Genomic DNA, 70,654 nt, shown 5'->3' with positions numbered 1-70,654 from the left:
TAGGAAAAGGAGAAAACGGAATCAGGTGGAACTTTACATCTAAACTCGATGATCTAGATTTTGCAGATGATGTGGCGCTTTTGTCTTCTACTAAACAGCATATACAGAACAAGACTACTAAAATGAATGGGGAAGCAAGACGGGTCGGGCTGAAAATCAACAAAGGAAAGACAAAGGTGATGAGGATCAACGGGAAGAGTCAGGAGAAGGTTGCAGTAGATGGGCAAGATATCGGCGAAATTGAGGAGTTTAATTATCTGGGGGCTACCATTTGTAAGGAGGGAGGAGGAATGAAAGATCTGAAAAACAGGCTGTCCAAGGCGAGGGGGACATTTGCCAGACTCAAAAGAATATGGAACTCAAGGAACATCATGAAGAGGACCAAGCTTAGACTGTTTAAAACCTTAGTTGTACCGGTGCTACTGTATGGATGTGAGACATGGAAGATGAACATGGGAGATGACCAACGAATAGATGTGTTTCACAACAAATGCCTCAGGAGGATTCTCAAAATAAAATGGCAAGATCACGTTACCACTAGAGAGCTCCTTGAGAAGGCAGAGACGAAGTTCCTTAGTGAAGAGGTTAAGAGGAGAAGATGGAAGATGATAGGGCATGTCCTACGACAAAACAGAAACAGCCATACCAATATAGCCCTATCATGGACACCTGAAGGAAAAAGGAAGAGAGGAAGGCCTAAGACCACCTGGCGAAGAACAGTTGAGAGAGAGAGGAACAGCGCAGGATGGCGTACATGGGATGAGGCAAGAGCTGCTGCAGCCAACAGAGAAAATTGGAGGCATTCTGTGGAGGCCTTATGTGCCACGAGGCACAAAGAAGCTAAGTGAAGTGAAGTGAATTTCCGGGCAATTGTTCTGTAAATCGCTGAACCACAACATCATAACCTACAGGATTGTGATGGATATTCATCAGTGTGAAACCACACAGCCTTTCGTACGTAGATATCTTTAAGGACAGATATCTTGAAGATATCTTTAAGCTTTAAAGACAGTGTTATTTGCCCTTTCGTTGTCAGCTGAACTTACTGGTATCGTACAAGGAGTACGTAACATAGGAGACGGTTTGTGTTTGGGAATCGTCGTAGCTTCATCAAATGAGAAAGGCTTTATTTTCCTGTTTTACTTATTTTGTAATTTTATTTAGATTTTAGGGGGTTCGACCCAACCCCTCAAGATCCGCTCCAGTATTTAGAGCGATACAAGAAGAAAGTAGCGTGTTTATATCTAGCCACATTTTTCAGTCTTCTGTTTAATAGAATATACTTTTCCCATTGCAACAGTGTTACAGACAGTTAGCTTGTAACTCAGTGTCGAGCATAGAAATTTCATGTATTTAGTCTCATTGTTATTTAAAACCAGAATGCAAAGCATCTCAGTTACGCTTCGACAAACTAACCGTGCGAAGAACCAATCACTAACGACAATATTGCTATTGATAAGATTGACGTTGTATCAGTGCTGATCTTTCATGCTTGCTTAGGCGATATTATTTCCTATTTGTATTCCAAATTCATCAATTGACAATGTTCGGCGATTACGCAAAGGAAAAGTACTCAAGTTCTGCTTAGTATGAAGGTGAAGTGGTACAGTGTTCTTGTGTTGCTTGCTGGAGTCATTTTAAGTTTTGCTGATCTGATCACCGACATCCTCACACTGGTGGAATTCTACCGCGCGGATCACAAGACAAGGTTTGGCGTGGGACTAACGTTTGTTATTTTGCCATGCTTGTTTTTCCCGGTACTGTACGCGGGTATGATTGTACCTGACGGTATTGAACACCACACTCGCGTTAGGATATGTGTGCAAACGTTGCTTTGTGGTTGCCATCCGTTTTCCGCCGCTTTGAGGGGGCTAGAAGGGTTTGTTTTCTACTTGAAGCAATTGATGCGTGGCGATGAAATCGACTCGCACAGAAGGACGTAGGCTGAGGATGACATACAGAGTAACATCTCTTATTACGTGTTCTTTGAGTCAGTTCTCGAATCAGCCCCTCAGTTTGTAATTCAGCTTTACGCCGTGAATGTTCAAGAGGAGCCGGTGACACTTGTTCAAATCATTTCTTTGCCTGTCTCTTTCGTAAGCCTAGCTTGGGCTTTTACAACTGTTGATTTGGAAGTGCACCGAAGGGAAGGAAATGGCAATGCCCGGAAAGTAGAATACAAATTAGTTGATGTGGAGCATTTGGATAAAATACACGGAAATGGCAATAGCCCGAAAGTAAAATACAAATTAGCTCTCTTTGTAACACAAGTATTGCTGTTGAGCAGTCGACTTTTTGCCATCTGTTACTTTACGGTCGGCTATAAGTGGTGGGTGATGGGTGTTTTGTTCCTTCATATTTTTGTGTTAGCGATAACAGACACCGTTTGGGTTTGCCGAAGGGCCAAATGCGAATCCGGATTTCTATTTTTTTCAATCTTCGTGTATTGCCTAAATTGGCTAAGGGATGACGTCTCAGGACTGCTTCAGAAAGTGCTAGGAAATGGACACAGCAACAAAGAACTGCGAAGAATGCAACTGTTTTCTAATGTACTGTTTGCTTTAGAAAACATGGTCATGATTCTGTCGTACAATTTCAGTCAACACTCCAACAACTGGTACTCGTTACCACTCACAGTCTGCGTGTTCGTGCTCAGTGCTCTTGCTGCCGTCACAAGAGTTAAATTTTTCCATTTCTTACATAAAGACTTACACGGCGAAATTGTAATTGAGTTACAGTTGAACAACAGCAAAAATTCGCCGACTGAAGAGTGCAGGCAGTGGATTTCAACAGTGTGACTAACATAGATTGAAAGTTGCTGGCTATTTTAGCTAGACTTCCTGCGGTCTCCACTTGCATTAATGAAGCTGGAAAAAGGGGAGGACAATTTTTGGTTTTTGCCCTGATTGTTCTGATTGTTCAGTTAGATTTAGTCACGAATAGCGATAGTGTATTTTACAATGGTCGCATTGTTGATGATTAGGAGTTGAGGAATCAAGGACGAGGCGACTCACCTAATAAAAATCCCAGATCTCTCAACTGCTGTTTAGGTCATAAAATAGGTAAACACACAACGCGTGAATTTATGATTGCTCTTAAAGTAAGCAAAAACGTACGAGGCGCGAGATATTAAAAATGGTCGACAATCGTGGGGTCGAGCGACTGGGCGACTTTAGGGATCACTTTATTGATTTCCACCACTCCTGAATTCGACGCGAACGTTCACCCGTATCAAGCTAGGGGTTTCCATATGCTAGTGTATTTACCCCATCATCCAGCACATATCCGTTACTTCGTAACAGCTCATGTGACCTTTTATTTATTTCATAATTTCGCACGTTATGTGATTTGGTTCTTATGATGTTTGTTTTATATAAGTGTTCTTCTGTTTCACTTTTGTGAGAAACACAGGAAGTCGTGGAATATAATGTTTTGGGACTTTCCCGTTGATATGATTCAATGCATCGCTATTGTTTACAAGTTATATAATTATCATGTAATGATTTAATTTTTTCCCTGTATCAATTTTCTAAGAAACACAGGAAGTCGAGTGATGTCTCTGATGTTTTTGTTTTAATTCCATACCAACGGTAGTCCTTACGCGTAAGACTGAAATTCAAAAAACTTATGATGGAATCGAAGCAGACTTGCTGAGCAGCAATCCTGAGCAGTGTATTGAAAGTGTGAATAAGTTATACAAATAAGTTCACTTAACTTTCGCGCTCTCATTGCTATTTTTTGAATTATAATTTACCTAGACTTGTCTCAAGTTTTCCCAAGTTGTGCTTTTGTCAATTGCCATTACGATTCTTTTGTAATAACATTTAAATTACAAAGAACGTTTGTGGAAAGGATAACCATGTTTGGGGGTACGTTTTATGATATTTGTCTAAAAATATAGTGTATTAGTATAGGTAATCATACGGTTTTTCTCGTGCAATTTGGAATTAATTTGCACGAGTGAGCTTTTTGAAAAACTCACCCGTGCAAGTTAATTCCAAATTGCACGAGAAAAACCGCATGATTACTTATTAATAATATAACCATGAACAAATTCGCGCGGACGAAGTGCCGGGAGATCTTTCTTGAAGCCATTTTTCGCATTCGAGAAAACTTTGTTCAAAGTTTCCGTACAAAATTTTTGTCATCGTTTTACATGATATCATCGGCTTAGAAAATTTCCCATTGTCTTTCAGCCAAATCATAATCCAGAATTACGATGTGTAATTTGCACTGGTGTTACACTTTTTGCGCTTGTGTTACACTTGAACTGCACTGCTCTCAGCCAATCAGAATCGAGTAATTTGTTCATGTATATTATTATAGATGAAAATTGTAATGAGTTGCCAACCTCGTTCCCAGGGTCTTTTCCCTGACTTGGGGGTGGGGCGGGAAAAGGCCCTGGGATCGGCCGGTGAATCCTTCATATTGATTGGTTGATTGTTTTAAATAATTAATGCAAAATTTGGCCAAATAAAGATAATTTATGCATTATGCCGAAATAAAAATGGCGGAAAGTATGTCCACTCCGACGAAGATTTCTCCTCGCAATCCAGTTTGCAGACTCTGTGGTGATTCTCATGAGAGTCGCTATATGCTTCGAATATTCAGCAAAGCTGGTTCATCAAAAGATCTGTGCGCCAAAGTCCATAAAACGTGTGGCATAAAAATTTCGGAAGACGATATGAGGTCAAAGGTTTTATGTAGGGGTTGTGTTTCGTTCGTGAACAAGATGGAACAGTTTATTCAGAGAGCCCAATCCATAGAGAATACACCGTTGGATCAAAGCTCAGAATATGCTGTAAAGCGAAGCGTTCAGCTGTCACCTTCTTCGCTTCAGCCGTCGAAGCGTTTATCATCGAATATGCCATCCGAAAGCTCTGTGCACGTGGATGAGCCGTCGAAGCCAATCACACCAACAAGAAAGCAGCTCTCCTTCTCAACTCCACAAGCTGCGACAATTTTAATGCCTAAATCAACCGGAGATAACTGCTCAGCCTCTTCTACGGATCAGCCGAGAAGAAATACTTCGACGTCTGCAGAACAGTCGTCTTTCTCAACACCGCAAGATGCTACCGGCGTGACCGCGGTGTCTAAATCAAAAGGACATGATTGCACAATCACTTCCTTGGATCAGCTGTCGAGGCGAACGACATTAAGTTCGGTAGAGCAGCCTTCATTTCCAACTCAGCAAGCTGCAACTGTTCTAAGGCCTAAATCAACAGGAGACAATGACTGTACATCATTATTCGAAGGGCAGTCGTTATTGACTGAAAGACAGCAGAAAATGATTGTACAAGCTGTCAGCCACAAGGATGCAATTGTACTGGCGGCTATCTTGAAAGATCACTGTCCAAGTGTTGTGAAAGAGTTGAAGAAAATCGTTAGTGAGGAGTTGGAAACATCGTGTGCAGAGCTGTGCAAGCGTTCTCAAGGTTCCATTTTATATGGAAATGATTATGACAGCATGAAAGACTTTGATTTCAGCAAAGTTTGGCTTGAATTGAAGACGAACCTCCCTTTCTTTGTTGAGCTCATGAACGCAGTGTCTGGCAAGGAGAACTCCGTCGCAGAAACAAAGCTTGAGCTACAAGTAAAGTACAGTTTTTTGTACTCGATCCTTATGAACGAGAGGTGGCATGAACTCAACCTGGCGAAACGTGTGAATACAGTTCTCATCATTGAAGGTGGATGTACCAAAAAGGTCAGTAATATAATTTATAAGTTGATGAGGTATAAAAAATTCATTGCTTTCCTTTATTATGTCCCTTACTCCCACTGCGTGAGTGGTATCAATTCATACATTGAATACAATCTATGGTTGATCCTCTTTTCTTATACAAAGCTTGACAGAACGTTTGTTATTGTTTGGTAGTTTGGTGTCAACAGTGAGTCATTAGTTAGGCTGTGATTGAGATTGTATTTGAAGAATTAATTAAAAAGCATGTAATGTATAGGATATTTACACAGCGGCGTGAAGATATGACTTTTATTTTTGGGTGGTAAAGCAAGATTCTACAAACGAGTGCAGCGAGTGAGAAAAATATTGTTTTGACACACCATGTAATCAGTTGTCTTTTCATGTATAGACAACTAACTGTTTGTAAGCACAACCATGAAAGTCATAAATATCCTCACTAGCGGGGATATGGCCAATATGCCACTTGGGTCCTGGATTTAGTTTCGTATGGATTTTATGTGTATTACATTTCCAGTAGAACACTCATGTCCATATAATAATAAGTGATCTTTGCAATGAATTGAAAATAAGAGATCAGTATTGCATGTATGCTGAATTTGACACTTTTATTTCTGCTCCCCTTGTAATAGCTTCAAGAACGACTGAATAAACTTGGCGTGTGCCTGTCGACTGGGAGAAGGGATACCCTGCTAAAGCTCTTAGGAGGTCACTTTTCGGATATAGTGGTGCAGCAAGTAAAGAAAGGAAGTGTGTTCCGAGGCACTGGTGACAACTGGGACCTGAAAGTTTTGAAGGGTCACATGAGAAAGGAAATCCAGAATGATGATCTGCACTTGTTTGCCAGTAACCTGATTGAAAACAGAATCAACTTCAATCACTTGCCCAATGACAGCCCCAAAGGCAACATTAGAGATTTCCCTCGACATAATTTTTCTTTAAATGTACCAGAATGGAAAAGGTATGCAGAATGTGCCAAAATCATTGTTGGGCGAATTGTTCTTGAGTTCTTTCCCAAATTTAAGTTCTTGAAAGCTGTTATCCCCGAGCACATTTCTCATGAGTACAGCCAACAAATGTCAGAGAAGTCCATCATAGTAAGCCTGCCAATCATCAATGCAAATGAAGCAAAGTATGATGACTGTGTTAACATTTTAAGAACCTATGAAAAGTGGATTGCTGAAATCTATGTTCAAGCAGGGCTGCTAGATGAAATGCCACACACAGATAATCCACCAATTCCTGAAGGACCTGCAGCACCTGGACAGACAAATGCACACCAACAAGACACCCATGATGACCCAATGAGAGATATGAAGATTGCATTTGCAGGTGATCAGCTAACTCGTGTGAGATTTGCAGGTGCCAAAGATTTGCTGTCTGGTTCACACACAGCAGCTGATCGTTTTGAACATTGCTCGCCCTTTAAACCAGTGATGTGGCATACCAAAGCATCCCTTTTACAGTATTCATACTCATTTCTTCACAAAGCAGAGTCTGTCAATCAAGTTGGCACCTTAAAGTACTTCAGGGAGAAATACAATAGGAGGAATGCTACCCCTTCCAAAGTTCTTGACTCCTATGAAGGAAGCGAAGAGTTGTTCCTCAGTGTGGGGAAAGCCTATATAGTAACTGCTGCCCTGAACTTTTTTGGGATGTCAGACCTTGAGGAAAGGCCCTCATTACATAAATTCCCAGAAAACATTGCACGTGAGACCTTAGAAAACAAGAAGAAATACTTTGATGATGCTTTTGGCAAGTTCATTGACAAGTTCCTTTTACAGAAAGTAGATGTCAATGACTGCTGCAATGATGATGACTATGTCAAGAATTATGCCCTTTGTTTTATTTTCCTGGCTATTCTTGTCATGCAAATGAAGGACACTGCAGCAGAGGGAGATGGCAGCAGAAATCTCATCAACCAAAAACTCTTGCTGTCAGTTTTCAAGTCAATGGGGGCTTACAGCAAATATGCCATTGAAATGTTTGTGAGTATAGCCCAAATTGAGTGCCTATTAACTCCACGCCTGGCTGAACAGTTCAAATGGGGATTTTTTGTCAATTGGAGGGGTGGTGCTGGAAGGAATATTGAAGACGACCTGGCCCAAGAAATTTCTAACCGTTGCAGTAAAAGCATTGTCCAGAGACAGGGACCAAACAAAACCCTGAACTCTATAAGCAAGGTCTGTAAAGCAACCACTGGCATCCATCAGATTGTAGAAGAATTTGACTGTTCTGTAGGGATCCACAAGACATCTGTGCAACATACAACACGTGACTCACTTAAAGATGAGAAAGAAATGGTGTCTGACCTATTGTGATTGAGTCCTTTCAATTATATGCCAGCAAGATTTCATGACAGCTTCCCTGACATTAAAAGGTCTCCTCTAAGGTATTTAAACATTGTGGACTATCATCAGTGGCTAGCCAAACACTTGGAAGAGTTATCAACTTAGACATACACTTAAATGAAGATCACTGAGGGCCTAGTTAATCAATAGTGTTCTTTAGGAGAGTAAATCAATGTTCACAGTATTTATGATGATGTTCTAATCATCATCAGAGATCATCAGTTCTACATATAGTATTGTGCTCAGATATAAGCGAAAAGAACAAAATGTAAAAAAAAAAAGATCAATGTCATGGTAACAACATAATTAATTAAATATCAATAGTGTATTTTAATAGAGTAAATCAAAGTTCACAGTATTTACAATTTATGGTGATGTTCTGATCATCATCAGAGTTCATTTCAGTTTTACATCTAGTATTGTGCTGAGATAATCATATATGCATGATAAGAACAAATGTAGACAAACTGATCAGTGTCATTGTAACAACAGAAATAATTAAATATCAATAGTGTATTTTAAGAGTAAATCAAGGAATATCTACAGCAGTTCACAGTATTTACAATTTATAATGATGTTCTGATCATCTTTAGAGTTCGTTTCAATTCTACACATAGTATTGTGCTCAGATATGTGTGATAAGTGAAATGTAGACAAACTGATCAGTGTCATGGCAACAACACAGAAATAATTAAATGTCAATAGTGTATTTTAAGACAGCAAATCCAGATATATCTATAGCAGTTCACAGTATTTACAATTTATGATGATGTTCTGATCATCATCAGAGTCCATTTCAGTTCTACACATAGTACTGTGCTCAGATATAAGCGAAAAGAACAAATGTAGACAAACTGATCAGTGTCATGGCAACAACATGGAAATAATTAAATATCAATAGTGTGTTTTAAGACAGTAAATCCAGATATATCTACAGCAGTTCACAGTATTTACAATTTATGATGATGTTCTGATCATCATCAGAGTCCATTTCAGTTCTACACATAGTATTGTGCTCAGATATAAGCAAAAAGAACAAATGTAGACAAACTGATCAGTGCCATGGCAACAACACGGAAATATATTAAATATCAATAGTGTGTTTTAAGAGAATAAATCAAGATATATCTATAGTAGTTGACAGAATTTACAATTTACAACTGATGTTCTAATCTTCGGAGTTCATTTTAGTTCGACATGTCAACAGGAGTATGCTCAGATATCGGCGAACAGAACATTTTAAGTTGATGCTCTAATCATCATCGGAGTCCATTTCAGTTGTACACATAACAGTGTGTGCAGATATACGTACGGCCGGCACGACCAATTTCTTGCATGTAAGCTTCTAGGCTACTTGGTGGTGTTATGTGGATGATGTTGGTCACGTAAGGAGCATCAACACCCATGCCAAGTGCTGATGTTGCAAATAGCACCCTCACCCTCGATTGTTCTTTCTTTATTTCTGATATTATGTCTTTCTTCATGCGACTCGCTTGGGGGGCATGGAACTGTGCAAACAGTCTTGCAGTGGGTTCTAATGTTTCTCCAACACACTGTTTGGTTTTCAATATTCTTTCAAATAAGCCATAAGCATATCTGCAGTATTTCAGTTTCAGGTAAATGATTGTCATTGGGTAGTTTTCTCTTTGAATTGCCAGTTCATTGGCTATGGGTTTAAGGATTCTGTCATAACCTTCATTCCCATGATGATTACTCAGACGCACTTTCTTGTCCAGGTATATGTTCACTCAGTTAGGGTTTTGAGCAACAATTTTACAGTCATTTTTCAATTGCAGACTTTGTTTCAAGTCTCTCAATAAGCGAGGTGGTGCTGTTGCTGTCAGAGCCATTGTGGGTACATTGGGAAAGAATGCCTTCAACACTGACAGGTCTTTGAAGTCTTTTCTAAAATCTTCACCCCTGAAAAAGAAAAAGAAACCCTGAGCTACAAATCTTCAAACATAAGTGCAATGAGACATACTAACAAAATTTTTGTTTAAGAGTAAGAATGTTTACTTAGTAGTATCTTGTTATTATGGTTCAGCTGTAAGAGCATGGCATGGAGACAATGTATGATGTTCCAATAAGCAGTGTAAATATCATAGAATTCACTGATGAATTATCAATATAGTTCATAGAGTAAAATTTTCATCGTTTGTAAACAGAAAGAGAATAGAGCAGATTTTTTCCGAATTGTATTCGCAATGTGAATACTTGTCGGTGCCGTAACCGTGATTTAGATTTCCCGGAAATAAGCTAAGTCTGTAACAAACATGACATGAATAGACAAGGAATGAACATTTTACGCACTTACCATAATTCAACACAGTGAGCTTCGTCAACAATGCAGGCAACAACATTCTCTTGGAAGACTTTGCTTCCCATTAGCTCTCGACCTTCCTTCCTTAATAGAGCCTCTGGATGGGCGAATACAATTGAAGTGTTGCCATTAACAACATCTCGAGGAAACTTCGTTGAATTCGGGACCACGTGCTCGCTTGGTTCTTGTTCATTTCCGAACAAGTTCTCGGCCGGTTCCTTCTCGTTTACAGCAAGCTGTAAGACATCAGCGGTTATCCTGCGAGCTTTTAAGACTTTCAGCTGATCTTCAATGATGGAATTTAATGGACATACCACAATAACTATGTTCTTGGTGGTCTTCACAGGAATAAGATGAGGTAGAAGGTGAAAGAGCATTGACTTGCCAAATCCAGTAGGTAGGACTCCAATAACATCCTGACCTTTCAGCATATATTCAAAACACTTCATTTGAAGAGGTTTTAAATTTAAAGGTGGAACATTACCGTTATTTAAGGAAAATCCGACTCGACGAAGCACTGACAAAAACTTTGGTTCACTCGACGAGACCGCCATCTTGAAAGTTCCGTTTAACATATGATAATTTAGTACACCCAAGATATTTGGGTGTTCTGAGATCATGTGACCAGCCGATCCCAGGGCCTTTTCCCGCCCCACCCCCAAGAGAGGGAAAAGACCCTGGGAACGAGGTTGATGAGTTGCATGAGGATTTTAAATCTTTAATTTTTACAAATTGTGTATTTTGCTACGAGAAAATAGAAAGTAGATGTTGTAGTCGCCTGCGAATAATAAATGATGAAGACACAATTCTTTGTACATCTGGTGGTCAAATATCGTCTTATTTATATGTTAGCAAAAGGATGCATTTCTACGAAGACATGGAGAATGCGCTACATTCGATAATGTCACGCAAGATACAGATAGTATAACGAGTCGACTGAGTGTTGAGTTGAGAATGAGTTTAGTTTGAGCTGCGTTTGAGTTATGTTGAGTTACGATTGAGTTATTAATTAGAGTAACCGTTTTCTATATTTTTCTTCTCCTGAAAAGAGTTATCTTACAGTCTGTAAAGGTCTAAATCCCTTTTTCGAAAAAAATAAGCATCATGGGTAGTAAAGTGACCCTTCAAGTCAAGGTGAATTTCCTTCACAATCTACCACTTATAAAAACACACTAATAGTAGGGCTAGAATATCCCTGCAGTAACAACTGGTATTCACAAATAGTAAAGACAATAATAGGTTATCCCTACAGTAATTCAATCAATTCAATTCCTTATTTACACTATATAGGGGATTTTAGGTACATAATGAAAATAGTTGAAAAAAGTAAAGAAATATAAAGTCGTATCCCTACAGTAACAACTGGCACTCACAAATGGTAGAGACAATGGTAGGTTATTCCTACAGTAACATTTAATGTTGCACACTTCAACTTACGCTTCGACAAAGGAACCGTGCTAAGAACCAATTACTTATCATAATATTGTGATGGATACGATTGACATTGTAGACCCAGACGAATATCAATGCTGACTTCTTCCGCATACTTTTGGTAGGATTATTTTCCAATGGTAACAATAGGCCACTTTCGATATATTAAAATTCAGTTTCAAAGCAAGGCCAAGAGGACAAAAATAAAAGAAACGAATAAACAGGTCATTCAATTTCCTTTGTTTGTGTCCTCTAAGCCTCACTGCCAAGCTGAATTTTAATATATCGAAAACAGTCTATTGCTTCTCAAATTCATCCATGGACAATGTTCGGCGAATACGCTTAGTAAAGTTACTAAAGTTCTACTTAGTATGGAGGTGAAGTGGTACAGCGTTTTTGTGTTGCTTGTTGGAGTCATTTTGAGTTTTGCTGACCCGATCACCGATATCCTCACACTGGTGGAATTCTACCGCGCGGATCACAAGACATGGTTTGGCGTGGGACTCGCGTTTGTCATCTTGCCATGCTTGTTTTTCCCGGTACCGTACTGTATGAATGAAGATGAGGAATTTAAACACTACACTCGCGCTAGGAAATGTGTGCAAACGTTGCTTTGTGGTTGCCATCCGTTTTCAGCCGCTTTGAAGAGACTGGAAGGGTTTGTTTTCTACTTGAAGCAGTTGATGCGTGGCGATGAAATCGAGTCGCACAGAAGGACGATGACTGAGGATGACATACAGCGTAACATATTTCCTTACGTGTCCTTTGAGTCAGTTCTCGAATCAGCCCCTCAGTTTGTAATTCAGCTTTACGCCATGAATGTTCAAGAGGAGCCGGTGACTGTTGTTCAAATCATTTCTTTACCTGTCTCTTTCGTAAGCCTAGCTTGGGCTTTTACAACTGTTGATTTGGAAGTGCACCGAAGGGAAGGAAATGGCAATGCCCGGAAAGTAGAATACAAATTAGCTCTCTTTGTAACACAAGTATTATTGTTGAGCAGTCGACTTTTTGCCATCTGTTACTTTACGGTCAGCTATAAGTGGTGGGTAATGGGTGTTTTGTTCCTTCATATTTTTGTGTTAGTGATAACAGACACCGTTTGGATTTGCCAAAGGAGCTTGTGCCTTTTCGACGTGTCATTTATTTTCATTTTGTTGTATTGCCTTAACTGGCTAAGAGATGACGTTTCAGGTATGATGCGGCTGTTGTTAATTGTTCGAGACAACAAGAAAGAACTGCGAAGAATGCAACTGTTTTCTAATGTACTGTTTGGTTTAGAAAACCTGGTCATGATTCTGTTGTACTATTTCAGTCAACACTCCAGCAACTGGTACTCGCTACCAGTCACAGCCTGCGTGTGCGTGCTCAGTGTTATTGGTGCCGTCATAAGAGTTATACTTTTCCATTTCTTATATAAAGACTTAGACGACGAAATTGTAATTGATTCACAGTTGAACAACAGCAAAAATTCGCCGACTAGTGTGTGCAGGCAGTGGATTTCAACAGTGTGACTAACATAGATTGAAAGTTTATGGATATCTTAGCAAGACTTCTTGCGCGGTCTCCACTTCCATTAATGTAAGTGGAAAAAGGAAACAAGGGGTATATGTGCTCTATAAAGGATGAAGAACATTTTTTGTTTTTTGCCCTGCTTGGTCTAATTGCTTGGATTTAGTCACGAGCAGCGATAGTGTACTTTACCATGGCAGTGAATTTCAACAGTGTGACTAACATAGATTGAAAGTTTATGGATATTTCAGCTAAACCTCTTGCGGTCTCCACTTGCATTAATGAAGCTGGAAAAAGGGGAGGACAAGTTTTGCTTTTTGCCCTGCTTGTTCTGATTGTTTAGATTTAGTCACGAGTAGCGATAGTGTATTTTACAATGGTAGCATCGTTGATGATTAGGAGTTGAGGAATCAAGGGCGATGGCGACTCACCTAATAAAAATCCCAGATCTCTCAACTGCCGTTCAGGTCATAAAATAGGTAAATACAGAACGCGTGAATTTATGATTGCTCTTAACGTAAGAAAAAAGGCACGAGGCGCGAGATGCTAAAAATGGTCGACAATCGTGGAGTCGAGCGACTGGGTGACTTTAGAGATCAGTTTACTGATTTCTCTTAGATTTCCACGACTCCTGAATATTCGACCTGAACGTTCGCTTGTAACAACCTACAGGTTTCCATATGCTAGTGTATTTACCCCATCATCCAACACATATCCTTTATTTCGTAACAGCTTAGTGACAATTTATTTATTTCATAGGTTCTCACGTTATGTGATTTGCTTCTTATGCGGTTTATTTTAAATAAGTGTTCTTCCTGTTTCAACATAGGAAGTCGTGTAATATAATGTTTTGGGACTTTCCCTTTGATAAGATTCAATGCATCGCTATTGTTTACAAGTCATATAATTAACACGTAATGGTTTAATTTTTTCCCTGTATCAATTGTCCAAGAGACACAGGAAGTCGAGTGATGCGTCTGATGTTTTTGTTTTAATTCCGTGCCAACGATAGTCTTACACGTAAGACTGAAATTCACAAAACTTATGATGGAATCAAAGCAGACTTGCAGAAGAGTAATCAGGAGCATTGTATTGAAAGTGTGAATAAGTTATACAAATAGGCTTACTTAACACTCGCGATCTCATTGTTATTTTTGTAAATTATAATTAACCAAGACTTGTCTCAAGTTTTCCTAAGTTGTTTCTTTGTCAATTGCCACTGCGATTTTTTTGTAGGAACTTTTAAATTACAAAGAAAGTCTGTGGAAAGGACAACGATGTTTGGGGATACATTTCATGGCATTTCTCTAAAAACATAGTGTATTATAAATGAAAATTGTAATAAGTTACAAGAGGTAAAAGAAAATAGAAGTTGTAGTCGCCTGCGAATATTAAATCATGAAAGGACAATTCTTTGTGTATCTGGTGGTCAAATATCGCCTTATTTATATGTTAGTGAAAGGATGCATTTCTACGAAGACATGTAGAATGCGCTACATTCGATAATATCACGCAAGATGGAGGTAGTATAACGAGTCGACTGAGTGTTGAGCTGAGAATGAGTTGAGTTTGAGCTGCGTTTGAGTTATGTTGAGTTACGATTGAGTTAAGTTTGAGTTACCGTTTTCTTTATTTTTCTGTTCCTAAAAAGTGTTATATTTAAGATCCAAATCCCTTTTTCGAAAAGAATAAGCATCATGAGTAGTAAAGTGACCCTACAGACATTTGAGAGAAACGCATTTTTCTCATTATATGTTTTTATGGCATTGCACATTTTATTAAAAGCGGGAAAAATCTGATGGATTTATATGTAACTACACCTACTCAGTGGAAACCACAGATCTCAACGTATTATTTACCGAGAATCAGTGCTCTAATCGTCCAGAATAGTAGCTCAGGGCTTTTACAGTAGTAAGTCGTTCCACATTGGACAAACACGTTCCAAAGACTTGGTGTTTTGTAGTACATCTCTTTGTGCCTGAGCTAAGAAATTAAAAACAACAGCAGCAACAACTGACTGGCAATTCGTTGTTCTTCCCCGGTTCTGAGATTGCAAAGGGCGAATAGCTGTTGTCATTATCACTTGAGGAGTTACCATAGCACCCCAACGAATGCTGATCTGATCGTGCGATTGCGTGAAACACGAAGTGGTAATTTTACAGGTGGTCACAGGTGGCCCAAGCTGTAAATACTGAGCATACATATATATGCAGAAGTACTCAGGTCACGCAACAGTCGAAATATAAGGATTTGTATGGCCAAAAGAGGTTTTTTCTTAAGCCTAAAAATAGGAGGGAGTATGAATAAAGATAAACCTACCTCGCTTCAGGTGCGTGTTTCCTTGTTTTCCGTTAGGTTTCCAGGCCAATTTATCGCCATTTGGGTGGATGTTTACCTTCACTGCCTTGTCCTGCGAGGATTGGTTGTTATGTTGTTATGTCGAAGCGCTTCACACTTGTTTTAACGGAAACATAACATCATGACGAAATAGTCATAACAACATAAGGAGAAGATCTGTTTTGTCGTTATGTTGCTATATTCATGCTGTTAGGCTTGGTTCACACGAGCGATACAACGACATTAACGACATAACAACATATGACAACATCATCGCTTATGTCGGTAATGTGAACCAGACCATAATGAAAATATCGGTGTTTTTTCCTTATTTCGTTGTGTTCATGCTGTTATGTTGCTATCATTATATAATAACTGAGGGAGTTTGGGACAACCCTATAAGGTTCCTCCCCTCCAATAAAAAAATAAAATAAAAAATAATAAAAGAACAATAAGAAAATTAAAAAAATGTCCTTCCCCAGCCCCCAACAAATATAAAAAACAAACAAACAAAAAATAAATGTAATCATATTTAGCAAAGTATAGAAAAGTTAGCTTGTTGACAGGTTTTTTTATTTTTTAAATTTTTTTTCTATTTTTTTCTTTTTTTGTTAGAGGTGTGTACCTACCGCTTTGGTATGGCTCATGGGCCCTGCTTTTAATTTAGGCAATCAATTCGTGTTTATCTGCAACAGAAGTTTACACGTATAATTAGAGAATGCTTTCAATACCGACTCAGTCTTGGAATCGGAAAACAAACTATTATTAATTGGTAAATGCAATAAGACTGTTCACTGAAAGTCGAACGCAGACTAGATCGAATGGAAGACTACTTCATGTTGTAGCAACGCAAAAGCTTTAAACTTGAAAAGTTGATTTTTAATATTTTCAGAACCGGAGCTTTAATAATGACCAAGTGAGATCACGCACAACACAGGAAGTGATCTGTCTATCTCCAGCTACATCATTCAGTCCTGGATTTTAAGACTAACCTTTGACCACTGTCATGAAATAGTGTTAGCTAATCGTATCTGTCAAACACGAACATTCTTGTTTGAAACCAGAATGTAAAGCAGCTTACGCTCCGACAGAAGGACAGTGCTAAGAACCAATCATTTACGGTAACATTGCCATGGGTACGATTGACAGTGTAGAGACAGACGGATGTCAACGCTGACCTTTCCTGCATGCCTTGGGTAAGATTATTTTTCGACTTTTTCCAATGGCAACAATTGCTTCTCAAATTCATCCATAGACAATGTTCGGCGAATACGCAAAGGAATGTTACTCAAGTTCTGCTTAGTATGCAGGTGAAGTGGTACAGTGTTCTTGTGTTGCTCGTTGGAGTCATCTTGAGTTTTGCTGACCCGATCACCGATATCCTCACACTGGTGGAATTCTACCGCGCGGATCACAAGACATGGTTTGGCGTGGGACTCGCGTTTGTTATCTTGCCATGCTTGTTTTTCCCAGTACTGTACTGTATAATTGGAGATGACGAATCTGCACACTACACTCGCGCTAGGAAATGTGTGCAAACGTTGCTTTGTGGTTGCCATCCGTTTTCAGCCGCTTTGAGGAGGCTAGAAGGGTTTGTTTTCTACTTGAAGCAATTGATGCGTGGCGATGGAATCGACTCGCACAGAAGGACGGTGGCTGAGGATAACATACAGAATAACATCTTTTTTTACGTGTTCTTTGAGTCAGTTCTCGAAGCAGCCCCTCAGTTTGTAATTCAGCTTTACGCCATGAATGTTCAAGAGGAGCCGGTGACGGTTGTTCAAATCATTTCTTTACCTGTCTCTTTCCTAAGTCTGGCTTGGGCTTTTACATCTCTTGATTTGGATGTGGAAAAAAAGGAAGGAAATGGCAATGCCTGGAAAGTAAAATACAAATTAGCTTTCTTTGTAACACAAGTATTATTGTTGAGCAGTCGACTTTTTGCCATCTGTTACTTTACGGTCGGCTATAAGTGGTGGGTGTTGGTTGTTTTGTTCCTCCATATTTTTGTGTTAGCGATAGCAGACACCGTTTGGATTTGCCAAAGGGGCAAATACAATTTCACCGTACCATTTTTGTTAATTTTCTTTTTTTGGCTTAACGGGCTAAGAGATAACATTTCAGGACTGATCCAGAAATTTATAAACGACCGAGACAGCAAGAAAGAACTGCGAAGAATGCAACTGTTTTCTAATGTACTGTTTGTTTTAGAAAACCTGGTCATGATTCTGTTGTACTATTTCAGTCAACACTCCAACAACTGGTACTCGTTACCAGTCACAGTCTGTGTGTGCGTGCTCAGTGTTCTTGCTGCAGTCACAAGAGTTAAACTTTTCCGTTTCTTACGTAAAGACTTATACCACGAAATTGTCATTGATTTACAGCTGGACAACAGCAACAATTCGCCGACTGAAGAGTGCAGGCAGTGGATTTCAACAGTCTGAGTGTGACTAACTTGAACATAGATTGAAAGTTTCTGGATATTTTAGCTAGACTTCTTGCGGTCTCCACTTGCATTACTGAGCTGGAAAAAGAGGAACAATCTGCTCTATGAATGACAGGTTTTGTTTTTTGCCCTGCTTCTTCTAATTTCTTAGATTTAGTCACAAGTAGCGATAGTCGCATTGTTGATGATTAGGAGTTGAGGGATCAAGGGCGATGGCGACTCACCTAATAAAAATCCCAGATCTCTCAACTGCTGTTTAGGTCATAAAATAGGTAAATACAGAACGCGTGAATTTATGATTGATCTTAAGGTAAGAAAAAACGCACGAGGCGCGACAATCGTGGACAATGGTCGACAATCGTGGAGTCGAGCGACTTGGCGACTTTAGAGATCAGTTTACTGATTTCTCTTAAATCTCCACCTCTCCTGAATTCGACCTGAACGTTCGCCTGTATCAACCTGCGGGTTTCCATATACTAGTGTATTTACCCCATCATCCAACAAATATCCTTTATTTCGTTACTTTCCTTTATTTCGTTTCGTTGTTTATTTCATAAGCTCGCACTTTAGGTGATTTGCTTCTTATGATGTTTATCTTAATAAGTGTTCTTCCTGTTTCACTTTTCTAAGAAACACAGGACATCGAGTGATGTAATGATTCGGGACTTTTCAATGCATTGCTATTATTGTTTACAAGTTATATAATTATCATGTAACGATTTAGTTATTTTTCCTGCATCAATTTTCTAAAAACACAGGAAGTCGAGCGATGTGTCTGGTTTTTTTGTTTTGTTTCGATACCAACGATAGGCTTACGCCGACTGAAATTCGTATAACTTATGATGAAATCGAAGCAGACTTGCCGAGGAGTAATCCGGAGCAGTGTATTGAAAGTGTGAATAAGTTATACAAATAAGCTTACTTAACACTCGCGATCTCATTGCTATTTTTTAAAATCATAATTTAGGTAGACTTGTCTCAAGTTTTCCCAAGTTGTTTTCTGTCAATTGCCACTACGATTCTTTTTAAAGACCTTTAAAATTACGAAGAACGTTTGTGGAAAGGACAACAATTTTTATATATTTCACAGTATTGTTCTTAAAATATAGTGTGGTATAGATGATAATTGTAATGAGTTACATGAAGATTTCGAATCTTTAAATTTTAGGTGCGTATTTTGCTACGAGCGACTCACTACAAATATAATAGAAAATAGATGTTGTAGTCGCATGCGAATAATAAATGATGAAGGCACAATTGTTTGTACATCTTGTGGCCAAAAATCGTCTTAGTTATATGTTAGTAAAAGAATAAATTTCTACGAAGACAAGTATCCGATTCGGAGACTGAGTTAGACTGAGTTAGAGGTTGAGGTGAGTATAAGTTGAGGTTTAGATACGATTGAGCTAAGTTTGAGTTGAAAGGGGGAAAATATGATGGATTTACATGTAACTACCTACTCAGTGAAGACCACAGATCACAAAACATTATTTATCGACAATCATTGCTCTAATCGTCCAGAATATTAGCCCAGGGCTTTTAAAAGTATAAGTCGTTCCACATCCGACAAACACTTTCCTAAGGCCAGGTGTTATGTAACACATCTCTTGGTACTTGTCACAGTCTGCGTGGCTGTGCTCAGTGTTCTTGGTGCAGTCACAAGAGTTATACTTTTCCATTTCTTATATAAAGACTTAGACGAAGAAATTGTAATTGATTCACAGTTGAACAACAGCAACAATTCGCCAACCGACGAGTGCAATTTTTGGATTTGAACAGTGTAACTAATATAGACTGACAGCTGCAGGCTCTTCTTACGGTCTCCACTAATATTAACTTTAATGGAGCCGGAAAAAAGGAAGCACTCGCTCTAAGAATGATAATTTTTGCCTTTCGCCCTGCGAAATTAGCAAGTGCATATCTGCAGTTTTATAGAGATAATGTGAAACAGTTTTAAAAATCACCACTGCCACTAACATCCTACGGAATTAGGGTTAAATTTGCAAGTCTTTCACTAAGGCAACCCCAGGCTAAGTCTCCATTGACATCTCCAGGAAACAAACCTCCTTTTAAACAATTATTGCAATAAGTCCTAGAATAGATCTAATATTTGCATGGAGTCTATCACTGAGCTACATAGATTTTCGGAATAAATATTATTCTTGAAGCCCAGTTTATTTTTTGCTGATTTTCATGAAGAACATATATTTTGAATAATAGTGTACACTTTTACAACAAAAGGACACTTTATTGTAATTGTTACACAAATTCACGATAAACAAGTAACGCCAGGAGCGTGGGTAGAGGCCATAAACGCTTTTATTTGGTTGCAAATAAAATTTATTTTCCATGATTAAAGTGCTAGCAAAGTAGTCACACGAGTCACATAATTCAAGAATTACGTTATCCACGGCTATCTTTAGTACGGTGGTTATTTCCTTACCAATGACGTAATCCTTGCGCGTTCTGACACGTTCTTTGCTTGGCTTGCAAATATTTAAGATGATTTCCGCAGAACATGATTAAAAGAAACCTCAGGGCATGATGATATTTTGAATACAGTTAAGAAGAACTTATCGAGACTTAAGCTCTTAAGCTGACCCCGTGAGAGAAAACTGAACTTGAGGTTATCCATATTCCAATTAAAACAGACGTTATGCGTTAGTTAAAAACACAATACAATGATACTACCGAAACAGGTAGAGTGTTTTTTCGGAGACGCGTGAAACAGTTGCCGCTAGCAACAAACGAGAACGTTTTGGGTCACGTGGCCTGAAGCCGTCAAATGAAAAGTCAAACGCACGTAAGCACATTCCTTCGCGCGGTCTGTGACTCAGTTCTTCCAGCCTGAGTTTTTCCCACGCGCTTCTTCTCATGATCAGTCGTTGATCTTTCGTTCTGATTGTTACTTAGTAGTGCAACTTAATACAGATAAAAGTTTTTTATAACATTTCTTTTCCCGAAGATCGATGTGAAGTGATAACGACGGACGAAAATGAGGTGACGACTTGCGATGATCTTATGCAAATCGTACGGGATAAATTAGAGTGTGTAGGAACGTGAAGGAATGTAATCACGTGCGCTTACCTATTTGGCGTCAGTTTTAGACCACGTGGGCTTAATTCAAATACGCTTCTTGACAATGGCAACTGTTTCGCGCATCTCTGAAAAAACAGTCTACCTGTTTCGGTAGTAACACACGCTTTAAGCATTCTTACGAGGTTTGCCATTAACTTTCTCGAGAATGCTTGAGAATCTAAATTGGGGGGTCACTTAGCAAAATAAACTAAAGTGAGTTGTTTTAAATAGTATTCCAAAAGTTACTACGCTATGAGTAGATTTTTAGTACATAAGTTTTGCACTTATTGCTCGAACTTTGAGCGGAATCCGTCTTAATTTTCTTTCCGATCTTTGAACTCGCTTCAATAAAACAGCACGACATTTCACTTCTCTTGTCTAAAAATACGAAAAATACTCGGAAAATTACAGTTAGATCAATGACTGTCGCTCCTGGCGAAATAAAAATTCAAAACAAGCACGATCTCATCTCATTCAACACGCTGCTCAAGAGAAAGTTGCAACGTCGACCCATTCCATGAATGACGTAATTGCTTTTTATGTATTCAATACTCGCTTAGAATCAAGCGCTTCAATAACACAAAAAGGCAATATATTTTGTACTAAATAAAGAGTAGAATATTCATACAATTTTCAGTACATTAACGTTTTAACAGCTTTTGGCGAATAAACATCATAAGTTGCGTGATTTGAAGTCCCGTTGACGATTTGGCCGAGTGGAAGTTTGGGTCTGGTCACCGACAAACCAAAAAAAAAAAGTAAAAAAAAAAAATAAAAATAATTAAACCCCGTGCCATTAACGCAAGATATTAAAATGCCGCTGAAGACACTAAGAAAAGAGACGTCCAAACATTTATATCAAGTTAAAGTTTCTGGACGTTCCGCTAGATTCTTTTCCTGTCTGTTTGATTCTGACCTTGTAAACAAGAGTCACTGATTCGTCAGTTTTAACTGCAACCACTCGTGCGTCAAAAACAAAAGTGTCAGGTTGCCATTTGAAACTAAAGGCTTGTCCAAATGGGAAATGTTTGGCGACCAAACACCATCAAACATTGTTTGGTGACCAAACATTTTACCGTTTGGCCACCTTGTTTGGGGCTGTTTGATCGTGTTTGAAAAAATTTGAAGGCCATCAAACATTCGATGAAACAACTTAAAACATTTCTTTCGTTTTCGTGTTTGATGGGCGATGTTTTGTTCTTTTAGACAACCGTATCAAACATGTTTGGCGCGCACATGCGTCCCACGCTTGCTCAGCGGCCTGTATCCTTAGTTTGATCTGTGTTTGATCAAACATGTTTTAACCGTTTGGCCACTCAATTCAACATCAGCATGTTTGGTCACATGTTTGGACAGGCCTTAACAAATAAAAATGTCTTGTTACATTTACCTACAAAGATAAATTTCAAAACTCAGTAATGTTGTCATTCATAATTAGCCGTCCGTAATTTCTTTGGTTTTGACAGAGAAAACCACTTCAAATCGATTCCAGGAAACGTTTCAACGAGAAGACAGTATTACTCCGCGAACAACGTTACTTAATTGAAACTTGCATTCACAAACTGAAAAATTTTGCGCAAACATAAATGGTTTGAATTCAATTTCAATTGTTTCTGTTTGTTTTTTGTTTATTTGTTGTGCTTCTTTCCTGACTCTCACATTTTTAATTATTATAATTACGGTCACCTAACTAGTTTAGCTTTTTAGTTATTTTGGGTGTCCCACTACTGTATGTACTGTACTGTTTATTTATTTATCTATTTATAATTATAATCTTGTAAATTCTTTTAGTTGTTTACAGTAGTAGAAAAATAAACTGTTGTTGTTGTCGTGAGCTGCACGTCATGCAAATGACACTGAGGGGAGCCTGGCGGATACCATCATACCCTCACCATACCAATTGCCGCTTTTCATGGACGTCAACAGTTTCCAAAATAAGAAATTACTAATCCTTCTGAAGTTTAAGTTTCATAAGACGTAAGGCCCTCTAATAACTTGACGTTTTGCAGCGTTTAAGCTCGACAGGGTTCCTCATTTTGAAATAGGGCAGGTTTGAATTTCCAAGTTTATGCGTTGTGTGACATTAAAATGGCGGCCCGATAAGGTTCTCGAGTAGTCAAAAAGATGAGTTATTGCTCACGTTTTTGCTAACTAAACAGTTGTTGCTCTATAAAAAGTGTTAATTTCAATGTTTCGAAGCTCTAGAGTAATAACTTTTCGTTTCAATGGCAAAACTCGATGACAGATGTTTCTGTTACTTTACGGCCGCCATGTTTGTGTCCCTCCGAGGGGCACAAACATGGCAACTCCATACAAAGCTCTATAAACACTTCTCCGAATAACGGGAGAATGCAAAACCGCACAGACCTAAATCTTGGCGAGGTTGTTTATATATCAATCATCTTTCATATCCCAGCTTCTTGACTTAATTTATTGAATGGTTATGATTTTTGTTTTTGATGGCGTGACACTCCAAACCAGCCATAGTGCATTTTGCACTAAAAACAATCGTTCCTGTCCTAGAATTCACCAAGTTACCGAGCGGCTCAGTTCATTTGAAATTTCCCGGGGTAAAAGCCTTGATAACATGTTAGTGTATGCCAAAGACTACGATTCTTCGGCCGATTATCGAATTCTCAACTCTTTTGAAACCCATCCACAAAGTCCTGGGTTCAACCATAGTAAACGAAGCATCGGAAATGTCAGAAGAATACCTGTTTCTGTTTGTAGAAAAACAAAGATGGCCGTTCTAAAATCGGGATGAAATCTCCGCACATATGATTCGCCTTAACAAGCGGCAATTTGATTGGTTGTTTATAGTAGCTCCAATCTGATTGGTGTGACATACATACATCGCTCACTCATCCATTGACCCATTGACCCGCTCATAACATACCCCAGACGCACCAACTAAGGTGTATTTTTTTACAAAAAAAATAATTCAATGACGAAGGCATTATAGTTTGCACATCTTGCGGTCAAATGTTGCCTTATTTGTATGTCAGCGAAAGAAGAAATTATAGCGGAGCTTCGGCGGCCCAAAGGGCCGCCAAGCGGAGCCCCATACTCATACAAGAAAGAAAAGGAAACCCATGAGTTGATTTTCTCATGGTTATCATGGCTAGCGGTATTGCTCGTGGGCGCGTACGCACGACGACGACGACGGAGTCGCGCAACAAGGCGGTCATACTCCAAATAATTCACCCTTGTCACGTGGCGGCCATTTGGATATGACGTATGTACTTTAGGCATGAAATCGAGGCGATGCGTGTTAAATCTGTGAGTTTGCAGCTAATCATGCCAAATATAGATCATTGTAGTGTGCCCTTGTGCTCAAATAACAGATCAAAAGGTCAATTAGGAATTACCTTTCATCGCTTTCCAGTCGACCAATATACGAAGAAAAGCTGGATTGTAAGAATTCGTCGAGATGTTGGCAAAAACTTCCAGGTTAGTGATTGTGTTTTACGACTTTAAGATAAGCAAGCTTTATCTGTAATCAATTTGTTCAGGTTTACAAAGTAATTAATTACATTTAGTTTGATCGACTAGAATTACGTGTAGAGCCGAGCTGCTGTTATCTTAATTTGGCTCTGAACAACCCGGCTCAGGAGCTACGCTTTTAGTTTGGCCTAAATCTATATATTCCGAAGACAGTCGCGCTGTATTCTAGAATATCAGATAGAATAAAATAAATATAAATAATAACTACCAAGTTAAGGTTTAGTTGAGTTTGAGTTGAGTTGAGTTTGAGTTAAGATTGAGTTACGTGAAATAAGTTTGAGTTTGAGTTTAAACCGAGATATGTTTCAGCAACCGTTTTCTTTCTTTTTCCTACGAAAAAGTGTTACGTTAAATATCCAAATCCCATTTTCGAAATATAAGCAGCATGGGCGATTACGTGACCCTTCAGACATTGGAAAGAATCGCATTTTTCTCATTCTATGTTTTTTTTTATATGGCATTGTTCATTTGTTGATCGGGCGAAAACATAGTATGGATTTAACTGCTAATAGAGCAAAGCATAGATCACAATGCATTATTTATCGTCAATCAGTGCTTCAATCGTCCAGAATCTTAGCTCAGGGCTTTTAAAACTAGTAAGCCATTCCACATCCGACAAACACCTTGCTCGGGACTGGTGTTATGTAATCTAGAACCGAGATCTCCCACCGCCAAGCCTCAGGCAGAGTGAGTTCTTGGTACGAGATTTCTTGTTATGTAACAGGTCTCTTGGTACCTGAGTTAAGCAAAAATTAAAAAATAACTGGCAACACTTTAATCTACCCGGTTCCGAGATTGGAAAAGGTGAATATGTCATTTCACTATCCTTTCTGGAGTAACGAGGTATGGTTCAGGCTGTCCTAAGTTTAGTTAATAGCTCTGAGGTGACCACAAACAACTCGAAATTAAGTCAACCCAAACTCATGCAGTTCAGGCTTGATAATGTGAAGTGAATTGTAAAAATGTAACAAGGGTTTAAGAACATGCATAGCCAACAAAGATGGGATTTTGGAAACGTTTTTAATTCAAATCCATCCGAAAAAAGGGAAAAGAATGAAGTCAAAGAAGTTCTTTTTCAAAACTACTAGGAATTCCATAGATTTGAAGGGCAATCCGTAATTCTCAAGGTCCTAGCACGATGGAGTGTTAGGAGATGCTACCGTGAGAATGGAGCATTGTACATTTCTTTATCGTCTTACGCAAAGCGACAACGTGAAACGAGCAAATTCTGTGCTGTCTTGAGAAGGTGGACCACGAGGGCTAATTTTTTAAATTAAATTCTATTTCAAATTTATCGCTGTGTTCCAGATTAAGTTTTTTGATAGTTTTGAAAGCGATGAACAAACTGAATGACTTTAGAGTGCCGCGAGACTCGCAGGTAAAATATAAATTCTTTTTTAATCGACGTTTTCCTCGGCGTCCCTGTCGAGGTTACTTAGACTCCCTTATGTTTCTTTGCACCCCACCTCCTCTCCTCGCGCCTGCCACATAATTTCCTTATGCTGGTTTCATTTTCCCCTCACCTTAACTGGGATAACGTTTAGAAATATTCCAGTCATGAGTAAATCGGCTTTGGGAATTTGGCCCCAGCCTTTTTTGTGGGATTATGCAGTTATTGCATAATCCCATATAGTCGTCGATTTTCCTAAATGTTTGAGGACGTGTTGAAACCTGAAAATCTTTCCACCGATGAGAGTTAAAAGTTAATGAAGTTAGTGAAAACTCGCGACGTAATCGGCCGCCTTTGCTTCCAGTCAAATCGCTTCTAAACGACTCAAAAAGACCCAGGAACAAAGGTAAATAACAGTACATTTATTTTACATGAATATGACTGATTATGTTATTGCTGATACAGTGTTCGGTTCTCCTGCACTTTGGACGAGCGAGATAATTTTCATGAGCGCAAATCGAATGGGAGCTTTAAAATTGCCTACAGGCCAAAATTTAAGCTTGTTCTTTTGTTCAAAAGCGGTGATGCGGTGAATAAAATCCCAACTTGCGGTGTTGTGGTGATCTCAAACCCTTCGATGTGCGATGTTTGTGTTTTTCACGCTACGGTGCTCGGTGAAATAAAGTCATTTGGGGTGCTGTGGTTTCTTGTTTGACCTTTCTCAGACCTAAATTTAGCATGCAAACTTTTTCTTTAGTTTGTAAGAAAAAAACACAGACCAACACAGTCTAGTTAATCTTCAATATGCTTCAGCTGCCAAGCCAAAGCTGTTTTTATTAATACATAACTTGACGAGTAACTTTACCTCTGCCACGATGTACCCGCAGCTGGACCGAATATATTATTGACTGTGTGGCATTTTCAGCTGATTTAAAGGCATCAGCAGTGTCAACGTGTAGGCAATGAAAAGCGTTGTGATGTTTTTATTTTGTGGAAAATTGTTAACGCCGCCCGAGACAATACAGAAAGTTAACCAAGGAAAAACTTCGATTTACCCTGTGTTCAGGCATGGTTTAGGTCGATAACCAAGGTCGAGATGACAGATATATCCACTTGACTTACAGGCCAAAATTTAAGCTTGTTCTTTTGTTTACGTTTTGAATCATGCTGAGTTTACGTCAAAACATGACGTAACAGTCATGTAAATGTATCTTTTTTCGAGAAAAAGATATGTATTACGTAACTTCTTTGATTTACTTGGTAATGGTTGCCCTCGCTGCGCTTCTTTTTCTACAAAGTACAAGGGATGTTTCGTGTAGAATTACTTCGTTTTCCTGGGTCATATTACATGTAGGTCGCCTGTCGCGATCACGCGTAGTTGATTCTTCACTCGAATTCCTGGCCATAATTTCCTTTCGGTTGAGCCTTGGTAAACTTAAGCGGCGGTTATCTTCGAACTAATGTAGACATCAGACCGAGAGGTGATTTGAAAACGAATTTATTTCATGCTCACTTTGATTTATAGAGGTAATTTCAAGAACGCATCTGGTTGAGTCATGTGATGATGATGGTTCGATAATTCTAGGTTACAATAATTCTAAGAAAAGGTGAGAAACAATAAAAAAGATAAAGACAAACAACTTATAGATATTTCCTCCTATTGATGTGAACTGGTAGACTGAAGTAACTGATAAACTAAACTGAAACTCGGTGCAATTGACACGTATGCTGATATAATACGTACTGAACAAAACGAAAACTGGGAAATCTTACGCAACGAATCACATGATGATGGACGAGCTATAAATTTTAAATCAAGTGTAACGCACGGAGGGAAATGTCATGCACGTTTGAATCCTACATACCGGCCCCTAAATGCGAACTGAAAGTATTTAAATTTAGTTGGGTAATTCAAACGGAAAAACTTGAGTAATATATTGTCACTTAATCCATTTTAAATGGTTCATCACAAACAAGTCAATAAAGAAACAACTGTTCTCTGACGTTACAAGCAAACTTCTTGATTGAGGACATCAAGATCAACAATGTTTAGCTGCTCTCGTGGAGTCTAGGAGCCTCTAGAAGAACGATCTTGTCGATGAGACGCTCCAGCACCGAGGACTTGGTTTTAAGCGTGCTTCACAAGCTTGTCTCTCTTGTTTGGTTTTACTTGCAGGATGCGACTAAGGGGCCACAAGTTTCTTGGGAAATTATCGTCTTCCACGAGTACAATGTCTCCAGTTTCAAAGTTACACCTTTACCTTTGCAGTGATTGCCTTCTCACTTATAGCTATTCAACACCCAGATACTGACTTTTAAAGACAAACTCTAACCCAATGGAATAAAACTAAGCATAAAACCACAAGTACCCATTGCCGACCTATTTTTGTATCAAGTGACAGTGTCTTGGTATGTCTGTTAGCGCCCAGTAACCAAGCGCGGGAATGCGGCCCATTAGAGTCAAGTAGATATTTAGATATTATAAGGGCGAAAAACAGGTACACGAAAATGAGGCGTGAAGAAAAGACTGCTCGTGAAATAAAATAACCCCACAAAAATAGTTATTACCGAGTTGAACACCCCTTAGACCAAACTTTACTGATCAATTCTCCATAAAATACAAAAATTAGAATTCCGTCGTTGGATATTCCACAGACGTAGAAATGCATTTAGTCAATTGTACTGCTTATTAGCCCTTTTGTTTAGTGAAATTCCCATTGTGGTTGCCATAGTGTTTGCTCATCTTCGTAACAACATTTACGTGATTTTGCTAACATTCCTCGAATAAAAAGAAAACAAAAGCATCGAGTAGTTTTCTAAAGGTTATCAGTTTGTATCCACTGGTTAGTTACAGATGTGAACCGTGGCCCTGAATTCTGGCTCCTTATGTGAGTCTAGTACCCAGGAGTCCTTGTTTATGTGGGCAGGTATAAAGATCCTCAAACGACCGCCTGACTTGTGTGGGCGAAACGATTTGTGTGCATTTGCTGATGACTAAAATAGTTATGTGTGGACAAAACCTAGTTACATCACCTGCGAAAGACAGTGCTTTGTTACATTTCTAAACCGCAGCGAGAAAGGAGGCATAACAGTTCGAGGGTTAGTGAAAATGCGAAAAACTGTCGTCTCGAGTGATTGATATATCTTCTCATTCATAAAACCAAGAAGTTAAAGGAGCTCAGTAACGGAATTTTCACTTTTTTTGCCACATCAAAAATAACCTTAAGGTCCCGTCCAAACCACGCCGCAGGAAATTCAAAACGGAGCTTTGTTTCTCCGATGAGGCCTTAATTCCATCCACACTAATCCGCCACGAAAACGGAGCTTTGTTTCTCCGATGAGGCCTTAATTCCATCCACACTAATCCGCCACGAAAACGGAGCTTTGTTTCTCCGATGAGGCCTTAATTCCATCCACACTAATCCGCCACGAAAACGGAGCTTTGTTTCTCCGATGGGGCCTTAATTCCATCCACACTAATCCGCCACGAAAACGGAGCGTTGTTTCTCCGATGAGGCCTTAATTCCATCCACACTAATCCGCCACGAAAACGGAGCTTTGTTTCTCCGATGAGGCCTCAATTTCATCCACACTAATCCGCCACGAAAACGGAGCTTTGTTTCTCCGATGAGGCCTTAATTCCATCCACACTAATCCGCCACGAAAACGGAGCTTTGTTTCTCCGATGGGGCCTTAATTCCATCCACACTAATCCGCCACGAAAACGGAGCTTTGTTTCTCCGATGAGGCCTTAATTCCATCCACACTAATCCGCCACGAAAACGGAGCGTTGTTTCTCCGATGAGGCCTTAATTTCATCCACACTAATCCGCCACGAAAACGGAGCTTTGTTTCTCCGATGAGGCCTTAATTTCATCCACACTAATCCGCCACGAAAACGGAGCGTTGTTTCTCCGATGAGGCCTTAATTCCATCCACACTAATCCGCCACGAAAACGAAGCGTTGTTTCTCCGATGAGGCCTTAATTTCATCCACACTAATCCGCCACGAAAACGGAGCGTTGTTTCTCCGATGAGGTCTAATTTCATCCACACTAATCCGCCACGAAAACGGAGCTTTGTTTCTCCGATGAGGCCTTAATTCCATCCACACTAATCCGCCACGAAAACGGAGCGTTGTTTCTCCGATGAGGCCTTAATTTCATCCACACTAATCCGCCACGAAAACGGAGCTTTGTTTCTCCGATGAGGCCTTAATTTCATCCACACTAATCCGCCACGAAAACGGAGCGTTGTTTCTCCGATGAGGCCTTAATTCCATCCACACTAATCCGCCACGAAAACGGAGCGTTGTTTCTCCGATGAGGCCTTAATTCCATCCACACTAATCCGCCACGAAAACGGAGCGTTGTTTCTCCGATGAGGTCTAATTTCATCCACACTAATCCGCCACGAAAACGGAGCTTTGTTTCTCCGATGAGGCCTTAATTCCATCCACACTAATCCGCCACGAAAACGGAGCTTTGTTTCTCCGATGAGGCCTTAATTCCATCCACACTAATCCGCCACGAAAACGGAGCTTTGTTTCTCCGATGAGGCCTTAATTTCATCCACACTAATCCGCCACGAAAACGGAGCGTTGTTTCTCCGATGAGGCCTTAATTTCATCCACACTAATCCGCCACGAAAACGGAGCTTTGTTTCTCCGATGAGGCCTTAATTCCATCCACACTAATCCGCCACGAAAACGGAGCTTTGTTTCTCCGATGAGGTCTAATTTCATCCACACTAATCCGCCACGAAAACGGAGCTTTGTTTCTCCGATGAGGCCTTAATTCCATCCACACTAATCCGCCACGAAAACGGAGCGTTGTTTCTCGGATGAGGCCTTAATTCCATCCACACTAATCCGCCACGAAAACGGAGCGTTGTTTCTCCGATGAGGCCTTAATTCCATCCACACTAATCCGCCACGAAAACGGAGCTTTGTTTCTCCGATGAGGCCTTAATTCCATCCACACTAATCCACCACGAAAACGGAACGTTGTTTCTCCGATGAGGCCTTAATTCCATCCACACTAATCCGCCACGAAAACGGAGCGTTGTTTCTCCGATGAGGCCTTAATTTCATCCACACTAATCCGCCACGAAAACGGAGCTTTGTTTCTCCGATGAGGCCTTAATTCCATCCACACTAATCCGCCACGAAAACGGAGCGTTGTTTCTCCGATGAGGCCTTAATTCCATCCACACTAATCCGCCACGAAAACGGAGCTTTGTTTCTCCGATGAGGCCTTAATTCCATCCACACTAATCCGCCACGAAAACGGAGCTTTGTTTCTCCGATGAGGCCTTAATTCCATCCACACTAATCCGCCACGAAAACGGAGCTTTGTTTCTCCGATGAGGCCTTAATTCCATCTACACTAATCCGCCACGAAAACGGAGCGTTGTTTCTCCGATGAGGCCTTAATTCCATCCACACTAATCCGCCACGAAAACGGAGCGTTGTTTCTCCGATGAGGCCTTAATTTCATCCACACTAATCCGCCACGAAAACGGAGCTTTGTTTCTCCGATGAGGCCTTAATTCCATCCACACTAATCCGCCACGAAAACGGAGCTTTGTTTCTCCGATGAGGCCTTAATTCCATCCACACTAATCCGCCACGAAAACGGAGCTTTGTTTCTCCGATGGGGCCTTAATTCCATCCACACTAATCCGCCACGAAAACGGAGCTTTGTTTCTCCGATGAGGCCTTAATTTCATCCACACTAATCCGCCACGAAAACGGAGCTTTTCGAAAACGCGGTTCAAACTGGAGGAATTTGTAAACGCCGGCTTTGTAGTTTATTGTGGAGGGAAAAATATTTTAAAAATGAAGCTTTTCGAAAACGATAACGTCACGATACTCATGTAATTTCCCTGACCGAGTTTTTCTCAAACACAAATCCAAAATGACTGGTGATTGTTATGTTTTTGAACCCGGTCTGCGGCGTAGTGTGGACGGAAAACATTTGATGCGTTTTCAGAGAGAAACCTTCGTTTTCAAATTCCTCCGGCGAAATACGGACTGGGTCCTAAATTAATGGAAAGCTAAAAATAGTAGTTTACTAAGATAGAAAAATACCAAATGGGTAACAATAAACCATAAACACGATTACAAAAATTTAGCTTAACTTTTCAAGATGCGTAAACGGTGACGGAGAAATTAAATCATGAAACTAGATATCCAAATCGCTATCACCGGCTTCTACCATATCTATTTTTTGTTTTAAAGGATGAATAATTAATGATTTGAGAGTACCGTGTCGAGAAACGGATTTATAACTAAGAAAATCATTTTAGCAACCGAATAGGGACATTGACAGTCGGAGGATAAATTGTAGCTAGCAGTACTTTAAAAAGTAATATTATTTCCTTAACACATTTTGATTGGGGAGACGATTCAACTTAAAAATATATTTCAGTCCTTTTTACATACAGGGACTAGTTTAATTCTCTCGTCTTGGCTTGTGAACAGCTGCCGCCCGTCGATAAAATTCTGATTTTTCTCCAATAGAGTAGGTGGCTGCCCACAAGCTATCTGGTAACTTCGACTTTAACTTCAATTTATTTATTGTGCAATGTTTATTGAGTTTACATTAGTGAGTACTACAAATATAGAAAGAGTAGTGACACTTTGCCTCAAAAAGTCCACGCGAAAAGTATTTTTATGCAAATCCATGCAAATCAATTTTCCAGATGGTAAAATGTGTAAATAATCAAAAATTGAGCAAAGCACCTTCGATAAGATTTTTTTGTCACTTCAAGAGTGTTAATAACACTCTCGGCATGTGATATTGATGGAATGATTTCTTATTTATTCATTTCAGAGCAGAATGTTGTATTCGCAAAAGAATATCTTAGATTGACCAAGAAAGGATTTGAAAGGAGCCAAGTCAATTTCAAGCTTATTGGTTGTTCGTTAATTATTTCAGCTGCTCGAAAAATGTCTTGTGATTGAAGTTATTAATTATCTTCACAGGCAAAATCAAGCAAGTGACGAAGTTGTTCTATGGCAACGAATGGGTTTCCTACTGGAGCGATTTTTAATGTCTATTAATGCTGCCGTAGGCTTAAACTCCAATGGACTGAAACAGAAGTTGTTTACTTGTGCATCAAATAATTGTTTTTTTGTATTGTTTTCACTGTCAATAGGAATAAATACTGTCAGAACAAGCGTTTATGAGAAATATTCCTCAGTCTATTTCTGTTTTAATAGTGGCTAGATTTCTTGTCAACGACGTAGTCTCTCGAAACATATTGAAAGACCGCGAAAAGTGGATTAAATAACTAAAAGGACGGCCGTGGATTTGAAGAAACTGGTGGAGAAGTTAAAATCAAAGCAATTTCACGTATGAATCATTTAAACGCGAGTCCGCCCTCGAAAGAAAATTCTGTACCATTGGCGTTGAACGAATCTTTACACTTTGTCACTTTTGTGACCGCAGGGAATTGTGTACTATGTCTTCTCATTCCTTTGACGTTCGTCGGCGATGTTGCCGTTTACACGGCGTTTTATTTGAATCGCAACTTGAGGACGCGTACGAACGCACTTTTCTTGAGCCTCGCCACCTCGGACATTTTACTGGCTTTGTTTGTATTACCTTTTGAAGTTGTCCGTTTGTCGTATTATCCACACTGGCCTCTTGGAGAAACGGCATGCAACATTTGGAACTCGGTATTTGTGGCCCTTGGGAGTGCTTCAATTTGCCACTTGTGCGCCATCAGCATCGATCGGTTTCTAGCCATTTCGCGCCCTTTGCGTTATTGTAGCGACATTTCAGCTGGAGTTCTTGCATCTATCGTGTTCCTTTGGTCGTTTGCTTTTTTAAGCGGGCTTGGAAGTTATTTCATTTGGACACAGCCAAACCCACTAGAGTGTGCTGAGCTATCGGCTCCATTGACAAGGTCTGTTCTTCTGCTGGTCTTGAACATTCTGGTACCATTTGTTATTTGTCTGCTGACGTACGCCAAGATTTTTCACATATCGCGGCAACAAGCCAAACGAATTGTCGCAACTTGTCGTTGGATCGAGAGAAGAAATAACTATTTATCCGTGGAGAGAAAGTCAGCAAAAACCCTAGGTACTCTTGTCGGGGTTTTCACCTTTACCTACTTTCCGTTTCTTGTCTTCCATGCCCTGGACGGTGCTTTCAACGAGAATCTACCGAATCGATTTTATTTTGGTAGTGTTGTAAAATGGTTAACTTTCGGTAGCTCTGCCATAAACTGGGCGCTGTATGGATGTCTAAACAAGGAGTATAGAGAAGCATTATATAGGATCTTTAATTTTCTTGGGTGTAAAGCTTGTCGCAGAGAAACGAACCAAATTAACAACATAGAAGCGTACACAATCTCCTGAATACGTGATAAATGGATTGTTTGAGAACTCTAGTGGTAAAGGATTTACAACAAGCTTTAACTTGTGAGTTTTGTTCCAAGTTAATTCCGTTAGTTTTACCTTTAGGATCAAGCATGTCTTATGTACAGAATATTGGTCAACCGTTTAAAAAAATTGACATATAGAGCGGTTTTTAATTGGTTTTGGTTTTACTACGGTGTGAGATTGGCTGAGTCGTCTAATCGGTAAGTAATTGTGTTTTCACTCAATTGAAAACCGCGTCTGACACCTGAGTGGAGAGAGCAGTTAGTGAGAGATAAATGAACATGTCGACTGCATAGAGAGTCTGAAAATTATTAGAAGTGGAAAGTTGTGCTTACTGCTATGCGTGGTTTCAAATGAGTAAAAAAACATTAGTTTATTGATCCATGAGAAACAAACAATTAGAGAGAACAAACAATCAAGAATCAAACGCACTAATGAAGGAACGAACGAACAAGAAGACAAACAGACGAAATCTAGGCGAATGAATAAAAAGAATTCGGAAATGAACTATTGAAAAAAAAAAAAGAAAGAAATTCTGTGAAATATAATGTTCTCAGCAGTTCCAATAAAACTCTTCAGGAAGTCTATCTAGCTGTGTTGTAATTAACTTTCTTGCTTAATTTGAATGTTATAATGCACTACGCTTATATATATTATGACATATACAGTAATTTATTTTGTATTCCTCGTATTTTAAGGGGAACGACAGTTTATTGAAATTTTAATAATTTATTGGCCGGCTTTAAATGTAAAAATACAGGGAAATGAAATGCTTGATCGGTTTTGTCTGTATCATGTTTTCAAATCTTTCAAGTCTGGTCCACTATTTTTATAGCCAATCTGATTGATCGATGAAAATGGATAAATCCCAGTTAGGGTTCCCCAACCCCTGATGTCAATCTCTCGTGATAGGTTTCTTTTTTTCTGCCTTTCATGTTTGTCGAAAAATTATCTTTTGCTTCGAAAGAAATAAATATGCACACCTTTTGCGAACATGAACCTTTTCAAAGGGATCGTTCTAACTCCCAACTCAAATAAGTTTTCGGATTGGAAGAGAACGTTTCACGTGTCATGGCTCAGAACTCACTAAAGCCTGGTTCTCATATCCCGCCGACCTACCTGCGACGTAGTCGTCGGGTGCAACTGACAACGTTCGGGGATCTGTCCGAGTGCCGGTTCCCGGCGCATCTGCGATGGATCACCGACGTACTCAATTTTGCCTAAAATGCAAATCGAATGGGCGCAATTTTCAACCATTTCACCTGTAAATATGGATGGAATCGTCTTACTGCAGTACGTTGCGCCCGCAGATGACGTTCACATAAAATATTAAGGAGCTTAAGCAACGAAGACGGCGACGCTAAGGACGACGTCTCGTAAAAAGTGAATTTATATCTTATCTTCGAATTTCTGTCTAGATCTGTTTAGTGGGCCTACTTGTCTCAGAACTTGCTCAATCTAAATACGTAACGGCAGCGTTCAATTCCAAATGACAATACAAAAAATTAGCCACTCTCGTTCACGTTCTTCAAAATACACAGAACTTAGTCATTTCAGGTTGTTGTTTTGCAGAGGACGACAAAGAAATGTACAAAGATTTATGACGCACGTGCACAGCTATTGTTCTGCTCATTAAACTTTTTGTTTGGTGACGTTCTCGTTGCCGTTGCCGCCTTGGTTTGCTTAAGGTCCCTATTTTCACCGCCGACAACTCCGACAACCGCCAGCTTGCCTGCGAAGTTGAACTCGGCTCAACGTCGCTATGGTCTTATCGATAGTGATGAAAATGTAGCTTCTTCAGTAAAATTCATTCCTAATTTACGACTAGCGTGCAAAACTATGACAAAAATGGCCAAAATAGGTACCTTATTTATGACCATGACGGCTGGAAACCATACCCTTTAGGCCGGCACATACCTATATAGCCTATATAAGGAGTACTCCCTCCCCGGGCAGCTTACTAGGATGAACACATATGCACTAGGATGAAGTAGGCGATAGATAGAACTAACCTCAATGCTTTAGACAAAATCCTCCAACATTGCTTGTGCTTGTCTTGCGTCGCTAGTGAAAACCAGGTTTTACAGTTAAAACTCTTGACGCGTTCCCTTTGAAAATGAGATAAGCCAGGTTTTCATTGGGCCAGCAATAGGGATGACCCAAGTGATAACGAAATTCGATGCAAACACAAGCACAAGCACGAACTGTTTAGGTGCGAGGTAATGTGGAACCAGTGTTTTCACTGGCCAAACATAAACTCGTGTGGCAAGTACCCTTGTGCTTGTGTTACGCCTGAGCGGTATTTCGTTTTCACTTGCTGTAGCGCAATCGCAAGCATAAGCGCAAGCACAAGAAAAAGGACAAATTTTGATCTTTGAGCTTGCTTTTGCGCTTGTGCTTATGCCTGCGTCAAGGCCGTTTTCACTGTGAAATAAGAATTGTTGTGCTTGTGCTTGTGCTTGCGCTTGTGTTTGCACTCGTGCTTGTGTCGCTAATGAAAACTATTTAGTCCAAGAACGTTGCGTGGCTTCGCGTCTCGTCCCACACGTGAAGGAGTTACTGTATCCATTCCAACACGGTTTTCAAAAAGGAAGGTGTTGTGCCACGCAGCTCTTAGAAGCTTTTTATGATATTGGTGGCGCGCTGGATCGTGGGATTGAAACTGATATTATCTCGACTTTGCCAAGGCTTTTGACTCTGTATGTCCCGCTAAGCTGGTTTCCAAGCTATCAACCTTTGGAATTAAAGACCCTTTACTATCTTGGTTTCACTCGTATCTACCTGGGAGGAGTCAGAGAGTGGTGGTAAATGGAACGTTCTCTAGATGGACCGATGCAGGATCAGGTGTCCCGCAAGGGTCACAATTGGGACCGATACTGTTCTTATTATTTTTTAATGACACGCCTAATGTAGTTACCAGTGCGACGCTGGCTACGTTTGCAGATGACTCAAAATTTTACAAGGTTACTAATCATCATTCTGATTACTTGCAACTGCAGCAGGATTTAGATGCGCTTTCAAATTTGTCGTTGCGAAATGAGTTGTTTTTTCAGCCTACTAAGTGCAGTAACCTGCGCATTTCTAGGAAACGCCTTAGTCCACCTCGTAGCTATAGTTTAAATGGTATTAATGTGGAGGTTGTCATATCTGAAAAAGATTTAGTTATTGTGATTGCAAATGACACCTCTTGGAAGGATCACATAGTTATGATTGTAGCTAAAGCTAATAGGATGCTTGGTTTTCTCAAAAGAAACTGCGCAAGCATTGTTGGTAGTACAGCGCTTTTGCGTCTTTACTGCTCATTAGTGCGCTCTCATTTTTGTTTTTGCTCTCAGTTATGGTCCCCTCAGTCAATTATCAGCAATTTATTACTTGTAGAGAACATACAAAGGAGAGCTACTCGTTTTATATTAAGGAATAGTAACCTATGTTATAAGGTTCGTCTAGTCAAGCTTAGCTAAGCTGTAAACTTAACTAGGCTATAAACTTTCAAGAATCCAGTTTTGAAGTTAAGAAACTAGGTCTTTCAACCGCGGACTCCATTTAGATGACGAAAGTAAACTACGCAATCTGTCCCACATATCAGTTATCAATAAAACGTAGAGGATATTACACGGTGACGAGAAGATATGAATTTTATGTTCGAGTGACAAAAGCAATATCTCACGAGTGAGGATATCCAGTATAATACACTAAAAAATGGAGTGCTTTCTTCCAAACAGTGTAAAAGATTTATGGTACTCTATACTCTGAAAACCGTGCCGATTTGAGAGGGGCAAAATAGGGCATTTTGATGCCAAAATGTTTTTGTAACTGTATTGGGGATGTTTTCAGTGGTTTAGTCTGGTCGTTACTAGGGATGAAACAACACTCTTCGAATCAGACCTTTGTCTGCCTTTCCCTACCTTCTTTAGATTACCCTTTTATATATTGGAGAGACATTTCTAGGACTGGAACATCGAACATAAAACTACTGCTTGGCTTCTCATTTTTTGCTGTACTGGAGAATCGGAGTGCCCGTCACCGACTTGAGAATTTGCGCCGTCAAAACCGCTAATGAGGTCTACTCAGGATTACGGAAGAACATAGCGCAATACTGATGAAACCCTGGCCTGAAACAAGGGTAATTTTACCGAAGAAAATTCTCTGAGATATAGTTGTTAGTTTAGTTTAAAGTCGTCATATTTCTGCTAAGATAATGCTTACTCTATTTAGAATTTCGGTGGTAAGAAAAGGCCCCAACCATTATGTTTATGATCCACAATCTTTAAAAGTGGCGTCAGTAACACAATATAAGAGTGAGATTGTTCACGATAACACACCAAATGAGTCGTATTTATCGATTCATCAACCCACTTTATTATTGTTTTTTTGAACAGCGACAAGATAAACCCCCTTTTTAATTCTCTCTAAAAGAACATGTTATAAGCTTATACATGTTACAAACCATATCTGAAACAATTTATTCTTCATTCCTACATGTGGTCTTAGCTTTTTCCCTTTAACCTTATACAGTTCAGTTCTCTTCACTGAACCAAGATGTATCCCATGGCTTGGATGTGTTTGTCTCCCGGCGTTGTCTGGGGGAGTGCGTAGCCTCGTTTCCTCAGGAGTCGAAGTCCCTCTGGTGGCCGCCTGTACCAAACCCGATCCTGGAGTCGCCAGTAACGCAATCATTTTCTTGATTACACACATCGCCAATTCTTGCTTTAGAAAAGGGGGGATTATCACTCATAACATTAAAACCTTCTCTGTTGCAGTTGGGCTGCAGGGAGGCGTGGTAACCAATCAATGTCTTCCATTGGTGACGACCTACTGTGGTGGGGCGGCATTTACCATCTACAATCAGGGCATCCAGCGAACTAGCCTTCATGTTTAGAGCAAGGAACCTGGTATCCTCTCCAGGGATCGTCATGCCCAGGCAGATTTTGGTAAAGGGTGTGTTCCAGTAGGTTGGTAGCTTGGTCTCTTCGTGGTCTAAGCCTGTCTCCCCTTCCGGTGATTTTAAGCCGTACGTGTTCTTGTCAGTCCAGTAAGGTGAGTCGTAGTGAAAAGTTTTCTGCAAAATACGAACACTTTAGTACAAGTTGTCACATCATCCATTTTCCTCTACTATTGCAACCACTAAAATATAAAAACTGAAGCACGAAATTGATCGGGGAAGTGAACTGATGTTTCGTGGAACGTTTTATCCAATTTTAGGTCACGCCAATGATGTCGATTATATTCTACTGTCTTTAATTTTGACCTAAATTAAATATTAAAGAATGAAGGCGAAATATTCATTTTACCGATAAAAAGAAGAGATCATTAATCTAGCAAATTCAGGCAGCATGGACGGGTGGTTAGAGCGCCGGACTTGAAATCCGGAGACCGTGAGTTCAAGTCCTGTTCTGAATACTAGCTGGTGTTATCTCGGTAGTCTTGAGTCCTAGCCCACGCTTGTCTATAGCTGACAGGTTGACCTCTTGCCACTTGGGATTTTTTAACCATGTTATCTTCATTTAGATTATTTGTCTCATTGTTTTCTTCTGTTCGCCCTGAAAAGCTGCGTTGGGGGAGTGGTCAATTAAGATATTTATATATGTTTTTATTTAAATTGCAGCTACGTGGCAAAAATAGCCTTTTTTGGGATCATCAGTTACTACGCTTTTGTACAAAATTGGATTGGTTCAATATTTCATCTTGTTTTGACAATCCGCTCTTCAGATTTATATACCTCGGATTTCTTTTATTTATTTTTACTGCTTTAACTGTATTTTTGAATTTTCAGGGCTTTTAAACCAGTTCGCCCATTAAATACTGTGTTCAAAACAGCCGAAAGCTTGCTTTTAATATATTTTTAGCTAGAGAACGTTCTTATATTTCACCTTTATTATTAGCACTGTTTTTCGTATGGGTAAATTTCAACTGAATATATGTGCGCAGATTTGAGTGTAACTGGCTTTATCCTCGCAGAAAATATAGACGGAAGGTATTAACGTCTTCGCAATATTCATCCTCGACTTTGATGACTGCACTTCAAATCTTGATATGACCTTTAGTTAACTTCTTCAGTTGAAACTGCAAAATTTGGGCTATGTTTGGACTATCTGTTTACAACGTAAGCGCTTAAGGTGTACCTTTGAGCCGTCAATTTTCAAGACCATGGTCCATCCACCACCACCACATTGGCCAAGGTCATCATCATCCATGTAGCAGTAGACAGGAAAGTCTATATGAATACACCATGTTCGTAGCTTTATATCAAAGCTAGATGAATCAAATAGAAACTGGTTTTGGTGGCTCACAACGGTTTTTAACATATCTCAATTCTTCTTTGATGAATCAATGCTACGTCTCTATTTCAGTTGATACTTTAACAACGATGCCAACCAAATTGCCAATCATTGGTTAACAAGTTGTGGTCATTTTTGTTACGCAAAAGCTTACCATAGTACCAATATAACTTCCTAAAAACACCGTTAATTTTATGCTAGTCTGACGCGGCGTTTCGTCTCGGCCAAGAGACTCCTCAGAGACCTTTAGAATTCATAGGCAAACTCGTTGAGCATCACGCCCAAAGTCCCGTTCGCAAATTCTTGATGTTGACCGTCTGGCCCTCTATCGTGAACATACGGTTGGGAATCCGTCTGCGATAGAGGGCCAGATTCTCCGTATTTATACAGATAGACCCTCTCCAATATAATTAAAGGTTGTTTTAACCGGTATTATACCTTGCGCACCGATGTTTGGCTAATTTGTTTGATTTCATTTTTGTAGCGTCAACTGCAACTACAACAACTGTAATACTGGTCTATCAAAGAAGAGGTGCTGAAAAAATGCTGCAAACAGTTGCCAGCGAGCTTCAGATCGTAGTTTTTGCATAATTTTATTACAACTTACTGATCTTTGTCATAGATCTCTTTGCATGAACTTGGGCCATGGTGTTCTCAGGTGTCCGACACTACCCAAATAGAAGGTGCACAATAAATCTTTTTAGTTATTTTATACTGAGATCATAAAAAGCACACGTAAGTTAATCACTGTTCACTATTTAAAGATTAAGAATGACGGAAAACGACAGATTTAAAACCGTTTGATACATTGACAAGATAGAAAACATTTCTGAGTGTACCTTGTTTTGGGCATTTAAGTTTGTTCAACTTTTCAAGGACAGTCTTCCAAACTCATTCCTTTTTACCAGCATTGACGTAAATGGTGAAATACACCAGAAAAATGACTCCAACGAATTCGAATTTCAACGCTACCATTGTGGAGAGATCGAACCGGGAAGCTGATACGGCTTTCAACGAGGACTGATAAGTTCGCATTTGACGAGTCCGCGGTTTACAAACCCCTCAATCGATCGCTGCTTAACAATCTTGAGCACTAACCACAGAGTCAGTTATTAGTAGACAGTGCGGGGGAAAGTCTTAAGGGCACCCACTAGTGAGCTAATTAAAGTTCCCAATACCTCCAAGTTAGTGTTTTTAGTCTTCCAGTTAGCTAACAGATAGATTGGGTAAAATTAAAATGTTAAAAGTTAATTAGTGATTAAGTGATTATTTAGCGCCTATATAGTCAAATAATTACGGAACTTTTGAGATAATATTGCTGAATAGTCTAGCCATGAAGATAACAGTAGATACGGAGGTCAGTTTTTAGTGTTTAATTATCACCAATAACCAAGTCACCAAGGAGGTAGATCTAAACTGTGAAATATTGTTTACAGGCTATTGAAAATACGCGGGTTTAATAGGTAAACATTTTCCACCCAAGAAGTCAACCGACGGGACGTTTGTTATGAAACAGAAGAATAGTTAAGGTTAACCGGTAAGATAATAATATACCATATAGTATGGTCGTTTGCGTTTGTCGGCCTGTAGTAACTAAGATGGCTAAACAAGATCAAAGCAAATTTCAAGAGGCTTTTGTCGTTCCAAACTGTGCTATAGGCCATATTTCATGAGTGGAAAAGAATCAAGAATCGGTGCTTTTTCTTCAAGGCCCTCTGACAATGTAGTTTTCAATAAATGTCAGCATGAGTACAGATAAATTAAAAACGGTTTTCAAGAACAAAAATATAGAATGTATACAGGGAGACTTCCTGTTGGTATTATAGGAGATGATGTAACGCTTATTAATTGTTTGACTTACTCTAGGGACTTCCAAAAAGCTCACGTACAGAGTTAGTGAACAATTAGTAAAGACAAAATCCAGCCCCGACCATTGAAAAACATTGAGGCATAATGGAAAGGTTGTTTTGGTAAAGTGAATATTGGAGAATGGCTAAAATTCTGAAAATTTGAAACGGGACAAACTTGAAGGGATGAAATAGCGGGTTGTTGAAATATTTGAAGACACAATTAAACTACTACCTTTATTAATACTAGCTTCAATAGGCCACAGTGTTGTGCCAAGCAATACGATGTAGATGACTATTAGATAACTCTAGGAGGCAAACTGAAATCAAATATCATATCTACTCAAGTGGTATTAACGTGCCGTGTGCTGTGAAACGGCGTGAATGCCTTGATGTTTACGGTTGCAACATACCGTATTTATTGAATGTGACTAAATTAAAAAGTGGATTTCTTCTTAAGGTTGGGCAAAGGGTTAAGGGGCTTCTACAGAACGTATTCAATAGACTGCAGAAGGTCAACAATCTATGTAGTATCCTTAAAGCTTTAATGAACTTCAAATAAATCAGTATTTAAATACTTTTCTATTTTTCAAAACTTTTCACCGTTAGTTTTAAGTCGAAGTTATTCTCCATTTTTCTTCATTTTATCTTGCTGTCATCACTTCATCCCAGTCCTGCAATAGAAAACAAGTTGACAAGCAATTATGCAGTAAAGCATGATATTCTATAGACACCAGTGAAATACCAGGTGAACATGCATCTTCACATGCGAAAATAACATGTTATCTCATCACCGCTGCTATAGTTGTACATTATAAATCGCGCTTTTCGCATCGAAAGTGAAATGTTTTGGTATTTCATTGCTAGTTGCATGATAAATGGAACATTACACGGCCACTTGGAGACACGACATTTCTGTTCTCGTTTTGCACCACTGGACGAGATATTTCGTATCTCCTTGCAGCCATGTAATATCCTCTGTTTAACGAGGCAACATCTTGTCTATCGTATCTGAACAGCTTCCAGAAATCAAATCAAAACCTAAGATTCCTGTTAGCAAAAGCAGGATTTCTGAGCATCGTACACTGTAGTTTCAAAGAAATCGTTTCAAACGTAACTAGATCTCACATGACCCAGTTCGGCAAATTTCAGTTCATGCTGGTTACTACGTTATTTCATTCAACGTAAGCTCACAGAGTACTCTGCGGGAAATTATTTTTTTTATAAAGGAAAAAACAGAAAGATGTCAAAAAAACAAAACAAAAAACAAACGAGAGGGGATATTCCTTTTACAAGTAATAAAGATGAGCGCTGCCTCAAAAAGTATGAGTTATTTGCTGTTTTTGCCTGAAAACAATATTTAGATTTTGGTCATTTTGGTTTGAAATAGGGTATGGTGCAACACATAGGAATAATTCTCAGAAGAAACTATTTTTACCTAGCTTTGTTATAATTTATATCTTGACAAGTACGATTTAAAAAACACCAATTAGCTTTGGAAATTTGCGGCCCTTTAAAGTGTTAAAAAAAAAATCCAGGCAGGTCTAATCTCAAGTGAGGTTGGAAAAGTCGTATAATTGTTTCTGTCTGTAATAGGCTTTAAGGGTTTTAATCTGCGCACCATCCACCCCAGCCAAGTTAACATCGGAGTTGCATGGAGCGTGAGGTCTGAATAATCAGAAGAATGAGGTAATTAAATAAAGAGTACTAGAATTGAAAAAAATTATGTCTTTAGCTCGGGTTAGAGAAAATTATCCGTGTGAGCAGCTTGAATAGTAAATATCTAAGCTTAACTTTTGTTTTAAATATCCTGATTCTTTTATTTGTTTTTATTGTGCTCAGTACTTGTAGAGCACGAGTTGATATTGCGATACGAAGCCCGAGTAAACGCTCTTGGAAGGTCTAACCATAGTTTACTTACGAAATACCATTTTCCTATAAACAAATGAGTTTCCTCGTACCGTCATATTCTTTAATCTGATTAAAATCAATTTAAACTTGGTATTCTAACTGATCTCTGACTTATTTTTTAAACATTTGTACTCCGCATATGTCATGATTTTCCACTTAACCGTGGTCGACACTTTTTGATCCAGTATGTTTATATTTCTGCTGATATTAGTGCAACAGTATGGCGAAAGGTTTGTACAGTTTTGTTAAAAAAAAAGAGAACAACAACAACCAAATTTCAGAGATAGCGGCATTTGACCAGCTGAAAAATATCTGATCCTCCACTTGAAATTCGTCAATAAGAGATAATTTTAACGATTATGACATTTCGTCAGTTGGACCCCCCACGAAGAATAGACCTTTTCTTATTTCAATGGTGTTTACGCGTTCTTTGACACCGAAACTTGGTTTTTAAGGGCAACCTGAAAGTGGCAATGAGCTGCTCAACTTGGAAAATGAATAGTCTGTAGAGAGTGGTAATTTTGATGCCACTGAAGTGAGTTTTAGCTTTGGCGTAACCCATCCATTGTCCGTTCAATCGATATAAGGTTGTGTAAAATATCTTTGACGAGAACCTTAACTGATTTTCAGTTAGGTATTTACGATCCTAGGTTCTGGTTTCTCCAGGTGTGGACTTGTTTTCTCTTTCTTTGCTATCTTTTGAGAGAATATGATACTGTGCTCAGCGTGGAATCACTATACCACAAGGACAGCACCGCGTCTTGTCGGATCATAAAAGCCCTTTTCGGTGGGATTAGTACTTGGTTGGTTTATCAAATAGAAAATACCCCGTGTTGTAATGATCTCTTTTTTTCCTTTCCTTTCCAAGACGATATTAGTGATTGCAGACCTCGCATCCCATGTGAAATGTATTTTGTTCTTTTCATGAACTGTTTGTTCATATCAATTCGCCACTGTGTCCGTATTTATTTACACTGCCCCCATAAATTGTATAGAATTCTCCTCAATTCTCCTGGCCTTTTCCCGTCTAAAAGTTTTAATCCAGGCTTAAATCTTTAACAAGTTTAACAACGACTTATTTCTTGGATCAGAACAAGTCATCAAATCACTTAAACCTCGGCACGACTGTATGATTTTGTACGTAGTCGGAAGTCACCAGAACCAGCAGTGTCAATCACCCAGCCTTTCAGTACATGTATCTTATTAGATGTTTTGGTGTGTAGTATCGCTGTATATTTTTACGAGTTGTGCCGTATTTTGACTCGCCCCACGGGCTCGTCAAAATACAAACAACGAGTGAAAATATAAAGCGATACTACACACCAAAACATCTAATAAGAGATTTATTATCCAACTGCTGTAGTCAACAAATTTTTTAAGGAAAGGGGGAGAGTGTGACAGTTTTGCGTGCGCACGCCGTCCTGTCCGGCAAACAGATTTTCTACTGTACAAATAACTGTACAATATCGCTGTATATTTTTTCTGTTATTTGGACGGTATTCGTTGCAGTTGAATAATAAATACCTATTTTGACAAAACTTTCCATCACCTTTCATCAGAATTGTAAATGTGATGCAGTGGGAGTAATGCGGGAGTTAAGAGTGTTTCGAAACTCACAGGTAGCAAAACATTTTTCTTTTTTTTTGACAATCACACGGTATTTACTACTCGGTCATCAATGTCTTTCGTATTTAGCTTATTTGATACATGGGTTTAGCCAAGCTTAAAAGCGGAACTCCCATAAAATACTTATCATTTACTCGACACAATAACCTTTAAAGAAATTCATCAATAAGCGTTTCACAAAACCGAATAGAATAAATTGAACAAAACGAAGTAATCTATATGAACACAATACGCATATCTTTACATCCGAGTATCAAATAGCAAATCCTGCCTCAACGAAGGATGGCCGAATTGAAGAAATGTTTTCCAAGGTAAATCCAAGAAATGCATTTAGAAGCTAAAGTCCATCTATTCAAAGACGTGGGGTGTTGAGCAGGTAAAGTGTAATTTGAATATTAATTTGTAATTCGAATATTTGAATATTATCCGACGGTTTTGCAGTCATTTGATCGTCCGTAGTTTTACAAGTCTTTTGCCAATAACATTTAAAGAAATTCACCATAAGTATTTCACCAAACCGAATAAATTAAACAAACGAAACGAGGAAATCTCCATACGTTGTAAACAATATGCAAATCACCACTTGCGAAGGTCAAAAAGTAGATTCTATCTTGGTTTCCAGCCGCAACAGAAGAAGAAATTTTAGCAGTGTACGAAGCGGCTGTGCCCACTAATAAAAAGAAAACTTCAAAACTTTCCTTGGTAGTAAGCTTGTTAGCAAATACGCTTTATTATTTTTAGACATGAGGTTATCGGCGAAAATCGATACAAAACTATTTGTTTACAATTCAGTTTACAAGTGTTATTGTTTAGCGGGTTGCCGGAACTCCGCTAAAACCAGTAAATCTTAACTAGATTCTTTGAAAGGATATCCCATCTGTTAAAAAACATCAACAAGGGAAGCCACTTGCATTTGAAATGTGCGCTGGGTGCTTATCTTTACCGGTTCATGATTGCTTTTTCTTTCTTGTTCAATTAACGCGCATTATTTACAGGTCACCGTCCAACTACATGTGAGGACTCAAAAGGTTGCTGATGATCGCTTTACTGGAAGAATCTTTCTCGGTGTCTTCAAAAATGATCCATATAACAATGTTGCTTTTCTTAACCGGTTCTCAAGGTCATCCAGCTTGGCAACCCGAGCTCTGTCCGCTTTATTACTCAAGGAATCCTTACCAGTGTAAATTGAAGTCCTTGCTTTAAGTCATTAATCTCACCCGACAGGTTAGCTGTTATGGAGTTTAACGCCTAAAAAGACATCATGGCGGCGTTTGGCTCTCTGAGTCAAGCTTCTCGATTTTCTCCACCAAACTCTTGACCAGTTAATTCGTCAAAATTACCATCAGTGGACATTTCGCCTTGGAAATTGGCTGTTCCCTTCCGTGACCGTAAATTATTTTTGCTCATGCTCGCCAGAGTTTCAGATCGAGTTTAGGAACGGAGCACCGAGTGGCACTTCCTAACACATTAACATTTCCCAAGTCTTGATAGCTCAGTTGATAGAGCACTGCACCGGTATTCACAGAGATTATTGGCTCGAATCCCGTTCAAGCCTGAATTTTTTTGAAGCGCTTTTCTCGCAAGGGCTTAAGTTGTGTTGCTGATAATCATCACATTTTTAACTTATTTAAATCTTTTTCTACCATACAAATTTTAAGATCTTTCATATGTTCAATTGCGGAAAAAATTATCTGTGTGCCATAAAGCTACAGGAAAACCTTGAAAACATAGAAAATAATTCAAAATATGTCGACCGGCCATATAACAACCTGATTGATTCACTTAAGTTATAATCATGTGAATTAACATAGCCATGTCATAAAAGGAATTACGGGGTCCAAGTTAGATAACGTTTAGGTTGGGGATAGTGACAGGGTGAGGTGTTAGACATATGCCTTTAAAAAAGGCACTTTTCTTCAAGCCATATTAAAGCCATTTCAACGCAATCATATAAGCAGTGGCGACGACGGAAAGATGTTTCGTCGCCAAAGGGTTCCGAGTTCAATTCTAGATTGTGGCTCGCAGTGTTTTGGAAAAAAGTAAAGGTGTCTGGTTGCATTAAAAACGAAGCAACTGCGGAATCTGGTCATTTTACGTTGTTTGACACGCGGAAAGCAAAGAAATGGAAGAAAAGGTGTCGCCTCTCGTTCTGGTTGCTAAGCTATTAGAGAGCAAAAGATTTGGGTTTTTTTTTCATGGTATCATTAAAAATGTCTCAAAGTAACCTTGGCACCTTGGAAACGAAAAAACTTAGTGGAAAAACTACGCGGTTTAAAAATTCGCACATCCCGGAAATATAATATTCGCGCTTTTTTACATGCTCATCGGTCACCATGTTGTACACATCATCATTTAATGTGATTACTTTTACGGGATTGTCTTCACCACAATTAATTTTGGAGTCTAAGCAGCGCTTCCTAAATTTACGTTTTCTTTAAAGGGAACTCGAAATTAACTACGAGCGAACTGTAGTAGATGCTGAGCATCTACGTAGCGTTTTTGAGAACTTTCTTGAAGAAAGTGTCAGTGATCCAAGTCAATTCTTAGGCACTGTTAGATCAATATTTTACTAAAATGTGTGTGGAATGAGCGAAAAAAAATTATTAGCATGTGTCGAATAAAATTTTTGGAATGTTTTTTTTCAAAATCACACTTTGGTGGATTTCACTTCCGTCCGTTCCCAAATAACGATACTAAGTCCAATTCTAGCTCTGTCAAAAGAAAGGGTTCGTGTGAAGCACAAGATCAAAGGAAACGTGATACTGGATTCTTTTAACCCATTTTATTTGATACATACCAGCGATGCAGTAACCCCTATTCTAGTTGCCATTTTTATACAAGTTATGGTTTTGGAACCTTAACTTTGAACATCATTTGATGTTAAGCTTTGCCCCTCTTATTTTCTGATGTGAACAGTTCAGTTTTGTTCACTGAACGAAGATGTATCCAATGGCCTTGATGAATTCGTCCCCACTATCTCCTCCGTGCTGAGCCACGTTCCCACACGTGTTGGTGTCGTCTGGATATCCTCCAGTACCAAACCCGATTCTGGAGTCGCTGGAGATGCAATCATTTTCATTGTTGCCCACAATGCCTATCCGTGCCTTGGATGAACCGGCATTGTCACTCAGAACATTGAAACCTTCTCTTTCGCAGTTTTGCTGCAGGGAGGCTTGAGAACCGATCAGTTTCTTCCATTCGTCGCGACCCAGATTGGTGGGACGGTATTTACCATCCTGAATCAGGGAGTAGAGCGAGCTAGCCTCCTTGTCCAAAAGATAGAATCTGTTTTCTACCCCAATCTTTATCCCAAGGCAGATCTTGGTAAAGGGTGTGGCCCAGTAGGATGGTAGCTTGGTCTCCATCTCGTCCAAACCAGTTTTCCCTTCAGGGATTCCATATGATTTCAGGTCGGTCCAGTAAGATGAATCGTAGTGGAACGTTTTCTGCAAGACACAATTAAGCAATTAACTATTCGGACCAATTCAGCCTATTTAGCCAGGACAGGAATTTTTGATAGTACCCAAACATGTTGATAATTCCTTCTAGCTTATTTGATAGTTACACATTATGTTTTATAATTACGTCAATTTAGATATAGAAGCACTCATCCTTAAACATTTTTTTCAAAAATAAATAATTACTTACATTACTTTCAGTACAAGTTGGTTACATCACTAGCAATAATCCACCATAAATAACTAATATTACTCACATTACTTCAGTTACTACGTGGCAAAAGTAGCCTTTTTGGGGATCATCAGTTACTACGCTTTTGTACAAATTGACTAAAAAATTGGATTGGTTCAATATTTCATCTTGTTTTGACAATCGATCCGCTCTTCAGTTTTATATACCTGAGATTTCTTTTATTTATTTTTACTGCTTTAACTGTATTTTTTAATTTTCAGCGCTTTTAAACCAGTTCGTCCGTTAAAGACTGTAGTCAAGACAGCCGAAAGCTTGTTTTAAATATATTTTTAGCTAGAGAACGTTCTTATATTTCACCTTTATTATTAGTACTGTTTTTCGTATAGGTAAATTTCAACTGAATATATGTGCACAGATTTGAGTGTAACTGGCTTCATCGTCGCAGAAAATATAGACGGAAGGTATTAACGTCTTCGCAATATTCATTCCCGACTTTGACGACTGCACTTCAAATCTTGATCGAACACAGTTAGAAAATTTCTCGGTCAAATATGGCCTTTAGTTAAGTTCTTCAGGCGAAACTGCAAAATTTGGACTATCTGTTTACAACGTAAGGGTTAAGCTGTACCTTTGAGCTGTCAATTTTCATGACCATGGTCCATCCACCGCCACCACATTCGCCAAGGTCATCACCATCCATGTAGCAGTATACAGGAAGCTTCTCATAGCCAAACTGAAGCATGTATGCCTTGTTTTCGGTTGGCCTTGAAAGTCAATATGAATACAACATGTTTCTTGTAGCCTCATATTAAAGCTAGATGAATCAAATAGAAACTGGTTCTGGTGGCTCGCAACGGTTTTTAACATATCCCAATTCTTCATTGATGAATCAATGCTACCTCTCTATTTCAGTTGATACTATGACAATGATACCAACCAAATTGCCAATCATTGGTTAACAAGTTGTGGTCATTTTGTTACGCAAAAGCTTACCATAGTAACAGTATAACTTCCTAAAAACACCCTTAATTTTATCTTTAAGTGCTGATAATTAGAAAACGAGTCCGATGACCTTAAAGTTTTTAAAAATTTTTTTTGGCCTCCAGTTTTATTATATTCACCCCCCAGCAAGGCCAATTTTGATGTATGATTTAAATTATTTTGCAATGTATGATAAATGTGTCTAAGAATAATTAGTGATGCCACATGGTAAATTATGTTTATAAAGGGTACTGCTTAATAGAATTATCGCTAAGGGACCGGTCATTATTTATCGCCTGGGGGCTGCGGAGTTTTTTGGGCTGAACACGGCGAAATTTAGCCGATCCTCCCTTTAAATGTTATATCACCGAAGTGATCCCCCCTCAACACTGTTGACAACTGTCGTGATCCTCCCCCCATGTCTTCGCACACATATTCAGCTTTTCAGGTGTATATTCAGTGTTTTTTGACATTCAGGTAGAAAAGCGAAAGGGGCTCTTTCATGAAGACCATACCCCGAAGACGTTTGCAAGCGACGAGCTTAAATATTTTCAAGAAGCTCAAGAGCGAGTGAAGGTGCTGTACGAAGAACTCCAGAAAGCCTCCAATATGCTGTCGACTACTCATATAAACCTGAAGAGGAAGTTTCCCTCTTGCTTCGGAAGAGATAAGCAATCGCGAAGAAAAAAAGAAAACAAAAGAAAGGTAGAAAAAAACAAAGGAGAAGAGATTACAGCAGAGGGCATATATGCTTCTAGAAAAACTTACATCAAGAGAGGTAACTGAAGAGGTCTTTGATTCGCTCAAAAACAACAAGAATTTTACAAGCGTCACAGCAATTAATGCAGAGTTCACCGGGAAATTAGTTACGCGTCTCCATCTGGACCCACTTTTATGGCTCCTGGAAAAAGACGTTTTTGACAAAGACTTAGCCCATAATATGGAGATGGTAGTGACCAGTCTCAAGGAAAGTGGTAAAGGGTTAAGCTCGGGCGAAGATTCTCCCGAAGAAACTGACGAAGAAGCAGTCCAAGAGTTGGATGGGGGGGCTGAGTCTGCCATGGAAGCGTAATGGGAACAGGATGGTGAAACAGTCACACACAAAAAACACATTTTATAATATATGTATATCTTTTCTTGTTGTTGTTGTTGTTTTTAATAATTCCGCGTCGTTCGGCCGCGTTCAATGAACTTTTCTATTGACTCTTTTCCATTGACTCTATTCGATTCTCTATAAAAGAATTTGAAACATGGAACTTTGATATTTGAAATATTAAAAATTAAACAGTTTCAAACATTGTCACTGATACTACATGCACAACAATTGATTATTTTATTATATAATTAAATAGCATATTTTCGTAAAAAGGAGGCGATCATTTGACATGGTTTTATATGTTAAATATTCATGGAGATCCTACCGCCACCAGAAATTCCATTTTTTTTCTGGTCCCCCCCCCCCCCCCCATTTGTGTCTGTCAATTACGCCTGATTCCCCCTTCCGTTTCTCAGAAAACCATGTGATCCCCTCCAAAATCCTCCGCCCCCCCCCCCCCCCCAGGCGATAAATAATGACCGGTCCTTAAGTCAAATAAAAATGCCACAATTTGTCAAAATGCTCTTCATAGTTTTTCATCTAGCGTGCGTACTTTTAATAGACCAAACAAACCAATTAGATAGAGAAAACCTATGGAGACTATGGAGTAGCTCTTCCTTTTAGACCCCCTTATTTATCGAGATATTCATTTACTAGAAGAGTCCTGTTCCTATCAAATCAGTTGAAGTGAGGTACGTCGATAAAATCGAGATAAATGTATTTTTCAGACAGCTTAAAAGTAGACAAAATATTATTACGTCAACCTGAGTTTTAGCTCAAAACAACGATCCACGAATGGATTACAAGCCGTGTAAAAATGATATCAGGGCAAGTTTCCATCTTTGTGTATTAGACTGCTGAAAATGCTCTATTCTGGGTAAATTCCATGGCCATCTTGGTTGATAGACCGGTATTTTGAATTGTCCTAGATTTCATAAAAAATTAAACTCGCTACATCTTTTAGGCCACAGAGATCTTTTTGTAGAAATTAAAGAAGATTCGAATTTTCGGTTCTGTCGCCGGATTCTCCGTATTTACAGACAGGCGCTCTCCAATATAATTAAAGGTTTTTTCTAACAAGTATAATACCTTGTGCACCGATGTCACCGATGTTGGCAATTTGTTTGATTTCATTATTGTAGCGTCAACTGCAACTACCACAACTGTAATACTGGTCTATCAAAGAAGAGGTGCTGAAAAAATGCTGCAAACAGTTGCCAGCCAGCTTCAGATCGTAGTTTCTGCATATTTCACTACAACTTACTGATCTTTGTCATAGATCTCTTTGCATGAACTTGGGCCATGGTGTTCGCAGGTGTCCAATACTATCCAAATAGAAGGTGCACAATAAATCTTTTTAGTTATTTTACACTGAGATCATTAAAAAAAACGTAAGTTACTCACTGTTCACTATTTAAAGATTAGGAATGCCGGAAAACGACAGATTTAAACCGTTCGATACATCGGCAAGGTAGAAAACATTTCCGACTGTACCTTGTTTTGGGCATTCAAGTTTGTTCAACTTTTCAAGGACAGTCTTCCAAACTCTGTTCCTTTTACCAGCGTTTACGTAAATGGTGAAATACACCAGGCAAAAAACTCCAACGAATTTCAACGTTGCCATTGTATAGTCTTCGAACCGGGCAGCAGATACGGTTTTCAACGAGAACTGATAAGTTCGCATTTGACGAGTCCGTGGTTTATTAACCCTTCGATCGCTGCTTAACAGTAAAACTATTTTCTCCACAGAAAAGCCTAGAGGTTGTCTTTCTTCTTTTGTGGAGAATTGCAAAGTCAATCAGCTCCCAGCTAATGATTGGTTCATTACTTTGTTACAACCAAACAACCAATAGCAAGCTCGCTGTGAAATAACAGAATGTTGATGTTTTAGAAAGAAGTAAAATAACCATAGACACTCGTTAGAAAATATCGAGCCTTAAAGTGTTTTCATCACCTGTTGAGTCAAATAACGTAGGACACGTTTGTTTTGAAATATCAGAATTCCACCACCAAAGAGCTTTTGAAATAACGATAGATACAAAAGACGGTCATTGTCAATAAATTTGTTTAAAAAGCTACTGGGAGTTAAATAAATTATTTTGACCACCCGTTAAGAACCTTTTGCCACATTCTTTTCTTAATTTTCGTTAGCTTATAGAAAAGGTGGAACTTGTAAGTAAATTTCAGCCCCTCTTCTCCAAATTATCTACCTGTGGTTCTTGTCGAAAGTGATTCCATGACAATCTTGATCACTGAGCACAGAATCAGTTCTTCGTAGACAGTGCGGGGGAAAGTCTCAAGGAAACACCCTAGAGAGCTAATTAAAGTTCCCAATACCTCCAAGTTAGTGTCTTCTCTTTCTTTTTAGTCTACCGTCTAGCTTACAGATAGATTGGGTTAAGTTAAAATGTTAAAAGTTTATAAGTGATTATCTAGCGTCTATATAGTCAAATAACTACGGAGCTTTTGAGATAAAATCGCAGAATAGCCAAGCCATGGAGATAGTTAAATAACAGTAGATACGGAGGTCAGTTTTTAGTGTTTAATTATCACCAATAACCAAGCCACAAAGGAGGTAGATTTAAGCTGTGAAATTGTGTTACAAGCTATTGAAAATACGCCGGTTTAATAGGTAAATGCTTACCACCCAATAGGTCAAATAACCGACGGGACGTTTGTTATGAAAAAGAAGAGTAATCAAAGTTAACCGCCGAGATAATAATATACCATATACTATGACCATTCGTCGGTCTGTAGTAGATAAGATGGCCGAAGAAGACCAAAACAAATATCATGAGGTTTTTAAAACTGCTATAGGCCATATTTCATGAGTGGAAAAGAATCAAGAATCGGTGCTTTTTCTTCAAGGCCCTCTCACATGGGACTTTAAAAATATAAATGTAGTTTTCAATAAATGTCAGCATGAGTGCAGATAAATTAAAAACGGTTTTCAACAACAACTATATAGAATGTACACAGGGAGACTTGCTGTTGGTATTATAGGAGATGATGTAACGCTTATTATTTGTTTACCTTATTCTAGGGTCTTCAAAAAAGCTCACGTACAGAGTTATTACACAATTAGCAAAGACAAAATCTAGCCTCGACCATTGAAAAACATTGAGGCATAATGGAAAGTTTGTTTTGGTAAAAAGAATGTAGGAGAATGGCTAAAATTCTGAAAATTTGACACGGGACACACCTTGAGGGGATGAAATAGAGGTCTGTTCAAATATTTGAAGAGACAATGTGAATAAAGAAAAGGAATTCCGAGAGTGGTGAATTGGTAAAGCTAAGCAAGCTATTACCTTTACTAATACTAGCTTCAATAGGCCACATTGTTGTGCCAAGCAATATGATGTAGATGACTATTAGATAACTCTAAGAGAAAAACTGTTTAGCAATTAGACCCGTAGCCTGCAAGGGTCCAATTGTTTTAGTATCATCCAACTAGTCGGACAAAAAAGGCAATAATAAAGTTAGCAAATGCAAGTTGAAGAAATATTTATTGGGGAATAAAACGAAAGAAAGCGTCACGCTCGATTGCGCCAATTTCGCTACTCGAGGACTATTGCTAATAGTCCTCTAGTAGCGTAACCAATCAAAAAGCAGGATTTGCATTAGTCCACTAGTTGGGTGATACTAAAATTAAATATCATATATACTCGAGTGGTATTAACATGCTCACTAAGTGTGCTGTGATTCGGCGTGAAAGCCTTGATGGTTACGGTTGCAACATACCGTATTTATTGAATATGACCAAATTAAAAAGTGGATTTCTTCCTAACGTTGGGCAAAGGGTTAAGGGGCTTCCACAGAACGTATTCAATAAACTGCAGAAGGTCAACAATCTGTGTAGTATCGTTAAAGCTTTCATGGACTATAAATAAATCAGTATCTAAATACTTTTGCGTTTTTCAAAACTTTCCATCCGTGAGTTTTTAAGTCGGAGTTATTCTCCAGTTTTACTCATTTTATCTTGCCTTCATCACGTCATTCCGGTCCTGGAATACGAAACAAGTTGACAAGCAATCATGCAGTAAACCATGTTATTCTATAGACACCGCAGTGAAATACCAGGTGAGCTTTCGCACGAAAACATGTATCTTCACATGCGAAAATAACGTGTTATCTCAACACTTGAAAAGATCACCGTTGCTATGGTTGTACATTATAAATCGCGCCTTTCGCAGCGAAAGTGAAATGTTTTGGTATATCATTGCTTGTTGTATAACAAATGAAACATTACACAGCCGCTTGGAGATAGGTCATTTCTGTTCTCGGTTTGGAACAATCGAAGAGATATTTCGTATCTCCGTGCAGCCATGTAATATCCTCTGTTTAACGAGACATTAACGAGGGCCTTCGGTGTCCTGCGGGGTACGATGAGGAATGAGATGATGAGTTAACGAGGCAACATCTTGTCTATCGTATCTGAACAGTATCCAATCTAAGATTCTAAGGTTACTGTTAGCAAAAGCAGGATTTCTGAGCATCTTACTCTGTAATCTCAGAGAAATCGACTCAACTAGATCTTACACGACCTAGTTCGGCATTTTTCAGTTCATGCTGCTTAGTATGTTATGTCATCCACCGTAAGCTCACAGGATACTCTAAGGGATATTATTTTTTCTTATAAAGGAAAAACAGAAAGGGTTAAAAAAAGAAATTCAAAGTAGAGGGGATATTCCTTTTATAAGTAACAAAGATGAGCGCGGCCTCAAAAAGGTTGAGTTATTTTTCCTTTTTGCCTGAAAACAATATTTAGATTTTGGTCATTTTGGTTTGAAATAGGGTTTGGTGTAACACATGAGAATAATTCTTAGAGGAAGCTATTTTTACCTTTTTTATGATTTACATCTTGAAAAGTACGATTTAAAACACCAATTAGCTTTGGAAATTTGCGGCCCTTTAAAGTGTTAAAAAAAAATCCAGGTAAGTCTAATCTCAAGTGAGGTTGGAAAAGTCGTATAATTATTTCAGTCTGTAATAGGCTTTAAGGGTTTTAATCTGCGCACCATTCATACCAGCCAAGTTAACATCGGAGTTGCCTGGAGCGTGAGGTCTGAATAATCAGAAGAATGAGTTAATTAAATAAAGAGCACTAGAATTAAAAAAAATTATCCTTTTAGCTCGGGTTAGAGAAAATTATCCTTGTTGCTGATAATCATCCATGTCTTTGACTTCTTTAAATCTTTTTCCACAGTGCAAATTTTAAGATCTTTCATGAATTCACTTGCAAAAAAATATTTTTGAAAAGTGAGTCATAAAGCTACAAGAAAACCTTGAAAGCAAAGAAAATAATTCGAAATATGTGGACCGGTGATAAAACAACCTGATTGGTTCACTTAAGTTATTACCATGTGAAGTAAAATAGCCTTGTAATAAAAGGAATTACGGGACCCAAGTTAGATCACGTTTAGGTTAGGGATAGTGATAGGGTGAGCTGTTACACATATGGCTTTAAAAAAGGCTCTTTTTTAAACCCATATTAAAGCCATTTCAACGCAGTCATAACTAGTGGTGACGGAAGGATGTTTACTCGCCAAAGTTCCGGGTTCAATTCTAGATAGTGGCTTGCAGTATTTTGGTAAAAAGTTAAAGTCTCTGGTTGCATTAAAAACGAAGGAGCTGCGGAATCCGGTCATTTTACGTTGTTTGACACGCGGAAAGCAAAGGAATGGAGGAAAAGGTGTCGCCTTTGGTTCTGGTTGCCAAGCTATTAGAGAGGAAAATATTTGTTTTTTATTTCAGAGAATCATTAAAAATGTCTCCAAGTAACCTTGGCACCTTGAAAACGAAAAATCTTAGTGGAAAAACTATGCGCTTTAAAAATTCGCATATCCGGGAAATATAATATTCGCGCTTTCCTACATGCTCATCGGTCTCCATCTTGTGCACATCCCTCAATGTGATTACTTTTACGGGGTCGTCTTCACCACAATTAATTTTGGAGTCTAAGCAGTGCGACCTAAATTTACGTTTTCTTTAAAGAAAACTCGAAATTAATTACAAGCGAACTTTAGTAGATGCCGTGCATCTGTTGAAGACCTAAATGTAATAACTGACCTTAAATGTAATAAACTCCTAAATGTAATAACATTTGGCCTTAAATGTAATAAACTCCTAAATGTAATAACATTTGGCCTTAAATGTAATAACACCTAAGTGTGACAACATTTGGACTTAAATGAGATGGTTTATAATCACGTCATCATTGACGTCATCAAAGGCGTCATTAATCAACTCACTGTTATTGCATAAACCACGTGATCTGTTGCACCATCTGTCATCTCATTAAAAGGGTTCTTTTATCGCAACGAGTAACATGTGTTTTCGGGTTTGTCACCTGACTGATGACGTCATTGCACTCAGTTCTAGCGGAGCTCTGCAGCGGCCCGAATCTAAGGGCTACAGAGCGGAACTTGGCGGCCATACTCCAGAAATATGTCAACGTTAAGATTATCGTCAGCTTATATCCTATTTGATATTGGGCATCCATGTTATGGCCAATTGACAGTTGTCAAAAAGGTATTCGCTGACCAGTATCACATGACTATTTCACGGGCTTACGTATTCTTTTATTTTGACCGCTGATTAGGTAATTGTTCTCCACTGGATCGCGGGCTCAAGTCCTATTTTTAATCTGTCTATGGTCTCTAAGTTCAGATTTAAATTAAAAATAAAACGGGAAGCACTGCTTTTAGGCTTGGCTAAATCTATCAAGCATTGGAGTGATATTTTATGGTTTCATTTTCGAATGATGAGATATCCTGGGTCTCAACTGGACAAAGTTCTTATTGTAATTATATATGACTTTATTAATTTTAGTTTATTAATTTTGAACTCAAGGCTATCAAGGATATAAAATTTATAACAGCTAACATGCATCAACGGAGGTAATTTTTTAAACAAATTATGTATTGAAACAACATCAACATTTAAACATTAACAGTTCTGTCCATTTCTTTGCAGTGAATGGTTACTCTTTTGTCTCTTTTCCTCTTCAGCTTTGTCAAAAAGTCAGTATTTGTTACTTTTCACTAGACACAACTAACACTAACAAAAAAAGTAAAAAGTTTGTAACGATACAACATCAGTGTTTAAACATTAACAGTTCTGTTGACTTCTTTTCATTGAAGCTTGTTTTTTTAGCCGGTTTTTTTCCTTCATCGAAAGGTCACCATGAGTTACTTTTTTTTCCAAAAAATTCTTTTGATGACACACCAATCGTATCCGTCTTTCCTAATCTCCAACCAGGCATTGGCCCATTTTGGATCGGAAATGATGCTTTTTAATTCCATGATCAGACCGCTTGAGGTACCATATTTCTTGATAAGGCTACGGACACTTATAACAAAAGATTGCACTCCGCCGGAGATATAAACCCTCGGCAACATTCGAGTTAGCCTTTGCGTCACCGCCCTAAACCGTGTACTGACTCCACATAACGATTGGTATGAATGGCACGCGTTACCGGCAAATAGAGCGGCCGATGATATCAATACCATTTGGAAGATTTTTTCTAAAAGTTCATTGGGCAGGTTTTCGATGCAACAATCTCTATTGGATCCAGACGCCAATGAGCCAACATCCTCATCAGGAACAAACTGAAGCGCTATTTGTTCCTCTCCACCCTCAATTATCTGCAAGGCTGTCTCGTTTGGCTGATCACTTTCCTCAACTTCAACCACAACATCTCCCAAGTCATCCGCACCCTCTTGTTGTTCAATTTCTTCATCACAGTCATCATCATTAACCGTATCACCCATGTCAATGTTTCCTTCAGTTCTACTCGCATATTCCTCCGTGATGTCTTCTAGTACCTCCTCACCATTGTCGTGGTCGCTCATAACTGGTTCCAAGGCCACAAAATGTTCCCCTTGATTTTCTGCAAAGTGTCCAAGGTACACAGTGGCCGTTGCAATACTTGCTGACGGGCTGAACACATGTTGCCCACCAGCTCCCAGGGAAGATACTATTTGAACGTCAATGTTATATAAGTTCGCGGCCGCATACAGTGTTAGCTGATCCCCATAGGCCCCATCTTGTGACATATGATTTGTATAGTTGCTCCAGGAAGCAAACTCATTATCTGCCAAATGCTCCAAAAGAGGAAAACCTTCGTTATCGTAGGGGTTGCTTTCTAAGTAATCAACTATTTCTTCCCTCATAGTTTCGGCAGATCTGAAAATCCCTAGCTTCTGAAGCTGGTGTGAAAGTGCACTGAATTGGCAGTTACCATCTCCTGGTGGGTTATATGCTATTTTATAGCCTTGATCTTCAATAGCCTCGACGTAGTCGTCTTTTCTCATAGCTATGTGATACTTTTTATAGTGCTGATTTTTTTTCCTTTTTGACAGCTTTGCTACTTTTTGTTTTTGTTTTTCGCGCTGTAGGGTAAGGCTAGTGACGTCATCTACAGGGACCCATTTCTTTTCTTTCTTTCCCGTTAGTGGTGAAGTATATGAAACCTTATAGGTATGTAACTGAATGTTTCTTTCTTCTACACGAGCCTCAGTTATATGTCGCTTATTAAATGATCTTCCTCTTAGACGCAAATAAACTGTTTCTCCAACGCTGTAAACAGAGGGCGGATTCAGGCGAAGCTGTGTTCGCTGCACACGCTTATCACACCTCTTGGTCGCTTTTTGTGCCAGCTTTCGCACTTTAGAAGCTTGCCGGGAACGTAGTTTCCGGTCATTTTCTGTTGGGCGAATTTTTCCAGGGCTAGGGAGACATTCCTCTTCTAAGCCGCTTTCTCGGAGATTATTACATTTCCGTGCAAAATAAATTTCAAATGGTGTTTTGTGAGCAATTACTTCTTTGGGGTCGTTATTTAGAATCCTTTGGTAAAGAGGAATTTGTTTTGCCCAGTTGACACCGTCCTGACCCATTTTACTAAGGTCGTACTCTATCTTAGATCTCAGTGACCTGTGACAACGTTCAACCTTGCCTTGCGACTGGGGGTGCCGAGGGCGACTGTAAATCAATTTAATATCCATGCATTTCACGGCTTTTTTGAACTCTCCTCCTTGATCGCTTTGAACTATACGTGGTGCTCCATGCTCCATATAGATACTTTCCAGTTCTTTTGCAACGTCCTTGCTTGATTTGTTTGTTAGAGGACGAAGCCAAACGAAACGACTAAAAACGTCCATCACTGTGAGCACCAGCCTATCGAAATTTGTTTGTATGGGAAGGAATTTAAAGGCTGGAATAAGGATTCCCGCTTACAGGGATTGTGTGTAGTGTCACGTGATTTTTTTACTAAACAACGAGGTGGTTACGTCAATGATGACGTTTGTGTAACGTTGTTTCATTTAAGTCCAAATGTTGTCACACTTTGGAGTTTATTACATTTAAGGCCAAATGTTATTACATTTAGGAGTTTATTACATTTAAGGTCAGTTATTACATTTAGGTCTTCAACATGCATCTACGTAGCCTTGTCCATAACTTCCTTGAAGAAAGTGCCATCAGTGATCCAAGTCAATTCTTAGCTACTGTTAGATCAATATTTCACTGGAATGTGTGTGGAAAATCAAAACATCACTTTGGTGAATTTCACTTCCGTCCGTTCCCAAATAACGATTCTAAGTCGAATACTAGATTTGTCAAAACAAAGGGTTCGTGTGAAGCACAAGATCAAAGGAAACGTCATGTTGGATTCTTTTAGCCCATTTTATTTGATATATACCAGCGACGCAGTAAACCCTATTCTAATTGCCATTTTGATACAAGTTATGGTTTTGGAACCTTAACTTTGAACATCATTTGATGTTAAGCTTTGCCCCTCTTATTTTCTAATGTGAACAGCTCAGTTTTTTCTCACTGAACGAAGATATATCCCATGGCCTTGATGAATTCGTCTCCACTATCTCCTCCGTGCTGAGCCACGTTCCCACACGTGTTGGTGTCGTCTGGATATCCTCCAGTACCAAACCCGATTCTGGAGTCGCTGGTGATGCAATCATCTTCATTGTTGCCCACAATGCCTATCCGTGCCTTGGATGAACCGGCATTGTCACTCAGAACATTGAAACCTTCTTTTTCGCAGTTTTGCTGCAGGGAGGCTTGAGAACCGATCAACTTCTTCCATTCGTCGCGACCCAGGTTGGTAGGACGGTGTTTACCATCCTGAATCAGGGAGTAGAGCGAGCTAGCCTCCTTGTCCAGAAGATAGAATCTGGTTTCTACCCCAATCGTCATCCCAAGGCAGATCTTGGTAAAGGGTGTGGCCCAGTAGGATGGTAGCTTGGCCTCCATCCCGTCCAAACCAGTTTTCCCCTCATGGACTCCATATGATTTCAGGTCGGTCCAGTAAGATGAATCGTAGTGGAACGTTTTCTGCAAGACACAATTAAGCAAATGAACTATTCGGAGCAATTCAACCTATTTAGCCAAGACTTAGTCAAGAATTTTTGATAGTGCCCAAACATGGTGATAATTCCTTACACATTACGTCAGTTAAGATATAGTTGCACTCATCTCTTAAACTTTTTTTTTTTTGAAAAACAGATAATTACTTACATTACTTTCAGTACAAATTAGTTACATCACTAGCAGTAATCTACTACAAATAACTAACATTACTTACATTACTTCAGTTCACGCCTTAACTCACTCACTCATATACTTACATTACTCACGATACTTTACTATACCTAAATAAAATTACTTACATTACTTCAGTTTACGCCTTAACTCACTTACTCACATACTTACATTACTGACAATACTTTATTATACCTAAGTAAAATTACTTACATTTCTTCAGTTTACACCCTAACTCTCCCCCATATACACACACTCGCGCACGAGCCTGACATCTTATTCACTCAAAAACTTCTAAGTAGTTACGTTGCCCATTTCTTCTTAAATATACCTAAGGTATTATTTTTTGTACAGATGTACTCTTCTGTCTCAAGCTTCAATTCAACTTTAAGTTGAACTTTCTATATTTGGAAGTTCTTTAATTAGAATATCCTTCAAACTAAGGTGTATCTGCTGTTTTGTCAAAGATAAGTGATGTAATTTAAAATCTTTCCAGAAAGAAATTGAGTAAGAGCAATCATAAAAGTCTTAGTTGAATAGCCACGTTTCTGCCAACCTGCTATTAGGTTACTCTGATAAAAGAAAGGTTTACAACTGTATATGTGTTCTAGGATTTGAATTAAGAATACCATCTAGCTTCAGAGGTGTCCCTCGTCCAAGCGATGTAGCGCGTCCGGTTTAAGCTGTAGATACCTAATTAAACCCATATACCAAATTAAAGCTTATAGAACTGGCTGTCAGACTTTACCAAGAATTTTGGAATGAAATAAATGGTCAAATTTTTTTCACGACCAGTAAATACGAGCGCCCGAATCACCGTTTGAAAGCTGTAAGTCAAAGCAAATTTTGTTTGTCGCCAATTTAGTTCGTTCCTCAGTTTCCGGACCCAAAGCGCGAAAAAAAAAAAGTGTCTGTGTTTTGCCATATTCAATAGGCGATTTGCATGATGGCGTCATTTGACTACAACTACCACCAGAATCCTTCACTTTTTCTGCTTCTTATGCTAATTAGGGCAATTGTTATTTAAACCCCACTGGGAATTCAAAATTTAACAAAGAAAAAACGAATGGAATTCTGGTAGTTGTAGTCAAATGACGACAACGTGCAAATCTGCCTTTGTGATGAAAAGTTACTGAAAATTTTCGAAATAGAAGTAAACAAATTTGGAGTGATCGTACAAAAATCACCCTCAGAGAAAAAAAATATCAAAATAAACAATTCGAAGACAGGTTTGTGTTGTTTTTGAGTTAAACTAGCTTCTGTCCAAATTTGAGGGCAACCGAACAAATTCCCTTTGAGTTATATCTCCTTAAAGCGTCTCCTTCAAGCGACAAAATTGATTCGAGAAAACAGCACTAAGAAAAATATCTAGCTTCGCAAACAAACTCCGCCCACAATCACATTCAACTGGGTTTTCAGATCACTGAGCCATTCAGTGCTTGGAAAGTTTTACTTCCATTAGCCTCCTGGTGAAATTTTAGTACGAATATCTAAAAAACCCTCGTGATTTGCATTATTCCCTAAGCGGTTTAGCAATTTGGGGAAGAGACAAAAAAGGATGCGAATTAAGGTGGCTGTGCGAAGAAAACAAACAAAGGAAAGCACGGCGGAGCAATTGTATTCAATTATTTCAGTGAATGGTTCCGATGATTCGTCGGTATCGGACTCAGCGCTGTCAACCAGTCGATGCTCTCGTCATCAAATTAAAACCCAAATTTTCACGGAACTTTTCTCTCCTCTTGACTCGATTGTTTTTGTCCGCTTGATCCAATAGCTTTCGCTTCATCTAACTCGGAGTCAGTATTGTCAGACCACTTTTGATAGTACGATCCTTAATCTAACGCCGCAAGGCCAACTTTCGCTTCTTCACTCATTGAACTGGTCCACTGACATTTACGTGGTCCATGTTTTCTTATAACTTGAACGAATAACACCTAATAAGAAACATGCTTGGTACAGTAGTCAGAAGAACAATGCTGATCAACTGAGTAGCCAACTCTCGACATCCGTGTAATTCCCGTAAAATTTGTCTCTTTTGATTGCATACCTGTCATAGGCTGTCAATCAAAAGGGAAACTCTGCCAATTTTTAGTATTTTTCAATATATGTATATTTTTTAAAAAGTAGAGATCACACTTCGACCATTACTTTGATTCAAAAATCCAAATGTAAAGAAAACTGCCAATCTGAAAGTATAAACTAGCGTAACAAAATTCCCAGGTCAAATAGTGCTTTTAGTTAACTTCTTAGCTTAAAAATGTGATTGTTTTGAGGTCTGTTTGTGATATAAGTTCTTAAAACGTACCTTTGAGCCGTCAATTTTCATGACCAGCGTCCATCCTCCGCCTCCACAATCACCAAGGTCATCACCATCCATGTAGCAGTAGACAGGAAGCTTCTTGTAACCAAACTCGAGCATGTATGCCTTGTTTTCGGTTGGCCTTGAAAATCAAAGCGAATCAAAAAATGTTTCAGTTTTTATAATTATAGCCAAATGAATGAAATACAAACTGGCTCGCAACGTGTTTTAGCATATTTCAGTTCTTTGATGAATCATTGCTACGGTTTTTGAAAGTTGATACCAAATAACTCAAGACCTTCCTTTTTTACTAAATTTATTAAGAATAACTCTTTATCATAGGTATTTGGTATTTTCCTATTTTTTTTTTAGTTTTTAAGTTTTTTTAGAGTAAAATTGTAGTTTTTAGGGATAGTTTTTTTAAAGCGCCTCGGGCAAATAATGGCTCTGTGCGCCATGTAAATGAATTGTTATCATTATTATTACTATTATTATTATTATTATTATTATTATTATTATTATGTTATCAAAAAATTGCCAATCATTGGTTAGTAAGTTGTGGTTGTTTTTGGTACGCAAAAGGTTACCATAGTAACAGAATAACTAGTTTAAAAAAACCCATAATTTTTTCTTTAAGTGCTTCCAACTAAAAAACGAGTTCGGTGCCTCATGCCTTTTTTTAAAATTTTTTAACCTCCAGTTTTATTACCTAAGAACAATTTCTGATACCACAAGATTAATTATGTTAATAAAGTGTATTACATAATCGAATTATCGCTAAGTCGTCTAAAAATCGTCAAAATGCTCTTCTCGGTTAACTTATAGAATAGCTCTCCATTTTAGAACCTCCTATTTATCGATATATTGATTTACCAGAGAAGTCATGGCCTTGTCAAATCAGTTTGAATAGAAATAAAGTTTATGTATATATGCATGTAGATGAAATTTTCAAATGGTTTAAAAATAAACAAAACGTTATTACTTCAACCTGATTTTTAATTTAGAAAAAAAGATCCAAGGGTGCATTGCATCGCGACAAGTTTCCATCTTTGTGTATTAGACTGTTAAAAATACTTTATTTTATTTTCTGTAAATTCCATCGCCACCTTGGTTGATCGACCGGTATTTCGGATTGCTCTAGATTTCACAAAAAAATTATACTCACTGTACCTTTAAGACCAAAAGAGCAGACATTATGACTAGACATAATGTAATTTATGTCAAGGCATTGTTCACACGTGATTTTCCGTTGGTGAAGGTTGTACCAGCTACCTGTTGTCAGATTGAGCAACCAAAAAAAGTTGTTGTCAATTAAAATAGGTTTCAAGCAAAGCTCGTGCTTGAGAACATCCTTGATAGATGGCCCTGTTTTTTGATAAAACACATGCCGTGATATAAAAGTCTTTTTGTAGAAATAAAAGAAAATTCGAATTTTCTGTACTGTCGCCGGATTCTCCATATTTATAAACAGCCGCTCTCCAATATAATTAAAGGTTTTTTTTTAACCGGTATTATACCTTGTGCACCGATGTTTGGTTATTTGTTTGGTTTCATTATTGTAGCGTTAACTGCAACTGCAACAACTGTAATACTGGTCTATCAAAGTAAGAGGTGCTGAAAAAATGCTACAACCAGTTGCCAGCCAGCTTCAGATCGTAGTTTGTGCATAATTTCTCTATAACTTACTTATCTTTATCAAAGATCTCTTTGCATGAACTTGGACCATGGTGTTCACAGGTGTGCGACTCTACGTAAATAGAAGACAGTAAAATTGTTTAGTAATTTCTTATGAGGTGTACTGAGATCATAAAAAACACAGCTACGTAAGTCACTGTTCACTATTTAGAGAATAAGAATGACGCAAAACGGCAGATTTAAACCGTTCGATGCGTTGGCAAGGTAGGAGACATTTCTTAATGTACCATGACTTGGGCATTCCATCGTCTTTAACTTTTGTAGGACACTCTCGCAACACTTTGGGTTTCTACCAGCATTTACGAAAACGGTGAAATACACCAGGCAAAAAAACCGCAAGGAACTTCAACGCTACCATTGTTTAGTCTTGGAACCGAACGTTATAGGTAGGACTTTGAACAAAAACTGAAGAGTCCGTGGTTTATAAACCCTTCCATCACTGCTTTACATTAAAACCATTTTCTCCTCACACAAACCTGAGAGGTTTTCTTTCTTTTGCGTGGAGAATTGATAAGTCAATCAGCTCCAAGCTCATGATTGGTTCTTTACTTTGTTACATTCAATCAACCAATAGCAAGCCCGCAGTGAAATAACAGATCGTTGAAGTTTTAGAGGGTAGTAAAATAACTATAGTTACACTTTCAGAAATATTGAGCGTTGAAGTTTTTTTTACCACCCAACAAGTCAAATGACCTAGGGCACGTGTGTTATGAAATAACAGAAAAGCACCACCACAGAGTTACTGAAATATCCATAGATACGAAAGGCGTTTCCTGTGAACTTGTATGAAAAAGCTTTTGAATGTTAAAGTTATTATTTTTACTACCCGTCTAGAACCTTTTGCCACATTATTGGTTTAATTTCCGCTTTTAAGCTTATAAACATCTTGTAAGCAATTTATGGATAAAGGTGGAACTTGTGAGTGAATTCCAGCCCTTTTTCTCCAAATTGCTCACCCGTAGTTTTTGTCGTAAACGGTTACGAAAAAAAAGCATCTTGACAAGGTATTCCTCGACGAAGGAAATCAAGAAAACTATTCTGGTTCGTTCACACTAGCTACTTTCTGCGCAAAACCTTTTGTTCGAAAAAGCGGTATTTTGACTATTGTTTGACATTGATTGACAGTTCCAAGTTCTTAGCACTAAGTCCTCTGTTTCGGTTGTTAGTAGACAGTGCGGACGAAAGTTCCAAAGAAACTCACTAGTGAGCTAATTAAAATTCCCAATAGCTACAAGTTGGTGTCTTCTTCCTCTTTGAAGGCTTCAGGTTAGCTAACAGATAGAGAGATTGAGGATTATATTGTGAATAGAATAATAACTACGTAACTTTTGAGATGGAATTGCAGAATAACCAAGCAATGAAGATAATTAGATAATCATAAATTCGGAGGTCGATTTTTGGCGTTTAATTATCGTCAATAGCCAAGCCACTAAGGAGGTAGATTCAGGCCATGAAATTGTTTTACTAAGCTATTGAAAATACAAAGTTTGACTGATAAGTAAATATATACCATACAATCAGTCAAATAACCAACGGGCCGTTTGTTATGAAATAGCATAATAGCCAACCTTGAGAAAATAATAAAATAACTATATCTATGCACATTCTTCGGCTTTTGTAGTTAAGATGGCCAGACACGATAAAAACAGCTTTTAAAAGGCTTTAATTACACTCTTCTAGAGTTAGCTATTTCTCATCTACACTATATCATTTGATTGGCATTATACGGCGGCAATCGTTAAGCTAGTATTGGTAAAACTAGTTTACTTAGCTTTTACCAAATTTATCACCCCCTGACTTCCATTCATATGTTCACATTTGTCTCTCCAAATATTTGAACAAACCGCAATTTCGCCTTGCGCGTGTCTTCAAGTTTGTCCCGTTGCAAATTTCAGAATGTAAGCCATTATCGTATATTTATATTATCTAAACTAGCTCTTTTTATGTCTCAATGTTCCTCAGTGGTCGGGGCTGGATGTTCCTTTCTTACTCTCTTATAACTTTGTATGTAAGCTTTTTGGACGCACCTTGAATAACAAATAATGATGTTCTTTAACAGCGCTCCAAGGCTGCGTGTGTGCATTTTATTTGTTGTTCTCATAAACTAAAACCTTTTGATTTCACCGCACTCATACTGACATTTATTAAAAACTATATTTTGAAAGTCCCCCACCTTGAAGAAAACTCACCGCTTCCCGATTCTTCTTCACTCATGAGATATGGCCTATAGCACAGTTTCGTAAATATAATATGATACCGAACTGGAAATGGCACGTGCTTTAAGTGCTATGAAATGGCGAGAACGCCTCGATGTTCACGGTTTCCATACCATATTTATTGAATATGAGGAAGTAAACGTCCTGAGATGAGGCAAGGGGCTAAGGGGCTTTCACAGAACGTATTCAAAAAATGCAGGTGGTCAACAATCGGTCACGGTAGTATCGTTAAATGTTTAATATATTATGCACAAAAAAAACAACCAATTTTCGCAGATTCAAAATATAAGTTTTTCAAAACATTTCTTGCGATAGTTTTAACCGCCGATCGAAGCCACTCTCCATTTATCCTCATCTTATCTTGCCATCATTTAGTTATGTGCTAAATATCTTTTTTTTTCCAAGTGATGGAACAGAAAACAAGCGACAAGTGAATGCGTAAAGTAAAGCATGTCAACGAGGCAGAATCTTGTCTATCGTATCTGAACAGCACGCACGAAGAAAATCAAAATTTTACACGAAAACATCTTATTTTCGTATTTTAACAAAATCAGGATTTCTGACCCTTATACGCTGCAATCTCAAAGAAATCGATTCAAACTAGAACTTGGCATATTTCAGTTCATGCTGCCTGTTATGTTATTTCCTCCACTGGCAAGCACACAGGGTAATCTACAGGATGTTTACTTTTGGGAAAAACAGAAAAATGCCCAAAAGAACCAAACCAGCGAATATTCCCTTTTAAAAATAATAAAGGTATGTACTGTCTCAAATGACTTAACTGTGTTGTTTTTGTCTCAAAATAGGATTTCGATTTTGGCCATTTTGGTTTGAAATAGAGCGCGGTTTGCACACTATGTGCAGCACTTAAATATACTTCTTAGAAGAAACTATTTTTACCTTTTGTTATAATTTATGACTTGAGAAGTACAATTTAAAAAATACCACTTAACATTCAAAATTTGCTCCCCTTTTAGAGTGTTTAAGAAATCCAAGCAGGTCTAATCTCAAATGAGGTCGGGTAAGTCGTATATTTACACTCTGCAATAGGTTGAGGGTTTCAATCTGCGCACCAGTCACCCCAGTATAGTAACGGTATAACCCATAAAAAACGCCCTTAGTGCTTATAATTTAAAACCGATTTCGGTGACCTTAATGTTTTATTTTTCATTTTTATTTCACCACCAGCTTTATTTTATTCTCCCCGACCAAAGCCAATTCTGATGTATGATTTATTATAATATATTTTCTTTATTGTGTAATACATAATGCCTAAGAATACCTTATGAATCAAAATGAAACTGGTTTAAACAAGCTACGTAAAGGTTTGCGCTTCTCAAAACGTTAAGGCCTAAGTTTTTCTAGTTCGTCGATTGTAATCCTTGTTATTCTTCTCCATCCTAAACACCCTTGTTCCTTTGTGGTTTATTATTACCTCTTTGGTGCTTTTTTTCTATCTTAGTAAACTACAATTTTCAGGTTTACTTCGACTTAAAGGTAATTTTGTACGTGACTGAAATACCTTCAATTTATCAAATCAAATGTGGTTTAGCGTGGTGTTTACTCTTATCGATAACGATACGCGTCATCACAGTGGTCAAAATTTGTTGTGGACTCACGAGGCGCAACCGGATGTGGGATACTGAGACCCCTTAAGGTGATTCCCTAGTAAAAGAACCCGCCATAGATTTCCGATGAAACTTGGTATGCTGTCGTTACTGGACAAGGAGATGTTATAAACGTAGTAAAAAGAGGGGGTCACCGTGCTTGTTTTCGCACCACAATGCTGACAAATACGGTCATTTAGGCGACTTTTAGTAATCTCCGTGCGCAACAAATAAGCCCAATTATTTTTTAATGCAGCGTGTTATATCAAACAGAGTTTGACTTTCTTTGATTTCTTATTCATCTATGTCCAAGAAAAAATGCCTTCAAATACCCTGCATTTTTTTATGCTTTAAAGAAAACATAATTTGGACATGAGCTGTTAGGCCCATTATGTCTCCCTCCGTAGTATTTATTTCATTTGCCAAAAAAGTAG

The 70,654-nt window shown here is 38.6% G+C and overlaps 8 protein-coding genes and 1 pseudogene across 8 annotated transcripts; 5 read left to right on the top strand and 4 right to left on the bottom strand.

The window, feature by feature from the left end:
* The first annotated feature begins 1,179 nt into the window (after window positions 1-1,179).
* Window positions 1,180-3,769, top strand: LOC149110605 (uncharacterized; annotated as a pseudogene).
* A 617-nt stretch (window positions 3,770-4,386) lies between these two features.
* On the top strand, window positions 4,387-9,182 carry LOC149110604 (uncharacterized). The gene is made up of 2 exons (XM_089292543.1): window positions 4,387-5,704; window positions 6,331-9,182. Exons 1-2 carry the CDS (start codon window positions 4,487-4,489, stop codon window positions 8,017-8,019), a joined length of 2,907 nt encoding a protein of 968 aa, XP_089148669.1. The 5' UTR covers window positions 4,387-4,486; the 3' UTR covers window positions 8,020-9,182.
* Window positions 9,183-9,687: 505 nt separating this feature from the next.
* LOC149110603 (ATP-dependent DNA helicase Q1-like) lies at window positions 9,688-11,011 on the bottom strand. Its single transcript, XM_089292564.1, has 2 exons — window positions 10,364-11,011; window positions 9,688-9,969 (listed from the first exon to the last, which is right to left on the bottom strand). Exons 1-2 carry the CDS (start codon window positions 10,987-10,989, stop codon window positions 9,798-9,800), a joined length of 798 nt encoding a protein of 265 aa, XP_089148690.1. The 5' UTR covers window positions 10,990-11,011; the 3' UTR covers window positions 9,688-9,797.
* A 51-nt stretch (window positions 11,012-11,062) lies between these two features.
* Window positions 11,063-14,719, top strand: LOC110046761 (uncharacterized). The gene has a single exon (XM_089292549.1). It carries the CDS (start codon window positions 12,172-12,174, stop codon window positions 13,309-13,311), a length of 1,140 nt encoding a protein of 379 aa, XP_089148675.1. The 5' UTR covers window positions 11,063-12,171; the 3' UTR covers window positions 13,312-14,719.
* A 974-nt stretch (window positions 14,720-15,693) lies between these two features.
* On the top strand, window positions 15,694-20,395 carry LOC149110602 (XK-related protein 6-like). Its single transcript, XM_089292576.1, has 2 exons — window positions 15,694-17,947; window positions 19,716-20,395. Exons 1-2 carry the CDS (start codon window positions 16,834-16,836, stop codon window positions 19,865-19,867), a joined length of 1,266 nt encoding a protein of 421 aa, XP_089148702.1. The 5' UTR covers window positions 15,694-16,833; the 3' UTR covers window positions 19,868-20,395.
* Window positions 20,396-33,035: 12,640 nt separating this feature from the next.
* LOC110046709 (histamine H2 receptor-like) lies at window positions 33,036-35,043 on the top strand. Its single transcript, XM_020752397.2, has one exon. It carries the CDS (start codon window positions 33,425-33,427, stop codon window positions 34,430-34,432), a length of 1,008 nt encoding a protein of 335 aa, XP_020608056.2. The 5' UTR covers window positions 33,036-33,424; the 3' UTR covers window positions 34,433-35,043.
* A 3,748-nt stretch (window positions 35,044-38,791) lies between these two features.
* LOC110046762 (putative skeletal organic matrix protein 5) lies at window positions 38,792-40,761 on the bottom strand. Its single transcript, XM_020752469.2, is given in 3 exon segments — window positions 38,792-39,039; window positions 39,042-39,515; window positions 40,579-40,761. Coding segments are annotated over 3 exon segments (714 nt in total). The 3' UTR covers window positions 38,792-38,982.
* An 8,075-nt stretch (window positions 40,762-48,836) lies between these two features.
* Window positions 48,837-53,470, bottom strand: LOC110046713 (putative skeletal organic matrix protein 5). The gene is made up of 4 exons (XM_089292565.1): window positions 53,341-53,470; window positions 53,111-53,171; window positions 50,398-50,533; window positions 48,837-49,564 (listed from the first exon to the last, which is right to left on the bottom strand). The coding sequence occupies exons 1-4, from the start codon at window positions 53,468-53,470 to the stop codon at window positions 49,046-49,048; spliced, it is 846 nt and encodes a 281-aa protein (XP_089148691.1). The 3' UTR covers window positions 48,837-49,045.
* A 7,728-nt stretch (window positions 53,471-61,198) lies between these two features.
* Window positions 61,199-66,777, bottom strand: LOC110046764 (putative skeletal organic matrix protein 5). Its single transcript, XM_089292566.1, has 4 exons — window positions 66,625-66,777; window positions 66,389-66,449; window positions 64,709-64,844; window positions 61,199-62,196 (listed from the first exon to the last, which is right to left on the bottom strand). Exons 1-4 carry the CDS (start codon window positions 66,641-66,643, stop codon window positions 61,678-61,680), a joined length of 735 nt encoding a protein of 244 aa, XP_089148692.1. The 5' UTR covers window positions 66,644-66,777; the 3' UTR covers window positions 61,199-61,677.
* Window positions 66,778-70,654: the final 3,877 nt, after the last annotated feature.

The sequence above is a fragment of the Orbicella faveolata genome, unplaced genomic scaffold (assembly GCF_042242905.1).
Source record: "Orbicella faveolata isolate gen_17 unplaced genomic scaffold, um_ofav_v1 contig_24, whole genome shotgun sequence".
Taxonomy (NCBI): Eukaryota; Metazoa; Cnidaria; class Anthozoa; order Scleractinia; family Merulinidae; genus Orbicella; species Orbicella faveolata.
Note: the sequence above shows the minus strand (reverse complement) of the source record. Positions and strands in the feature narration are given on the sequence as shown.

Excerpts from the sequence above, each read along its gene's own strand:
- LOC110046713 (XM_089292565.1), bottom strand. The coding sequence starts at position 53,470 with ATGGCAACGTTGAAATTCGTTGGAGTTTTTTGCCTGGTGTATTTCACC. Across the intron at positions 53,172-53,340 it reads ACTTGAATGCCCAAAACAAG|TATTGGACACCTGCGAACAC; the intron begins GTACAGTCGGAA and ends CTATTTGGATAG. Across the intron at positions 49,565-50,397 it reads TGAAAATTGACAGCTCAAAG|AAAACGTTCCACTACGATTC; the intron begins GTACAGCTTAAC and ends TGTGTCTTGCAG.
- LOC110046761 (XM_089292549.1), top strand. The coding sequence starts at position 12,172 with ATGGAGGTGAAGTGGTACAGCGTTTTTGTGTTGCTTGTTGGAGTCATT.
- LOC149110603 (XM_089292564.1), bottom strand. The coding sequence starts at position 10,989 with ATGATCTCAGAACACCCAAATATCTTGGGTGTACTAAATTATCATATG. Across the intron at positions 9,970-10,363 it reads GCTCACTGTGTTGAATTATG|GGGTGAAGATTTTAGAAAAG; the intron begins GTAAGTGCGTAA and ends TTTCTTTTTCAG.
- LOC149110604 (XM_089292543.1), top strand. The coding sequence starts at position 4,487 with ATGCATTATGCCGAAATAAAAATGGCGGAAAGTATGTCCACTCCGACG. Across the intron at positions 5,705-6,330 it reads AAGGTGGATGTACCAAAAAG|CTTCAAGAACGACTGAATAA; the intron begins GTCAGTAATATA and ends CCCTTGTAATAG.
- LOC110046709 (XM_020752397.2), top strand. The coding sequence starts at position 33,425 with ATGAATCATTTAAACGCGAGTCCGCCCTCGAAAGAAAATTCTGTACCA.
- LOC110046764 (XM_089292566.1), bottom strand. Across the intron at positions 64,845-66,388 it reads GAGATCTTTGATAAAGATAA|GCCAACCGAAAACAAGGCAT; the intron begins GTAAGTTATAGA and ends TTGATTTTCAAG. Across the intron at positions 62,197-64,708 it reads TGAAAATTGACGGCTCAAAG|AAAACGTTCCACTACGATTC; the intron begins GTACGTTTTAAG and ends TGTGTCTTGCAG.
- LOC149110602 (XM_089292576.1), top strand. The coding sequence starts at position 16,834 with ATGCCTTGGGTAAGATTATTTTTCGACTTTTTCCAATGGCAACAATTG. Across the intron at positions 17,948-19,715 it reads AGTCTGTGTGTGCGTGCTCA|TCTGCGTGGCTGTGCTCAGT; the intron begins GTGTTCTTGCTG and ends TACTTGTCACAG.